Source organism: Benincasa hispida, chromosome 3, assembly GCF_027475165.1.
Source record: "Benincasa hispida cultivar pf3 chromosome 3, pf3_genome.v1.1, whole genome shotgun sequence".
Classification (NCBI taxonomy): Eukaryota; Viridiplantae; Streptophyta; class Magnoliopsida; order Cucurbitales; family Cucurbitaceae; genus Benincasa; species Benincasa hispida.
Window position 1 is genome coordinate 78,868,893 of NC_143480.1, and position 72,089 is coordinate 78,940,981.

At 37.1% G+C, this 72,089-nt stretch overlaps 2 protein-coding genes across 2 annotated transcripts; one reads left to right on the forward strand and one right to left on the reverse strand.

Annotated features, from left to right (window-relative positions):
• Positions 1 to 14,424: 14,424 nt before the first annotated feature.
• Positions 14,425 to 33,985, reverse strand: CAC2 (acetyl Co-enzyme a carboxylase biotin carboxylase subunit). Its single transcript, XM_039026781.2, has 16 exons — positions 33,761 to 33,985; positions 33,293 to 33,618; positions 30,706 to 30,847; positions 30,490 to 30,588; positions 30,303 to 30,359; positions 26,323 to 26,394; positions 25,731 to 25,820; positions 24,436 to 24,495; positions 23,387 to 23,572; positions 23,206 to 23,298; positions 23,051 to 23,132; positions 22,741 to 22,847; positions 15,887 to 15,962; positions 15,716 to 15,762; positions 14,814 to 14,876; positions 14,425 to 14,711 (listed from the first exon to the last, which is right to left on the reverse strand). Exons 1-16 carry the CDS (start codon positions 33,809 to 33,811, stop codon positions 14,664 to 14,666), a joined length of 1,599 nt encoding a protein of 532 aa, XP_038882709.1. The 5' UTR covers positions 33,812 to 33,985; the 3' UTR covers positions 14,425 to 14,663.
• Positions 33,986 to 44,367: 10,382 nt separating this feature from the next.
• LOC150037553 (zinc finger BED domain-containing protein DAYSLEEPER-like) lies at positions 44,368 to 44,940 on the forward strand. Its single transcript, XM_090312045.1, has one exon. The coding sequence runs from the start codon at positions 44,368 to 44,370 to the stop codon at positions 44,938 to 44,940; it is 573 nt and encodes a 190-aa protein (XP_090168171.1).
• Positions 44,941 to 72,089: the final 27,149 nt, after the last annotated feature.

The window sequence follows — 72,089 nt, forward strand, 5'->3', positions numbered from 1 at the left end:
TCTTTTGAGGACCCATATTAGGGCATTGTGGTGGAGCAATTGGAACGTATACTACACATCCAAAAATTCTCAGATAGAAAATATTTGGCTCATGACCATAAACTAATTGTAATGGCGAGTACTTATGATAAGCTACTGGCCTAATGCGTACAAATGACGCTGCATGCAAAATAGCATGTCCTCATATAGATGAAAGAAGCTTAGCTCTCATAAGTAATGGTCTTCCAATTAATTGCAAACGTTTTATAAATGATTCTACTAAACCATTTTGTGTATGAATATGAGCTACAGGATGTTCAACACTTATTCAGATTGACATAAAAGAATTATCAAAAGCTTGGGATGTAAATTCACCAGCATTATCAAGACGAATGGTCTTAATTATATAATCAGGAAATTGTGTTCTTAACTTAATTATTTGAGCAAGTAATCTTGCAGATGCAAGATTTTGACTTGATAATAAACACACGTGTGGCCAACTGTTGGATGCATCTGTTGAAGGAAATCGAACACAACGATTTCCATGAGCAGTGGAATAGTTCATTCCAAATTACAATCATGTATGAATATTACAATTACAGTCGTAAACAAAACATATAGTTATGCAATCAATATAGAAATTACAACATGAAACTACAAATGATCAAGAAGAGAAACCTCTACACACATTTGTAGACTCGTCTCCACGTTCCTTGATCACGAACGCTCGAACGCTCGAAAAACACGACTACTCCACAGCACGAACACCACACACTCGTCCTCAGCGATCACCTCAGTAACAAACATCCCAACAACACGAACGGCCTCCATATAACCTCGATGGTGTCGAGATGAGTATGACACCACCAAGAAGGCTACCTTGGTATTCTCGGTGTGAGAAACTAGAGGGTGGGCTCTGTTTAGACTTGGTTTGAGGCAGAAGAAGGAGGAAACAACAATTGTTTACATAATTGGGCAAGTGGGAGAAGACTGAACCTATTGTATAAGTCGATGCCCAATCGTTTAGCAAAAGCTAAGCGATCATTTAGCTCATCGTTTGGCAGCGTATCTGTCACCTACAAACACTACACGATCGTTTACCTTTTGTCAAACTGTCGTTTAGTAAATTCGTATTTACTTGACAAGCTCCATGAGATTCCGATTGAGAAAAATCTCCAAAACAATTTTTGATAAAAAAACTTACTAAAAATAGGAAAACAATTTTCTTTTTATCTCACGGTTACCATGAACAACCAATAACCTCCCACTCAATTAGTTATTAGAGAAAAAGATTTAATATCCAATAATTAATATTATTATAAATATAAATGATAACCAACTTATCATACTAAATTTATAACCTATAGTTTTAATATTTCATCTCATGAAACATATAAACCATAGTTCTTTTTCTATTCTGTGGTTCTTAATATAAATCTCATTTACATTAATCCTCCACTAGATGTATCTCAGACATCATACCAATCATATCATGTATAATCGAGTTACCTCTTGTCAATTTGAACATTTCAAATCAACACCAAGAACTGATCCTCAACTGAATCCATAGAGCAACCAAGGGGACCTTATAGACCTGTAGCTCGAAACTTCAATGGTACTTGAATAACTGACTAAACTCTTAAGTCATGGGATCCACCATCCATTAACTGCACGGCACTCCACTAAAGACCGACAGTTGAAGTTTCCTTATCACAGATATATTATGTGTCCATCTTAACCAATCAGAAGTGCGACAACCCTTCACAGATCGCTCATAAGTATAGTTGGGCCAATAACCATTATGCCCTTGTAGTTATATCAAACTTCTTAAATACCACAGATCCCTCTAATGAACATAAGTCATAGTCCTACTATGACTGAGTCCTCTCTTCCAAAGAGAAGTTATGGCCGCTATGTTTAAGATCCGAAATTAGTCCTTAACGGAGCAATCTATCTACTTACCCCTGCTTCGGGGAAGGAGTGAATTCCATCTTGTGTAACTAAGTTCTCAGCTCCCAAATCAGATAAATCCTCAAAAAGGTAGGCATATTGAGTTGGCAATCTGGCCACTCTCACCCATACTAATCAAAAGATCGCCCTCAAAGACAGAAGTTCCTAAAACACTCAGGATTGAGGTCAAATCAGCTATGGTCATTTAGGTGAGATGTAAGTCTCCAGTATCAACGACGTTATATACAGAGATGAATCATCTTGTGGTCCGGTCTTATACAAACTCTTTGTATAGGACACCCCCGCTCACATGTCTCCACATGAATGGTCAGGATCTACCGTTTGTAGTAGTTCACAACACTTGCGAACCTCTACAAAGTGGGTTGTATCCGTAGTGTCACCAGGATCAGGTATCCCTCCTTAATCCTTATACTACAGACCTTTTTAGGTTATCACTTAAGGCATGATCTACATGTATATCTCATATACATACTTATCTTTACATATAATAACCATGGAGCTTTTTTTATTAGATATGAGTAAATGCCAGATAAAATAACTCTTATTTTATTCATAACAATGTGTATAAAAAACAAACTACGAGACTCTGAGAGAATTAGGATACCAATCCCAACAATCTCCCCTTGTCTTAATGCCTCAAGAGACTAATGTACAATAAAGGATAAATACATGTACAATATATAATAAACTAGGGCATACCCCAGTATCATCTCCCACTTGCCCTAGACAAGATGTCGCATGTCCTACAGACCACGACTCTCCAAGTGACCCTCAAACACTTTAGCGTGAGAGCCTTTATAAATGGATCAGCAACGTTGTGCTCTGACGCGATCTTCGTGACTATCACATCACCGTGATGCACAATCTCCCTGATCAAGTGATATTTTTGTTCTATATGCTTTCCTTGACAATGATTCGAAGGTTCCTTTGAATTTTCCACAGCCCCGCTATTATCACAATAGAGAGTGATCGACAAATCCATATTTGAAACGACTTCCAAATCCGAAAGGAATTTCCTCAGGCAAACAACCTCCTTAGCTGCTTTACAAGCGTCTACGTATTTGGCTTGCATAGTGGAGTCAACGATGCATCATTGTTTGATGCTTCGCCACACTATAACCCCTTCATTCAGAGTGAACACTGACTCCGATGTCGATTTACGAGAATCTCTATCGATCAAAAAGTCAGAGTATGTGTATCCTATAAGGATCAGATCCTTATCTCCATAACGAGCATTTAGTTCCTTGTTCTCTGGAGATACTTGAGGATTGTCTTGACCACCGTCCAATGATCTAATCCTGAATTAGAATAATACCGACTGATAATTCCTACTACAAAGCAAATGTTGGGTCTGGTACACAACATTGCATACATTAAGCTTCCAATAGCTAAAGTATAGGGAATCTGTCTCATCTCCTCAACCTCTTGAGGTGTCTTAGGACATTGTTTCTTAAACCGAACGATTCCATGCCTGAAAGGTAACAAACCTCGCTTGGAATCTTGCATTCTTTTGTTCTTATGATCCCGAATGATCTGGATCCCTAGAACATATTATGCCTCACCCAAATCTTTCATTTGAAACTGGAAAGCTAGCCACTTCTTAATGTCAGTCAGAAACCCTACATCATTCCCAATGAGTAGGATATCATCCACATACAGTACCAGGAAAGCTACTGAGCTATTGATGATCTTCTTGTAAACACAAGACTCATCAACATTCTGATCAAAGCCAAACGATTTGACTGCACTATCAAACCTAATGTTCCATGATCTATACGCTTGTTTCAACCCATAAATAGACCTATTAAGCTCGCAAACTCTTTGCTCTATATTTGAAACAACGAACCCCTCTAGTTGAGCCATGTAGATGGTCTCCGCAAGATTACCATTAAGAAAGGAAGTCTTGACGTCCATTTTCCATATCTCATAATCATAAAATGTGGCTATGGACAGGAGTATCCTGATAGACTTGAGCATGACAACAGATGAGAAAGTTTCCTCATAATTCACTCCCTTGACCTAGGTATAACCCTTTGCCACGAGTCTAGCCTTAAAGGTTCATATTAGTTTTGCTAAAACCTTATTGGATGTTTTTTTTTGCTTTACAATGAGTATTTGCTTAAAACCTAACGTAGGCCAATGTATTTTTCTTTTCAGCAACTCGTTAGTATTTCCATTTAAAGTTTTAAATATGACCGATTACTTACAGTGGAAAGAATTGGTGAAACATCTTTCGTGGCAAACAACCTCGATCCCACTATTCTCCAAAAGAGGAGACAAGACAGTAAATCTGATTTATTGGTCTTGGAGACGTGTTTGGTAGAGAATGATGATTCTGCCTGGATCCTTGATTCAAGTGCTACCAATCATGCCAGTTCCTCTTGCCAAGGATTCAGTTCCTAGCAAACGTCACCACAGGGAGAGATGACTCTTCGAGTCGGTATTGGTGAGGTTGTTTTAGTTGTTGCTATAGGCAGGCTGAAGTTATTTGTTGATAAGAAACGTTATCTGTTACTGGATAATGTTTTCTAGTTCCTCATATTAAGAGGAACTTAATCTCGATTTCTTGTCTCATTGAACATGGCTATACCGTCTCTTTTTCTGAGAATAAAATGTTTATTTTCAAGAATGGAATGGAGATTGGTTATGGTTCAATGGAAAATAACTTATATGTACTAAGGCCGTTAGTCATAAAAGCCTTGTTTAACACTGAAATGTTCAGTACGACAACAACAGCTAAAAGACCAAAGGTTTCTCCAAAATAAAATGACCATCTTTGGCATCTAAGTTTAGGTCACATCAACATTAATAGGATTGAAAAGTTGGTGAAAAGTGAACTTCTAAAGAGTTTAGAAGAAAACTCTTTGTCGGTATGTGAATCATGCCTTGAAGGCAAGATGACCAAATGACCTTTTACTGGAAAAGGTTACAGAGCCAAGGAAGCCTTGGAGCTTGTACATTCACACCTTTGTAGTCCAATGAATGTTAGAGATCAAGGTGGGTATGAATATTTCATCTTTTTCATAGATGATTATACAAGGTTCAGGTATCTCTATCTAATGCAACGTAAGTCTGAATCTCTTGACAAGTTCAAGGAGTATAAGGCTGAAGTTGAAAAATTGTTAGATAAGAAGATAAAGACACTACGATCTGATTGTGGTGGAGAATATATGGACCTCCAATTCCAAAACTATGTGATAGAACATGGGATTGCATCCCAACTCCTAGCCCCTGGTACACCTCAGCAAAATGGTGTATCAGAAAGGAGAAACAAAACCTTGTTGGACATGATTCGGTCTATGATGAGTTATGCTCATCTTCCAGACTCATTTTGGGGTTATGCAGCACAAACTGCATGTTATATCCTGAACAACGTTCCCTCGAAAAGTGTTTCTGAAACACCTTTTGACTTATAGAGAGGCCGTAAAGTTAGTTTACGCCACTTCAAGATATGAGGTTGTCCGGCACATGTGCTAGTGACTAACCCAAAGAAGTTAGAACCGCGTTTGAGGTTTTGCCTCTTTATAGGCTACCCCAAGTAAACGAGAGGTGGATACTTCTATAATCCGAGTGAGAACAAAGTTTGTTTCTACAAATGCTATCTTCAGAAGACCACATGGGGGATCATAAGCCATGAAGTAAGCTCATTTTGTATGAGATCTCTAGTGAGACTAAGACTGCTGAGGGTTCAACAAGAGTTATTAAATAGGCCAACAAATCAACAAGAGTTGTTAAGGTCGGAACGTCTAGTCAACCAGCTCAAGAGTTGAGACTGCCTCGACATAGTGGGAGGGTTATGAACCCATCGGATCGCTACATGGGTTTGACTGAAGCCCAAAACATCATTATGAATTATGTGGTCGATGATCCATTTTCTCTTAAGAAAGCAATGGAGGATGTTGACAAAGATAAATGGGTTAAAGCCATGAACCAGGAAATGGACTCTATGTACTTTAATAACGTCTGAGAGCTTGTTGATCCACCTGATGGGGTAAGACCTATTGGGTGTAAATGGATCTATATGCGAAAGGGAGGAGTAAATGGAAAGGCGCAAACCTTTAAGGCTAGACACGTGGCAAAGGGTTATACCCAGGTCGAGGGAGTTGACAATGAGAAGACTTTCTCACTTGTTGTCATGCTCAAGTCTATCAGGATTCTCCTATTCATAGCCATATTTTATGATTATGAAATATGGCAAATGGACGTCAAGACTGCCTTTCTTAATGATAATCTTAAGGAAAGCATCTATATGACTTGAGCAAAGAGATTTCAAGCTTAATAGGTACATTTATAGACTGAAACAAGCATCTAGATCTTGGAACATCATATTTGACACTGTTGTCAAGTCTTTTGGCTTTGATTAGAACGTTGATGAGCCTTGTGTATATAAGAAGATCATCAACAACTCTGTAGCTTTCCTGGTATTGTATATGGATGATATCCTACTCATTGGGAATGATGTAGGGTATCTGACTGACATTAAGAAATGGTTAGCTGCCTAGTTCCAAATGAAAGATTTGGGTGAGGCACAGTATGTTCTAGGGATCCAAATCATGCGGGATCATAAGAAAAAAAGGTTAGCCTGTCTCAGGCATCATACATGGATCAAACGTTGATCAGGTACAGGATGCAGGATTCCAAAGAGGGGTTTGTTACCCTTCAGGCATGGAATCATTTTGTTTAAGGATTGATGTCCTAAGACACCTCAAGAAGTTGAGGAGATGAGATAGATTCCCTATGCTTCTGCTGTAGGAAGCTTGATGTATGCAATGTTGTGTACCAGACCCGACATTTGCTATGCAGTAGGAATTGTCAGTCGGTATCAGTCCAATCTAGGATTTGATCACTACACGACGGTCAAGACGATCCTCAAGTATCTTCGAAGAATGAGGGACTACATGCTTGTGTATGGTGATAAGGATATGATCCTTACATAATACACAGACTCTGACTTTCAGAACGATACAAATTCTCGCAAATGGACAGTGGGGTCAGTGTTTACTTTGAATGGAGAGGTTGTAGTATGGCGAAGCATCAAGCAAGGATGTATCGCTGACTCCACTATGGAAGCCGAGTACGTAGCCACTTGTGAAGCAGCTAAAGAGGCTGTTTGGCTGAGGAAATTCCTTTCAGATTTGGAAGTTGTTCCAAATATGGATTTGCCTATTACTCTTTATTATGATAACAATGGGGCTGTGGCAAATTCGAAGGAACCTCGGAGTCATCGTCGGGGTAAGCACATAGAACAAAAATATCACCTGATCAAGGAGATTGTGCATCGCGATGATGTGAAGTCATGAAGATCACAATGGAACACAACGTTGCTAATCCCTTTACAAAGGCCCTCACGACTAAAGTGTTTGAGGGTCACCTGGAGTGTCTGGGTCTACGGGACATGTGGCATCTTGCTAGGACAAGTGGGAGATGATACTGGGTTATGCCCTAGTTTATTGTATATTGTACATTTTTATTTTGTATTGTACATTAGTCTCCCAAGTCATTAGGACAAGTGGGAGATTGTTGGGATTGGTGTCCTAATTCTCCCGGATTCTCGTTGTTTGTAATGTTACACATTGTTTGATGAATAAAATAAATTTTATTTCATTCTGGCATTTAGTCATATCTAATAAACAAAGCTTCTTGGTTATCTTATGTGAACTTAGGCATGTATATGTGATATACAAGTGGATCATGCCTTAAGTGATAACCTAAATAGGTCTGTAGTATAAGGATTAAGTTGAGATACCTGATCCTGGTGATACTACGGTTTCAACTCATTTTGTAGAGGTTTGCAAGTGTTGTAAACTACTACAGATGGTAGATCCTAACCATTCATGTGAAGACATGCGAGCGAGAGTATCCTATACAAAGATTTTTTATAAGACCAGACCACGAGACGACTAGACTCTATATATAACGCCATTGATACTAGAGACTTACATCTCACCTAAACGACCATAGGTGACACGACCTCAATCCTGAGTGTTTTGGGAACTCCTGCCTTTGAGAGCAGTCCTTTGATTAGTATGGGTGAGAGTGGCCAGATTGCCAACTCAACATGCCTACCTTTTTGGGGACTTGTCTGATTTGGGAGCTGGAACTCAATCTACAAGATGGAATTCACTTATTTCCCAAAACAGGGATAAGTAGAGAGATTTCTCCCTTAAGGGCTGATTCCGGGACTTGAACATAGTGGCCACAGCTTCTCTTTGGAAGAGAGGACTCAGTCATAGTAGGACTATAACTTATGTTCATTAGAGGGATCAGTGGTACTTAAGGAGTTAGATGTAACTACAGGAGCATAACGGTTATTGGCCCAACTATACTTACGAGCGATCTGTGAAGGATTGTCGCACTTCTGATTGGTTAAGATGGATAAATAATATATATGTGGTAAGGAGAGTTCAGTTGTCGGTCTTTAGTGGAGTGTCTGGCAGTTAACGGTTGATGGATCCCGTGACTAAAGAGTTTAGTCAGTATTTATGTACTATTGGAGCTTCTAGCTACAGGTCCATAAGGTCCCTTTGGTAACTCAATAGATTCAGTTGAGGATCAGTTCTTGGTGTTGATTTGAAATGTTCAAATTGATTAAAGGTAATTCGATTATATGTGATATGATCGGTATGATGTATGAGATACATCTAGTGGAGGATTAATGTAAATGAGATTTACATTAAGTACCATGGAATAGAAAAAGAGCTATGGTTTATATGTTTCATGAGATGAAATATTAAAATTATAGGTTATAAATATAGTATGTTAAGTTGGTTATCATTTATATTTATAATAATATTAATTATTGGATAATTAATTTTTTTTCTCTAATAACCAATTGAGTGGGAGGTTATTGGTAGGTTCATGGTAACCGTGAGATAAAATGAAAATTGTTTTTCTAATTTAAGTAAGTTTTTTGGCAAAATTGATTTTGAGATTTTCTCTCTCCGAAAGTAATCTCACTGAAGTTGTCAAATAAATCGGATTTACTAAGCGACAGCTTGACTAAGGTAAACGATTGTGTAGTGTTTTGTAAGCGACAGACACGAAACTAAGCGATGAGCTAAACAATCGATTAGCTTTTGCTAAATGATTGGGCATCGACCTATGCGATAGGTTCAGTCTTCTCCCACTTGCCCAATCGTTTACACAATTGTTGAATCCTCCATCTTCTGCCTCAAACCAAGTCCACACAAAGCCCACCCTCTGGATTTTCACACCAAAAATACTAAGGTAGCCTTCTTTTTAGTGTCATACTCAACTTGATACTGTCGAGGTTCTGTGGAGGTCGTTCGTGCTTTTGGGGTGTTCGTGACCGAGGCAATCGTTGAGTTCGAGTGTGTGGTGTTCATGCTATATAGCGGTTTTGTTGTTTGAGCATTCGAGGTTGCTGTGTTTGAGCATTCATGATCAATGAGCATGGAGACGAGTCTACAAATGTGTGTAGAGATTTCTTTTCTTGACCATTTGCAGTTTCATGCCGTAATTTCTATATTGAATGCATAACCGTATGTTTTGTTTATGACCGTAATTGTAATGTTCATACATGATTGTAATTTGGAATAATCTTTCTCCTGCTTATGGAAATCCTCATGATCGATTTCTTTCAGTCTATACGGTAGACCTTTGTCATCCTTCACTTGCTTAATCGTTTACATAATTGTTCTTCCTCCGATCTCTTCTTCTTACCAAGTCTACACAAAGCCCACACTTCTGGATTCTCACACCGAGAATACCAAGTTATCCATTGTGGTGGTGTTGTACTCAACTCGACATAGTTTGAGGTTTTTGGAGGCTGTTCGTTGAGTTCGCGGTGTTCGTGTGGTGATTGTTGATTGATCGTGATCTCGGAGATCGCTGAGTTCGAGCGTTCATGTGTTGCAATCTTAAAGATTGAACAAGCGTTCGTGATCGAGGGTGTTTGATGATGAATCTTCAAAGGTATGATACTTTACCCCTTGATTTTATTAAAAGCATGCTATAATTTCGTTTATGCATAGTGTTCGTTAAATTCGTGAGGCGAGCTTAGGAGTGTATTGTATAAAGTAATTGGAAAAATAAGTGCAAATGTGAATGATGTGTTGATGTGTTAGTGATGCGTTAGTGATGTGCAACGGGACGCATGACACTCTTTTATAGGCGTTCAAGTTTTCCTAAATCAGATCCAAGTATAAATCCAACTCAGGTTCCTGGTAAGTCCACGGTCGAACTCAGGGATTCAGATTAAAGCTAACGCAGACCTTGCATTGTAACTGTTGTAGAAAATCCTAAGTGAATGTAGAAATGAGTTATTTACACTAAGCTGTTGTGTGCGTGCAAGAAAATACCAAAGGGTCAAGTAGAAAATAAGGGGGTCGTGTGAAAATAGAGTTTGACGCAGGGAATATGCGTTGATCTAAGTTAGATGTACACGAACATGCGGATGAGATGACTTGTTTATCTCCGTTTATGCTTTAAACTTTTATTCGGCACTTCTCAATGCGAATGTCATACAATACCTATCTCTAGGATGTATGCTTCAGTCACAGGATGCAATAAAACACCAGTGCGTCTATCTCTAGATGTACTAAGTGTTTCTAACTTAATGCTAGCTTGTTTCTTCTCTCGAATAATTTAAGCTAAAGCTGCTTTTACCAAGTGATTTAGTTGGCTTAAGCGTTTAGAATTGGATTTTGCATGAAGTTATAGATGCATCTAACATAAAACAAGAAATAAACAGTGGCGAAGTAAGATAGATCAAATATGTGAATTTATAAAGAAACTGATTGTCTTTACAAAACCAATACTCAATCAAATGAGATGATGAAAACGATAAGTAAGATGAAATGAAAGGAGTCAAGCCACAGAGTACAATCTCTTGTCCTCTTTGGCTCAATTCTAATTTGTGTACAACCACTTGTGGAAGAAATGGAAGAAAGTTCTCTCTCAAGCTCAGCTTTCTCCACTCTTTGATCGGCGGTGATGGCGGTTCTCTTCCCTCTTGTGTTCTTCTTGTCACCACAGCACGGCTCTAAAGTTTCAAAATTTCAGAATTATAAATAAGCTAAAGATCTCTTCATCTGGTGGGATTTCTTCTATTTATAGGCATCGGTCTTCTCCAACTTGATGATGGGGCAGCATTAAATTCCATACCCTGGTCAGCCGTCTGAAACTCAGATGCTTTTCAGACGCCACCAGCTGCAGATGCCCATGCTTGCAAGTGGTGATTTGACACAAACAGCCTGAATCAATGAATCTTCCTTGTGTTGAATCCCTCCGACACATGCCCATGCGTTTGACGTTGCCTACAACACTTAGAATCTTTGTTGAAATCCTGCAATATCATGCGTTAACACTACAGTATTTTAGCAATAAACATTCTTTTGCATGAGTTTGATAGTGTTCGAGTAATTCCATGCGTTTTCTCTAAAAATGATGAGATTTTATCATTAAAGACCCTAATTGTTCCAACTTTTGAGTCACAATAACTTGTATTTCTACAAGTTGTCATATAGCCTATAAGTTTCTATTTCTTGATTGTAATTGTGTATGTTTAAATACGAATGGAATTTGGAACGATCAATTCTGCTACTCATGAAAATCCTCATATTCGATTTCCTTCATAGAAAACAATATATTGTCAATTGTAAATGTTTTTACTCTAGGCAAAATAATATTTGTTTTTCCAAAACATTGGATCAAGTTAGCAGAACCTGATATTGTATTTACTTTTGCTTTCAGCATTGTCAATTTGGAAAAGTATTTTTTATTTGTAAGTCTTGTGTGTGTAATTGCACTGTCTACCAGACATAAATCTTCTTTGCTCATTGTTTAAACACCCAACATCTGAAAATGATCCATTTTTCTTCATCAAAAGAAAATAATTACAATAAGAAAAAAACACTAAAAATATACAAAATTACTAAAAAAAACATGAAGATAGATTTAAGTCTAGATATTCTCAAAATCAAAAGAAATACTTGATGTTCCATCAACTGCGCCAAACTTCTCTTAAGGAGAGTCAAAGCCGCCACATCCAAATTTATCATATGGGATGGGTCAAATATGTCATTATCCTGGTATGCAAAATTTGCTTCCACATTTTTCTCTTTTTCCTTCAGGGAGGCTTGATAGAGGTCATCTAATTGTTTTGACATACAACAGGTACATGATCAATGCCCAATCATTCTGCATCGGAAGCATTTATTTTCAACACTTTTTGAACTCTTATCTTATGGAGCTTTTCCTTTGTGATCATCATTTTATGTGTTTCTTTTGAAATTTGAATGATTAAAACGACCATCACGAAAATAATAAGTATTTCTTCCTCTGCCACGGTCACGGCCTCGACCGCGACCATTACCTCGACTACGATTATTATTAAAATTCACAACATTCACTTCAGGAAATGGTGTCGTTTTAATTGGTCGAGATTCATGATTTTTCATCAATAACTCGTTATTTTGTTTGGCCACGAGAAGACATAAAATTAATTCAAAATACTATTTAAAATCTTTCTCTTGATATTGCTGTTGTAGGAGCATATTCGAGACATGAAATGTAAAAAATATCTTCTGTAACATATCAACATCAATAATTTTCTCTCTGCATAATAACAATTTCGAACTGATTTCAAATAATTCGGAGTTGTAATCACTTACTGATTTGAAATCTTGTACCCTCAAGTGCATCTACTCATAACAAGCTTTAGGAAGAATAACTGTTTTTTATGATCATACTTATTTTTAAAAAAAAAATTCACAAGATATGAGGATCTTTATAGTAAGATACTCCATTTTCAATCCCTCGTGGAGATGATGACGAAGGAAAATCATAGCTTTTGCTTGTCCTGACTAAATGTCATATTTCCTTCTTTAATAATCTCCCCAAGATTCATAGCATCCAGGTGGATTTCGGCATCAAGTACCCATGACAAATAATTATCGTCATTAATATCAAGGGCGACAAATTCTAATTTTGTAAGATTTGTCATGGCAACGCTTTAGTGGGAAAAACAACTGGAGCTCATGCTGATAATGTGTTGTGAATTTGAAGAGTATAATGGAAGCACAGATATAAAGAAAATATAATATAATAAAATTAAATATATAAAATATAATATAACATAAAATAACTAAAATTATAAAATTGAATAATATAAAAATTAGTGAAATTTTAAAGTGGAATTTTCACCGATGTATGTGTGATTTTAAGATCCACCAAATGCTACTATTTATAAGCAAAGTGACAAATAAGATGTAGACTTACATGGACACTAAACAATTATAATTAGAAGGCACATGGACAACATGAAGTTTGACACGTGGCTTTTAAGACACTAAACATCTATTTATCATTATAATATTTATAATAGAAATCATGTATTTGAGTTTTCAACATTTTTTTTTTGTATGTCATCGTGGTGCTGACATATATTTTGCAACAATCACGGGTACATATGCATTTTTGCGCAACATTATAAAGTTGATTAGTTGTTTTTTTATCTCCAAATTATTGAGTTTTCTTCATATGAATTGTACCTAATCTAACTTTTTTTTTTTTTTTTGCACGTTTACGAATATTGGTACATCCTAAAAATGACCAAATGGGTATATTATAACAGAACTTAAAATCCAACACAATTTATATTTACAAATTATAATATTTAAAGTACCATTACTATATAATTAAAAAAAAAAAAAGTTGAAAAAACCTAAACCCAAACTACAATAACATGATTATTATAATCCAAACTAACCAAATATAGACTATTATAACTCAAAATAGCATCACAGACAATTAATTATAACTCAAACTATCATCTCAAACACATGCCATAATAACCATTTCAATGCTCCAAATCCCCAGGGTCAGAATACCATTCTAAACACTGTACTTTTTAAGTTTCTTTTTTTTTTTTTTTCTCATTCTTGTTCATAATATTTTCACTACCTAAATTTACTCTTGTATTTTTAAAAAATCTTAAATTTAGTTCAAAATCAAAACTTCATCGAAATGAGTGATATAATAATATTCATTAAAAAAACCCATAAATATGCTTCCAAAATTTTAAAAAAATATATTATTGGAGACTTGTTATCCCGTTTGAAAAGATCAACAATGAATTATTTCCAAGTGCATGAATTCATGAGACTCAAAATACAAAATTTAAGTTTATTTTCTCTTAATTTCTTACCATGATTTGTATTTTTTTTAAATATAATGACTACAAATTTTAAAAACAAAAACAAATTTTTAAAAGCTACTTGTTTTTTAGTTTTCAAATTTTGACTTGTTTTTTAAACCATCAGTAAAAATAACAACAAAGAAAGAAATTTAAAGGTGGAAGTAGTATCTATAGACTTAATTTTTAAAATAGAAAAACTAAAAAACAAATGATTATCAAACCAGGCTTAAATATTTAAAGATACATAAATTAGAATGATGGTTTAGCCATTTAAAAATAATCGACTAAATTAGATCCACTCTACCTTGTGAGTATGAACAAAATAGACAGGGTATGGATGTATTTTATAATTGCTATTTTAAAACAAAGTACCTTGGTCTTTCTAGTACCAAAAAATTGAAGAAAAAACAAACAAACAAAAAAGCTCACATACAGAGGAAAATTTTCAAGGAAAAAAAAAAGGTGGAACTCCTGCTAATAACACCAAAATGCGGCCAAAAAAAAAAAAAAAAAAAAAACTGATCTGAACTGAGCTGAGAAGAAAATTCCTATTTTAAGCAACTGTATTGGCTAGATCTTTGGCTACCACCATTTTCTGAGGCTGTTCACACACACAAACACACCAACAAAATAATGATAATAATAATAAGTATTCATTATTTTGATTGAAAAAGAATTAGATTTTAAAGAAATTAAAGCTTACCGCAGCTAATTCCTGTTCATGTTTAGGAATAAACGCAGTGTCCACCTTCCCACTCTTGAAATCCTGCAATGCAACTCAACGGCAGTAATCTGTTAGTCTGTAGGAGTGTTCAAAGAAATCGTCGACTTGAGAAATTCAAACAATCCAACCCAACTTATAGATTTGAGTAGATCCATTGTTTCTAGGTTGGTTCGATTCTTGGTCTGTGACCCAAATTACTGATAATATATATAATCATGAATTTTATAAACTTATTATTAACCAAAGATCTACTTGAAGCTCAATTTTCTTCTAACCTAAAATGAAATTTAATCCTAACCAAAATGAAATGGGTTGGGCTGGGTTGTTAAAATTTTTAAGGTGGTCAAATTTTTTAACACTCTTAGTTAGAGGCATATTTGAACGCTGTGCAGTTAGACCTAATAACACTAGGAGATGTAAATTTTTATCGAAACCTAATGAAACCAATCAGCCAACCCAATGTTTATGGATTGGTTCGAGTTATAGGAATCTTCAACCTGAATGTTGGATGAGGTCCTTTTAAATATAAAAAAATATATATTTAAAAATATTCACACTTTAAAAATATTTAAAAATCTTCAACCTGAATGTTGGATGAGGTCCTTTTAAATATAAAAACTTTTGAAACTTTTTGCTATAAAGTGTAAATATTTTTGAGATTTTTCTATTTATAAGAATTTCCTATGTTGGATTGGGTCTGAAATATTATAAAACCCGACCTACGAACACTCCCTTTCTAGTTCTCTCTTTCTAGTTCTCTAGAAGGTCTGATTGAATGCTTCCATTAGGAAGAATTACTTGGATCAGCAGATGCCATTGAACTAGAAACTAACAATATTTTCAATAATTTTACAGATGTAGAATCCCAAATTCTTTTTTACCTCTACATCAAGAATCAACTTGTGGTATTCAATGGTTGTAGGAACCCCTGTACAAGAAAGAATTCCAATAGATTCAGAACCACTAATTAATGTGCGTTCACAAAACTTCTCTTAATATACACCCAAAAAATTATAAATAAAATAAGATTATGGACAAACTTGCTCCATTACCTGTAATAATAGTATCATCAAGAGCCCTTTTCATACGCTCAATTGCCTTTTCTCTAGTTGGAGCCCAAACAATAAGCTATAAAATAATAACCACCGAACACATTAATATATTACTTAACTTTTTTTTATGAGAAATTTCATCGAGGAATGAAATTACAAAAAAGAGGGGAAAGAAGCCCCAAATCCAAAGGAGTTACAAAAGACGTCTCCAATTGGTCAAAAGAGTATCGAAACTATAACTGTAGATAAGCTTATAGATAATTTACACCAAGAGATAGCAATGTTCAGCACATGATCAAAAAAGAGGTCAAAATGTTGGGTTTTGTTGTTGAAGAGACAGTTGTTTCGTTAAAGCCAGACCGACCAAAGAAAAGCTCTAACAATATTCTTCCAAAGGAGGCCTTTTCTCCTCTGGAAGGGATGATCATCAATAACAAGGGAGAGGAATAGGTTGATATCCGAAGCAAAGGCCATATGCCAATTAAAAGCCAGAAGAATAATGCTCCAAAAGGTCCTTGAAAATGCACGGAACATGAATAGATGGCTTTGGGACTCAGCATCCTTTTTACAGAGATAGCACCAGTTGGGGGACATCCGAGAGGAAGGGTTACAACATTGGAGCTTATCATGAGTGACGACAACCCTATGTGAAAGCTCCCAAAGGAAGAATTTAACCTTTTTAGGGTAATGGTCAAACCAAATACCCTTAATTGGGACCGCAGAGGGTAACCCACTGTTGGTATACCGAGAATGAATCCAAGACTTGGTGGAGAAAATACCAGTCGACTCCAATTTCCAAAACCATCTGTCTTCGGTTTGAAGGGGCCAGTAGATGTTGAGAATTTGGGAGAGATTAGTTCATTCCTCAGTTTCCACATCATTGAGATGACGACGAAGGTGGAGGTTCGATCCACTATTTGTCCCATTCCAAAGATCAATGACCATAGCATCTTTATCGAGAGAAAGCATATAGGTTTGGAAAGGATGTGTACAGCAGCCTGTTGTCAACCCAAGCATCACGCCAGAAAGAGATGGAGTTCCCACTGCCCAAAATGGTAGTAACATGCTGATCCACCAGGGGTTGGAGATGGTGCAGAGCTTTCCAAGGACCTTTAGTAGAGGACATTGATCTGATACCGGCTTTATTACCACACAAGGAAGTTCCGAATTTTTCCATGATGACTCTACGCCATAAAGCAAAACTTTCCACCCTAAAGCGCCAAATCCATTTAGCAAGGAGCTCCTCATTTCTCAGGTTGAGGTTAGTGATCCCCAAGCCCCCATAGATTGAGGGGATGTGACTTTCTTCCATACAACAAGATGAGAGTTCATACCCTCTTCCTTTCTTTCCATAAGAAGTCTCGATATATTTTTTCAATAATATTAGCCATCTTGCATGGGAGGTTGAAGAGGGATAGGTAGTAAGTTGGAAGGTTGCTCAACGAGGCTTGTATAAGAGTTAACCTCCCCCCTTGGAGATGTATGATGAAGACCAAGCTTTAATTCTTTGCTCAATTTTCTCAATTAGGCCCAAAAAAAGAGAGTTCTAGGCTTTCTGTTAAGAGGCAGCCCTAAGTAGGCGTTAGGCCACAATCCAACCTTGCAACTGTATAAACCAGCAATGTCCTGAAGCTGTGTGGGGGGTAAGATTGATGCCAAGAATCTCTTATTTGTGGTGGTTGATGGATAGGCCAAAGCAGGACTGGAAAACATCAATGACATCAAACAAATTTTTTATCTGTTCATGGTTGTAGATAGAGAATAAAATGGTGTCGTCTGCAAAGTGTAGATGGGAGATGGAAAGCTCGCTAGTTCTAAGAGAAAACCTTTGATCTTTCTATCCAATTCGACTTGAGATAGCATGCGACCGAGGGTATCAATAACCAATATTAAAAAGGAAAGGAGATAGTGGATCTCCTTGCCTAATGCCCCTAGAAGCATGAATTTTACCCCTCGGACAACCGTTGATAATGATGGAATAACTGGAGGATGAGATACAACCCATAATCCATTTCCTCTAAAGACTACCGAAACCTCTAGCTTCCAATGAAGTGTCAAGGAAGCCCCAATAAACTATGTCGAAAGTCTTTTCAATATCTAATTTAATCACGATGCCCTTTTTCCCTTTTCTGGTCCACTCATCAATAAGCTCATTGGCAATAAGCGAGGCATCCAGTATTTGGCGCCCTTCAACAAAGGCGGGCTGATGCTCAGAAATTAGGTTAGGGAGGACCTTCTTTAACCTACCTAAGAGAACTCTAGCCAAAATCTTATAAATGTCGATAGTCAGGCTGATCGACCTAAAATCACCGGTGCGCTTGGGGTTGAGGTAGATGTAAGTTTTGTTAAGGTTGCCATTGACAATACCTTTCTTAAAAAATCCTGAAACACCCTCAATATGTCGGGCTTAAGGATGTGCCAAGATTTTTTATAGAATTCCGTAGTGTATCCATCGGGGCCCAGGGATTTATTAGTAGCAAGAGCACAGACGACCCCCCAAATTTCCTATTCATTGAACGAGGATTCAAGGTGTGAAGACTGTTGCAATGTGCGGGAAGGATAGCTGCAGGTAGGAAAGGCATTGAGGTTGTTCTTCTTGGTGTACAACCCAGTGAAAAAGCTCAAGAATTCCTCAACGATTTTTTATTCTGAGAGAAGACTCACACCGATTGTGGAGATAATTTCGAGAATAGTGTTTTGCCTTCTTCTTGTGGCTACAATACGGTTGAAAAAATGGGTGTTTTGGTCGCCTTCACTAAGCTAAGTGGCTTTGCACCTTTGTCTCCAAAGAGTTTCCTCCTTGGCCACCAGCGAGAGAAGCTATGCCTTGAGGCTCTTCTTTTGAGCTCGAAGGATGAGGGAACAATCGAATGACTCCTCCATACCATCAAGAAGAGTGATTTCCGCAATAATCTGATTCTTTTGCATGTGGACACAACCAAAGATTTCTTTGTTCCAGGCTTTCAGAACTTCTTTAAGGCCCTTCAACTTAATAATAAAACCGTGCCCCAGACACCCAAGCAAAGGGGTGTTCCTCCACCAATAACCAACAAGGTCTTCAAAATCCTTGTGCAACAGCCACATATTTTCAAAGCGGAAAGGGGTGGGACCCCATTTGTCAACTCCAATGGATAGCAAAATAAGGAAGTGGTCGGACGTTGGTCTCTCCAATCTCTTGGATGTGGTGTATGCAAATTTCTATTGGACACTATCAGTGATCAAAACACGATCAATGAGTGTGAAAACCGGGTAATGTCTATAATCAGACCAAGTGTAGGATCCATTATGCAGAGGAATGTCTAGGAGATCTATCCCATCAATGAAGGAATTGAAGGTTTTCATACTTGTCGATTGGGGTTTACCACTTGATCTTTCATGGGACCATCTGGATACATTGAAATCACCACCCAAGATCCAATTTTGCGTGCAAAGGCCTTGAAGATCATATAGTTCTTGCCAAAAGAAAGGTCTATTTTTTGCCCAAGAAGGGCCATATATACCAGAAAGCCAAAAAGAAAAGCCATCAGCCAAGAAAAACTGAATTGTGAATGAGTAAAGTCCTTTAAATACCTCTCCAATCGTGATAGATGGATCATTCCACATGAGGATGATATCACCAGAAGCTCCCGAGGCCTCCAACACAGACCAACTGATATGTCTAGAGCTCCAAAGAGACTTAATGATAAAACGATCCATGTCTTCAAGCTTGGTTTCCTGAAGAATGACCATTGTCGGATTGTGTTTTAAGATGAGATTTTTCACAACCGCACGCTTCTCCCAGGCCTTAATGCCTTGAACGTTCCAGGATAGAATGATCATGTAAAGGTGGTCGACCCACCAAGGTAAACTTTAGAAAGGTCCTTGTCATAATTGATTGAGTAGAGCCTTTTTAATTTGTTTATGCCTCTGCTTTGTTTCTGAGATCGCTTGACCTTTTTTGAGGTGGACGGAATTGCTGTAATGCACAGGTTATGTTCCAGGAGCCAGGGAACCACAATCCGAAGGTGAAAAGTAGGGTTAGAAGGGCTTGAAGCAGGGTTGTCCTCCGACTCAAGGTCGCTTTCAGCCATCAATGGGGCGCCTACCAACGTGTTTTGTAAGGAGAAGTCGGGGGAGGGGAGGAGGGATAAGAGAGCGGGGAGGGAGAAGCTGAAAAGAGGGGGAGAGGACTAAGGTCTAAATTGTCGTGGTCTGAAAAAAAAAAAGGAGTTTTGTGCCAAGGACAAGGTAAGACCGCTTGTTATGAACGGTGATGGATAGTTTGTGGTTGGGGGGGGGGGGGGGGGGGGGGGGGGGGGGGGGGGGGGAAGGTCGCGGGGGTAATGGCGGGAGGAAATGGTTGGGCCTGGTTTGAAGAGGGGTCGATTTCAATGGCTAAAGGAAGGTCTATAGGCTTATCAAAGCTAAGGGGAAGACCAGTAGGTAAGGGTTGGAGGATGGGCTCGGGTGAGATAATGGGTTGAGGAATGGGCTTTTTTGAAAGGGTGAATGGAATGGGCGCAGGTGAGCAAATGGGGGGTGGGTCGATCTGTTTGGCTAAAGAGGAAGGACAGATAGGTAATAGGTTGTGGGCTGTGGGGTGGGTCAAAACAGGTAGGTGTGGGATCGGAAGAGGGTATCTGCAAAGTGTGTGCAGTCATTGACATCGGATACGGTCCAAGAGGACCTTTGTATAAGTCCACACGCGCCTCGTTTGCTGCGTCACCTGGAGGAGGTCGACTGTCCAGGGGCTGAGAGCCATGGATTCCGACAACGAAGCCCAGAAATTGATTGCTGTTAAAGAATGGATCTATTTGCACCATTATCGGAGATGTGGATGAAGATGGAATGCCAACAATAGCGGGAATGAAACTTGTGGTATTTTCCTTGACTTTAATCGATGCTTCTAAAAGATCCAGGCGAGATAAAATTTTCTTTGCAACTTCCACGAAGCCGCCACAGGTGTCCCTAATGAACTTGAAGGTATGATCATCCCAACGATCCAAAGGGAGGTTTCTGATTCTAATCCATCCACTGTAGCAAAGGACAATTGGGTTCGCCTTGGCCGAGCTATTACTCCATGGGGTGAACTTGAGGGAAAACGAACCAACCTTGTACCAGTCTTTGATCAACCCTAGGACTTTAGTTTGTTCTTCATCCTCGCATCTAAGGAGAGCCCAATCAGCTTCAATCAGATTGATTGCACATCGGTCACAAACATGTATCTGTAGGGCCCGCATAATATTGTTGTACCAATCATCGTGAAACAATGCCTAGTGACAATGACGGTCGTGCTGAAGTGAATCGTGGCATGAGTTAACCCTAAGAAATGTTTGTCTGTAGTAGCAGCTCCTTTGGTTTGTATTAAAGAAGATTTTGTCTTTAATAAGGATAGGGGAAAGGTTTCCTTTAAGGATTTGGTTGGTGCATTTAAAGGAGGTGGTTATGGTTGGGGGAGATATGTCTTTTTGTCTTGGAAGGATAAGGTCAATGTATAAAAGGCTTTCCAACCCTTTCTTCCTTCACCAATAGGGACCAGGATCTTGTTTAACCCTCCGTTGTCATCGAGCTTGGCGACTTCTGCCAGTATACTCCGCTAGTTAATCGTTTTCTCAATCTACACGATCTGTTCATCAAATCGAAACTCCTTGAAGAACTTTTGGTTTAGCGGCACAATCAGAGAAAGTCTTACTGATCCAGGTGAGTGTCTGCCAATGCAAGGTGAGAAAGTATGCTCGGTCTTTGGTGGTTTCAATCAATCGGATGCAAGAGGCTCTGTAACGGTCATCAACTTCAATGGAGAAGACTTTCTAGTCTATGGATACGGAGACTGGTTTGGGCGAGGGCATAATGGTTGGACAGAGGAGGTATAGATCGAAGTTGGGGAGAAGAGGTCAACATCGCCGGAGAAAGGCCGACGGTGGGGAGGGTGGTATAAGGTGGGTCTTGAGAATAGAGAGTCATATTTTTTTGCATCATTATTTAGCAAACTTTTCAAAAATTTTCAAATTATGCCACAAACATGGTTTGCAAATCAAGCCTGCTTAATGTCCGAGTGAATAGGATTATATTTCAAACTGGAACCCAAACCAATATAAAAGATTCTTGTGATTTTAAGACAACGAATAGTTTTTGGTCTTTGGCTTTTGAAAATTTAAGTTTGTAATTCTCACAATTTCTTAATAATAGTTTTCATCTTTTTTTAAAGAAAGATTTGAATTCTTAGTCAAATTTTAGAAACAAAAACAAGTTTTCAAAAATTACTTTTTTATATTTTCAAAACTTAGCTTGAATTTTTAAAAAATTTGTCAAAAGTAGTTAACAAATTAAAGAATCTCACAAGTGAAAGTAATATTTAGAAGCTTAATTTTCAAAAGCTAACAAGTAAAAACAAAATCTTTATGAGCCTAAAAGATTTATCCACTCAAAGTAATGTTAGACAGATGTAGAAGGCGAGGCCCATCTATGACAAACAATATATAATGCATGTTTGGGAGTGATTTTAAAATTGTTAAAATCACTTTTGTCGTGTTCCAAATCACTTTGAAACACGCTTTTGATTATTCAAAATTAATTTAATATTTAATTTTATACTTTTAAATGTAATTTTCCTATCATCAAGATTGGATTTGAATGATTAAAAGCAGGTTCAAGGTGATTTTGAAAATGACACAAATGATTTTAACCATTTTAGGATCACTCCCAAACATGCCAGCAAAAATACCCTCTTCTTGTATAAACACTGATCAGGCCAAATATACAGAGCCCTACATATCATCCAAATCGTAAGGCTACAACATAACAACACTCGTGTCAAATCGAGGGCAAAAATCAGGACAATAAAATTATAAATTAACAGGAGTAATGTGACAAACCTTTCCAAGAAGAGAATCATAGCTTGGAGGCACTACATAATCAGTATAAACATGGCTATCCATCCTAACAAATGGCCCTCCTGACGGTAAGTATGCTGTAATTCTTCCTGTCAATTGAGAGGAAAGTCACGCCCAGAATTAATTATTGTTAAAATGGAAACATGTTACTTCATTGAATCTTCATTTTCAAAAGTAAATTAGGAAGTCAAATTATCAATTAATTCACAATCTAAAATATATTTATGAAGACGTGATCTAGAACTAGAAGTGCTTGCATAGCTTGGAGTAGATCATTGCACCAACATCATACCTGGTCCAGGTCGGAATCCCTTAAAGGCATCTTCTGCATTGATGCGGCATTCAATTGAGTGTCCACTAAGTACAATATCTTCCTGTAAACAACCATAGAGCAAAGGTTGACAGACCATTCTCAAACAAACTTTCACTTACAACATTCCTTTTCACCTGTTTGTACCGAAGTTTTTCACCCATAGCTACGCGGATTTGTTCCTCAATCAAGTCAACAGAGGATATCATTTCCGTCACAGGATGCTCGACCTGTTGTGACCAATAACATAAAAAGAAAGCATGACATCTCATTACACAAATAGATATACCGGTCTATAGAATAAGATCTGAATTTGACCTGGATCCGAGTGTTCATTTCCATGAAGTAGAAGGAGCCTCTTTCATCCAACAAGAACTCAATCGTCCCAACCCCAATGTAACCTATAGAGGCAGCAGCTGCAACTGCTGCATCGCCCATAGCTTTCCTTAACTCGGGGGTTAAGGCAGGAGATGGTGCCTCCTCTAGAAGCTTTTGGTTTCGTCTCTACATTAGTGAAATAGTTTATACATAAGCTGTCTACAGAGGGAAAAAAATGTATGATCAAGTAATATGCTTTTGATCTCAATCTTGATCATATCTGTAAACTCAAGATCATCATGCATGTCAGAGTTGCATATATTATATATATGCACACTTTCAGCTAGGGATTTCCATTTTTATCCAGGTCTTGACGTTATTCAAACCTATTTCTTTCTTCAAACAAAGTAATCCAAAATTTGCATCAAGTCCTTAAATCATGGACGAAGTGGAGTCCTAACTAGATTGCCATTCCCAAAGCAATCATGCGTCCATTTTGTATAAGAACTAGCTTAACCTAGACCAGAAAATGAGAGAAAAATGAAGAAAGTGTGCTAGTTGACTCCTTTAAATTACAAAATCCAGAAACAATTAATTACTAGGTGATTTTTGGCTTCTTAGAAAACTTAAAATTCAAATAATTTAGACCAAGATCCTTAAGAAACTGATCGTGCAGTTAAACATAAGGTAAATGTGTTAGGCATTATTCATTTAGAAGCACCTAAAGAAATCAAAGACCCTTCAACAAATCCTCTAGAAAGGAAGAAATAGATTTGGCCTTGTGGTGTTCCATTCGTAAACCATTTTCGCAAATATAATTATTTCTTCTTAGTCAACAATGATCAAATTTTTTCTGATCCACTAGGCATTTCAGTTCATTTCTCATCACCTGTTTCATATTTTGGGTGCTTCCTCCAATTACGTTCTTCTTTATTATCAATGAATGAATCAATAAACTATTTGGATTTACATAAGCCCACACAAATTCTGAAATAAGCTCAACAATCTTAAAGAAAAGGCAAATGTGAAATAGATATGGCCAAGAAAACCTGAATGCTGCAATCACGCTCTCCAAAATGAACAACATTTCCATACTTATCTGCAAGAACCTACATAAGCAGAAAGTGCACAGGTGATAAATCAAGTTAGCTATATACAGTTTAATGTTCAGAAAAGAAAAGAGAATAAAAAATGTGAACAAAGCTCCAGAATAAACTGATTGAGAAGGATATGTATCCATCCAATCTCAAAGGCATTGCCAACTGTCATAAAATACAAAATAACCCACTTGTGATGATGATAATAATAATTTTCTTTTTATAACCGTAAGTGTCCATGCCAACTTATGCACAACTTGACTAATCTCACGGGAACCAAACAACCTATCTGACTCTACAACATTTGGTATATTATTATTATTATTATTAAATGAACCCCAAATTCTTGATCCTTTTTCCTCTCCCAGATGTTTAACAAGATAAATTTCGTCAAATAAATAAATAAATAAAAGAAGAAGAAGATAAGTAAGGAATGTCTAAATGATACAAGGTAAGTTCATGTGAATCAAGATTATAGGCAACGGAAAGATTAACATCACTTATTTTAAAACAAAAACCCTCTTCATCTAGGAAAAGAAATGAAAAAATAAAAACCCTCTTCATCTAGCAAAAGAAACGAAAAGGAAAAAACAAAAAACTAGCTATATAAGAATGAGCACTGCGGTGAATCTCCAGCAAGAAAGAAACACACTACCCTTTATCAGCCACAAGGCTCATTTTCCAATCCAAACACTGGTGCATAAAGCTACCACCGGTTTATAATACACTATTCTCAAGGAACAACCACCTAACCTTACTACATTTGGTTGTCAAGAAAATTGGTGGGATTTTAAATCTGATGTAGGTTGTCACTATGGCTTGAACTTATTCCCTCTAAGCCCTTACCATTCATTATTTCTGTCAATTGAAACTTTTATTATTGTATTTTTTTTATTTTTTTAACAAAATGCTTCATTGAGAATTTTTATTTTTCTCAAATGTATCGGGGAAAAACAAGAATAGGAAGACAAGCTCAAGAAGAAAATAACCAAAATTACAAAACCTACAAAGTTGCAGGAAAGCCAAAGGGATCCGGCCATTTGAAATATCAGCATCCATTCCAGTTAATAATATTCCATTACGTTCAAATATTCAACTAGCAAGTTCCCATTTTACTTATTTTCCTTTAATAATGTTGGTTTATTTTGTTTGATCATTCTTCACTGCTTAATATTTCGGTGAGGTGTGAATACGAAATACTTTCTTCTCTGCTAAAAAACAATGTCCTGAGATTTTGGAATAATTACCTGAAACTCAATATGCCTTGGATTTTGGACATACTTTTCAAGATAAACACCATCATTCCCAAATGCAGCTGCAGCCTCGCTCTTGGCTTGCTGTAACAAAGTAATAATATCAAACATAATTAGAAGCTTCACCTACTACTACTACACTGTGTAATTTAGCTATACAATATTTGGAAGAGAGACATAATGAAATATCCAATTCATAATGCAAAAAAAATATGAGCAAGGCTTAGGAATATATTACTCTTTAGCATATAATATAGCCATCCAATAGTGATAAGGGAACAAAATATAGGAGGAATTTTATATAAAAGGTTCTACACAAAACCACTATCAGAGAAATTGTCTGGGTCATTTGTGGTCAGCTGCTGTTACATCCTTTTAGCAGGATGATCTCTAATAATTTGGTGTATCTAGTGAAACACTTGCTCGTGTGTAAGAGAGTATGTCTGTGTGGGTTTTTCTTTTCTTTTTTTTTCTTTTTTTTTCATTTTTTTTGAAGAATATGAACCTTTTTCTTTGGAAGAATATAAAAATACAACATACAAAAATAAGGTATCCTTGCAGTTAAACAAATTGCATTAAAAAGTACCTGCAACAACTTCACGAATTCATCAGGCTCTTTAGCAAGTCTCATGCCACGTCCTCCACCACCTGCTGTTGCCTTCAAAGCAATCAATGTTGTGAAAAAAGGATCACAGATGAGAAATTCAAATCAAATGCACCATGGTAAGAGAGATAGCTATATGCAGATATTATTTAGGCAAGATTAAGCCTGACCGTTTTGGAGAACTATTATACTTCATATATAGAAAGCAATATAAATTAGAGCATAGAATGCAGGGGACATATTGTAGGAAGAAGAATTTAGAGATTGCGCTCTCTGCTCTCTGCTCTCTCCTGTCTCTCCTAATCCTTTTTTTTTTTTTTAATAAGAAACAGAGAAATGCATCAAACCAATAAAGAAAGGAACAGGAACACCCCCCGCCACAACACACACACGAAAACGAAATCAAACAAGAAGAGCCCTCCAATTGTTTAAAATCATAAGGAGGCTATAATTACAAAAGAATTTAGTGTAATTTGTACACCACCAAGAGGCCGTGTTCTAAACCTGGGCCTAAAATGAATCAAAAGAGGTAAACTTATCATCAAACAACCTACTATTCCACTCGTCCCACAAATGCCACAAAAGCGCGCGGGTCACACATTGTCAAAGAATTCTACCTTTAGCACACAAGTTCCCACCATTCAAGCCATCCATAAACCAATCATCAATCTTCTTAGGGAGGCAACTAACCACCCCGAACGTGGCAAGAAGACAATTCCAACCTCTAGACGCAAAATGGCAGTGCAAAAACAGATGGTCCACGGACTCCATCTCTTTAAGACAAAGAAGGCAGATGGAAGGGAAGAGGGACCAATTAGGGAACTTCCTCTAAAGCTTATCATGAGTATTTAGACTTCTATAGGCAAGGGACCAAAGGAAGATCTTCACTTTTTTAGGAATTTTTAATTTCCAAATAAGGTTGACCAAAAGCAATTTAGTTTTCGAAACTCCCATGGCCATTTTGAGGAAGGTGGACTTGGTAGAGAAGCTGCCTGAGGCTTCCAGTTTCCAACGCAAACTATCCCTGGTATCTCTCACCACCCAATCGATTAGCAACTGGGCAAGAGCAATAGAGCTACCCATCTCTCTGTCAAAAAGTCCTCTTCTTAACCCTAAATCCCATGCCTAGTTCAAATTATTCCAACAATCCGCAATAACAGCATTCTTTTTAGTGGAAATAGCATAATTTCCCCCCTAATCCTAATTTCCAACCTTTGATGATGCCTTTGCTATCTGCCATTGTAGTTGTCCCCACCGCCTGTCCTATTCATCGTCGTCCCCATTAGCCATAATCACTACCATCATCGTCGATTTTTGTCACCATCTCTCGTCTTTTGTGGGTTTTTTTTTTTTTTGTCTCTTTCGAGTCGGTCCATTTCTGAGTTTTGTTTGTCCTTCCTGATCTCTTTGCTTGTTGTCAGCTCTTCTTTTACATCATCCTTCTCTGTCACCGCCCTGCACTATTGTTGGATTTTTTTCGTCCTTCAGTTTTGCTCGTTATTTTTCAGTTTTGGTTGGGCTTCCCTGCTCGTTTCAGATTTAATTTTGCCTTCATGGATATGAAAAGTTGTTGCATTCGAAATATTTTCTTCAATATTTTGAATGAAAACTAATATGATTTTTATGGAAGAATGGGAAGTAATTAATACGTATCCTTTCAGTTGTTCTCCTCCGTTGATTCGAATATGCGATAGTTGAACTACTACAAATTCTAGTTCATTCATTATTTCAGAAGAAATTTGGGGTCATTCGTTTATCCAAATGAAGTTTTTAAAAAATATATGTGGCTTCATTTCAACGAAAATTGTTGTCAAAGATGGTAATAGTAGAAAATTTTCTCTCCAATTGGGTGATATAGCTTACATGGACACTCCAAGTTCAAGTAATTTACTTCATGGTGATTTATCATTCAAAGACTTCAAATTTGGTGGATTTAAGGAGAATGAAAAAGGTAACGGAAGATGGAGAATTTATTTTATGAATGAAGGTAAGTTGAATGAAGTAGTTGCTGGTTCAAAGGTATCCTTAGTGCATGATCTACTTAATTTGAAAGATTTGAATGCCTTAAAAACCATTAATTCCGCTAATGATAATGAATTTAATGTTGTTGATCCTAATGTGGTTGTTCCTCTCTCTTCTATTGATTTTATTTTTCCACAATAAGAGCCACTAGAAGAAGATACGCATTCAAAGGGGATTTTCTTCATAATTTTTCATCTCCTAAACCTATAGTGAGTACTAATGAGGTGAAGCCAAGATTTCTAAAAGCTTTCCCTCTTCATTTTTCTCGTAAGAAAGAAGCTCTTGTCATCTCAAATGCTCGGAGGTTAATTTTGATACTTTAGACTTTATAGCATTCTTGTCAAATGTTCTCTCTCTGGGCCAAATGTTCTGTTAATTAAATGTGTCTGAAACCCCCTATCCTCTATTGATTATGATGAGGAATCAATTGTAACAGTAGCAGTGAGGAAGATGACCTTCTCATAGAGGAATCAGAGCAACAAGAGTTATTATAAGTGCATTTATTGCATAAGCTTATAATGATCTATTTACATGTCAAAACAGCGGGACCATTTGTAACAGATTTTATTGCAGTAGCAACATCAATGTCTTCTCCTTTAATTCCAACCATATTCTCTTCTCTAGTTGAGGTTTGTAGTCTTAGATGGGGCCAATTCCTAGTGGATCCCTGGGAGTTACAGTTTAATGGTGGTTGCCTTTATTTGATTACAATTGATAGCATTTTCATAGACTTTTTGTGGCTGTTTTTATTTGGCTGTCACGGAATCTTAAAGTCCCAATCTTTTTTAAATGCATGAACTACGTAAAATAAGGTTGGGTCCTGTTTTTTGGTTCTTTATTTTGCTATATGGTGGTTTCCTAGCTCATTTTTGGTTCTCCTGGTGCCATTTTTTATTGTTTTTTTGGTCTGCTGCAGTAAAATCTTTATGGTCAGTTTTTTAATTGGCATTTTGCTCCATTGACTTGATTGTTTTGATTCAGCTCGTTTCAAAAGGAAAAAAAAAACACATAAACAAACAAACAAACACTAAATACTATTTCAAAAGATCATAATAACTCTTAGAGGGCCTTTGGGGCAAAGATTATCATAAGATTATAATAACCCCCTCTTGTTACAGTAAATACTATTTCAAAACCCCCAATTAGCTACATTAAACACTATTTCAAAACCCCCATTTGCTATAGTATTTGCTATTTGCTACAGTTTTTACTGTTCTACATTCATCATTTTTTTATTTTTTGCTACAGTGTTTACTATTTCCTTCTCAAACTAAAATAGTTTACACCTCAAACACATACTATTATAAACTAAACTAAAATAATCTACACCCCAAACACAAACTATTAAAACCCAAATATAATAACCTAGGAGTATAATAACCAACTCCTTGCTCCAAACGCCCCCTAAGGGTGTGTTTGGCCCAAAGAGTTGTGAAGTAGGAGTTGTGAATTCCACTCCTTGTTTGGCCCAAGGAATTGATGGGTCCCACTACTAAAAAACATCAATTTTATATCTTATTAACTCCTTACATCGTGGGCCTCAAGAATTCACAACTCCCTAGACTTCATAACTCCTTACTCCTCACTATTCCACTCCTTACTCCAAACACACTCTAATAGAACCAAAAACATGCTGCGATGAAGAACTAACTTTTGTGATAGTTCTCCCTACGAGCTCAATGCTTCACAAATCTGTTTGGTAAATGGTCCACAGCTAATGCACCCAATCAAGGACTTGAAACAAAATCAGACCTAAGGTACCCATATCAGAACAACCACCATGGTGACACAAAAAACCTTTGAACATCTCCAGTTTTAATATAATTCTCAGATAGAATGGAAACCTTATAAGAAAAGCTGTCTATATAGCTAGCACATAAAGATTTAACATTCACTCCTATCGTTCTTTAAATAAAATCTGTACAATTTAATCAATATACCTTGATCATAACGGGATAGCCAATTTCCTGTGCAAGCTTGATTGCTTCTTCGGTGCTCTGGAATATGAGATATCCACGACAAATTAAATGTATGAAATAAAAAGTTAATAAATGAATTAAAATATTTACTGTACTGAGTCGTAGTAAAGCAAGCAAATAGCATGATGCCTACTGACCAACGGTATACCTGTAAAAGGCCATCACTTCCTGGAACAGTCGGTACACCTGCTTTTTTCATAGTGTCTCTGGCAGTTGATTTGTCACCCATAACTCGGATGCTGTCAGGCTGCACAAGGCATCGAGAATTTCATAATTTCCCCCACAAAATGTATAGAAAATAATGGCAGCTTCAAACTGAACTTTCACATGAATTATGTTAGACGGAAAACCTTAAAGTGCTTACATTAGGTCCAATAAAATTGATTCCATGCTCTCTGCACATTTCAACAAATACTGCATTCTCAGCGAGGAAGCCATATCCAGGATGCAGCATCGTGCATCCCCGACTGATGGCAGCAGAGAGGACATTTGGGATCACTAAGTACCTGTTGAAGCATATTCGTTATTATCCTACACAGTATAGATCCAAAAGAAGAACTAGTCATGTGAAAACAAATAACAAATTTCTGGGCAGGAGTAATATCTATGGAGACATGAAATGTCTAAAAAATTGGAGAGATTAACATGTGACATCCTTTTCATCTATGAAGCCATGAAATATCTAAAAAATAGGAGACATGAATATGAGACGTCCTTTTGAAACTACAAATCAAGGATATCATACAAAAACTTTCCAAATGCATTAATGGGAGCAGATGGAGTTTGTAAAGACTTTAAACAAACAAAAATTCAATCCAGAAGCTAGAAAACTTGCAAAATCAAGAATGCCTGGGTCATGTCAACTTCATCGCATTTATAATTCCTTAAGATCAATGATCTAGCATATAATGCAACTGAAAGCAGAAAAAGTGGGCATTTAGTTCAAAGTTGATGCGTCTATCTTCACTTTTGTCTTATTTTGAAATTTCTCATTCCATCCATGGTTAATTTACACTTAATAGCTCCTGGTCATGGATTTTCAGTTCTCTTAATTAGATTATATCAATCTGATCAGCTTAGGCCCTCTTGTTTTACCATATCCTGTGCAATTTCTCAATGTCACTCCTCTGACACAGCTTTCCTGTTAGCACCATCAACTGAGATTCTTGCTTCAATTTCATCTCATCTATGTTCAATTTTATTGATGTCATCCCTTTCTTCATTTTCTTCAATATTTCTAACTTTTCCAACAATAGGATCCTCTACTCAAGATCCAGGTTTGGAATTTTTTTTAATAAAAAGAAAGAAATAAAGAAAGAAGGAAATAGAAATTCTAGCTAGAAGAACAAGAAAAAATACAATCAAATTACCAAGCAGTTCATGAGACTCGGAGTCCCTCTTGAGCAAAAGCCCAAGACCAACGAATTGCTTAACAATACTCATCCCTCTCCAGGTAGAACAAAAGGTACTTCAAATTCTTGTATTCAAACCAAGCTTCCATTCTGGAATTAAATCCTTCATCCCTTCACAGAGCCCCATATTGAGTGTTGAAAGCATGCAACCCATAGAAACAAACACCATAATTTTTGGGGTGAATATTTCAAATCCCACACTGAATGATTAGGAAAAGTTGAGCGAGAATTTGAATGTTTTGTCCTTGATACTCTGTTACGTGTAACTACAGTGAATAAACTCTAGAGAAAAGGTTTCGTTACTTGGTAATCAGCCCAAACTGCTAGTATATTGTGTTTAAAATCAGGGAGGACCTTCTCAGATCTTCTCCATCGTTCCTTTGGCAGAAATATTGGGTTTCCAGGTTTCCAGGTTTGGGAAGCTCTTAGATATTTGACTCGGCTGCAAAGAGTAATCTTTCAATTATTTAGTGGATAGGCTTGAAAGAAGATCCATAGTGTCCAAGGAGGAAAAGCAGGAACTAGTCAGACACTATGTGACTTCCCACTATGCTCTTTCTAATGAATTTAGCTTTTCAAATATCAAATAGAAAAGCTCTGTGCGCTCTGTAAGGGAAGAAAAACAAGAAAATAATGATCATAAGACAATTGGAGAATGTTGTATTTAGTATCTTTGCCAAATGCCCAAGAACAGCCAAAGCTCATTACGAAGTACTCCCAACGATTCTTTTCTTTTTTTTTCTTTCTTTTGCCTTTCTTTTTCCTCTTTTTTTTTTTTCCAGAAAACTTCCCTCCCAACAATTCCTGTCATAAGACAAAGGAAGAACAAATGAGATTGGTCCTCCCCTGCCTTCATACATAAGGCACAATGGCTAATCAACTTCTTCCTCCAATTTTAAGGGGACAAGTTCAAGTGGCTAGAGAGCAGAAATTCAAATAGTCAATGGAACTTTCAATGAGTTACTAGAAATGGATTCCAGATAACAAAGGTCAAGGGTCAAATGAAAGAGATGACAATTCGAAATGAAGAATATTAAATTATAGCCTTTTAATATAGATGATTCCAAAATGGAAATCAACTAAGATTACAAAAATAACTATACATCTTTATTTTGAAAAAATAAAATAAAATAACAGAACAAGGAAACTGAAACGGAGACTGGCGAGCCCAACAGAGTTATTTATACACCAACAACCCAACAAAATCTCTTGATGAGACAAAGACCATAGTTTTAACGGAGATTAATTAATCAGTTACGTCTAAGAAAATTGAATTAAACCTCCAGTAGTCGTAATCCTCAATCAAGTTGAATATTTATGAACCTACGCATTTGTTGCCATTCCATAATGTGAATTCACTCTCGCAGTATGAGAAGAAAAGATAAAACATAACTAAGATCTATAGGTATGGTTCTGATAGTGAGTATTAGAGGGTATAATGGAAGAATTGGTGCCTGCAGAAGAGTGATGATGAACAGAAAATATGACTGAGATAGCTTTAGAGAACAGATAAAAGTAAGATCAATTCGGGTGCCTTACGATTGGCTGCTTGGTGCTTCACCAATGCACACAGATTCATCAGCCAATTTCACGTGGAGTGCATCCTTATCAATGGTTGAGTACACAGCCACACAAGGAATTCCCAATTCATGAGCAGTTCTTATAATACGAACCGCAATTTCTCCTCTATTAGCCACCAAAATTTTATCCGCACGGCACATAACTTGAAGGCCTCTCCCATTCTTCAACGATTTACGAGTATATTGCACTCCATTAGCTCTCTGTCTAGGAAAACTAACTTTCTTTGCACCCATGAAGGTACATTGAGAGCTTCTCAATCCATTGGTAGTCCCAGCAAACAAACCCTTCAAGTAAAAACAACGAAAAACAACTCTAGTGAGATAAATTCATGTAAAAATGATTAAAAAAAATGTGGAGAATGAAGCGAAAGGAAGTGCAGATCAGAGTGGAAAACAGGATTGGGAGATGAGGGAGAAAGAAACTGACAGTAAGAGAGGGAGCGCGAGCAGATTTGCAGAGAGGCATTGCAGCATCCATGGATGAGATGGAAAGGGAAAGCGAGTAAAATGTAAAAGAAAACAGAAGTGGAAGCGAAGAAATAGGAGAGAGGAGGAGTTGAGATTTGAAGGAAAGAGGAAAATGTTGGCGATGAAAACGAGAGGGGCTTTGATAGGAAGCTCCGCCCACACCTAATCACTTAACTAAATTCTTGTGAACCGGTTTAAACCTCAAAAGAGATAATTCATTAGGACCTATTTTCAAAACCCAAAATGCCTTTTCCCCCATTTTTTTTAAATTTAAGAATTTTGTCCAAATTATAAAATTACCCTTAGTTTTCTTTCCTCTTTCTCTTCTTCTTCTTGATTTTTCTTCCTTCATTTACGCCCAACATTGATGTGTAGAAGGTGTGGCCATTAGTCATCGAAATCACTTCATTTGCACCAACATTGGTGTATAGAAGTGTTGTCGCTAGTCATAGGAATCAGTAGCGGATCTAGAAATTTTATTGACAAAGGCTTTAAAACTAAAAGTGAAAAAATAAATGTAAAGAGTGAGGCTTGAACCTGAGTCTAAAAGGGGCTAAAAATCAAATTTACCACTAAACTAGCTACTAATATTGGTATTGTATCATTTATATATATGTGTGTGCAATTAGCAATAATTTTTCTGTGGACTTCCGAAAATCTATTTCACGTAGCTTGGCAAGGTAATTTTGAAGCATGGGTGCAGGACCCTTTACATGTAAGACCGATTGCTCATGCAATTTGGGATCCTCATTTTGGTCAACCGGTCGTCGAAGCTTTTACTCGAGGTGGTGCTCTTGGCCCAGTGAATATCGCTTATCTGGTGTTTATTAGTGGTGGTATACAATTGGTTTACGTACTAATGGGAATCATTATACTAAAGCTCTTTTTCTATTATTTCTTTCTGCACTATCTTTAATAGCGGGTTGGTTAGGGGGGGCTCGAGTTCCCCCGGGCTTATATGAAATCCACTGGTGCTCGGAATATCAGATGCAGTAGAGCGAGATAGTGAGAAAGCAAGAGAGGGAGAAGAGACCAAAAGTGAGTGAGAGAGAGGAGACCAAAAAGAGAAAGTGGGAGCAAGATAGTGAAAGAGAGACGAAGGAAAGCGAAAGAGCGAGAGAGAGAAAATGAGAGAAATAGAAGGTTGAGTGATTGAGGAGAGCAAGATAGCGAGAAAGTAAAAGCGAGAGTGAAAGACCATTCCGCATACACAAGGTCCCATTTTGGTAATTTCACTCGAATATAACATCAACAAATAATCAAGAACCCACAATCTCAAAAGGTATGTAAATTTTCATTTTCTCCCCCAATTTTGGGTCATCAATTCCCTAGAGTCTCAAACTCATCCATTTCCATTTTGTTTTTAGGTTTTTTTTTAATGGAAAATTAACAATAACTTGTATGTAACTATGGGTATCAATTTTGGTAGGGTGCATTTGATCACACCACGTGGTCCTACCACAAGAACACAGACCCAGTGTCACAACCGTACTATAAGAGAGTAAATTGTGACCCCAATAGAATAATCAATATATGTCACGCCCCCTCCCAGACTACTCTCTTAGCCTAGGAAAGGACCTGACTGCAACAGTTATCAATCCTTTTATGACACTTACTACCTACTAACTCTAGCGGAAATAATCTGATACCAACATGCAATCTCAAACACAGCGGATACCTCTATGGCCAAAGTAAACATTAACTATTAACATAAAACATTTACAAAGATTACATTACAAGTCTCATAAGTCCCGACACTCAAAAACTTAGTCCCTACAACATGTGTACAACTATTTACAGTAACCACCTAGCTGATGGGTTACAATAACTCATCTTTGTGTGGTAAAGCTATCTTCTGAGGATTTGACCATTACTTGGGGAAAGAAAAATATATTGAAAATAAGGTGAGCTTGCTAACCCAATGAGTGACTTAAGAAAGAAAAATGATTCTCATGCATAAGTTCCAATAAAGAGACCATACTAAAATATAAATCTTTACAGTAACCTTGTACTGAAATATAAATATTTTCCAAGCATAAAACATGTAAAGTTGTTTTCATCATAAAATATTAAACTCTTGCTTAGTCAAGAATAACCCTATTGTGGTTAAATCTCAACACCAGCTACTTAGTCAAGAGAGAACTCTTTTTCTTAATCCCTGACTTTAAACTACGTACATGCATGTGATTATAACTAAGTACCACCATACCTTAGGTACTACTGCTCAGATACCTTCTCAATGTCCCTCAGTATCGAGCTTAAAGTATACTAGTCATACTATGACTTCTTCTTTAAAGCATGTGAAGCAAAACACATAGAAAATATGTCTTTAAAGGTACTAACGCAAGCTTTGTGTATTTAAACACATAAATAGTTTTTCAATAAACTTTCATACATGGCATGTGTTTAAAAACATAACTCATAGTTTGCTTGGAAACTACTTTGTAAAATAGCTAGCATGAGAATAATCTTTCTTAAAATCATAGTTTCTTTAAAAACATTGTAAATATTTAGTCACTCACAACTTTTAGGATTACTTCTTAAAGGTCGATATGATTCTAACACTGGTGTCAATCTTGTGGACACAAAAGCATATATTTAGTTACTAGCATTAGTCTCCCTTTTAAGACTAACTCTCAAATAAGCTTTGTGTTTAGCCTTCACCTAGAAGACTTCCACTCAAACGCATACCTTGCTGTAGGTCTAGTACTTAGAAATTTTCTCGAGATTTTGGCTCTTGCTATGTGTCCAAACACACCTCACAAATGCATCCTACTTGTGCAACCAACACTTGCTCTAAGTGTTCCTTCAGCCGCACATAGTCATCCACAAAGGCTGTTATGCATCCAAGACTTCAACACAAGCCTTCCTCAGCCCACATAGCAAGTCAAATGCATTGGAATGCTCAGCCCTTGGTCTGTCCGAGCGTCTACTTTGAGCTGCTAACTTACTCAACCCAAGCAGTTGTCTGCTTGTTCATGAAATTCCAAATTTAACTTACGAAATTAATAACTAAAATTCTAGAGCTCATCTCAAGAAATTTTCTTCTAAAAACTTATTTAAAATTGTCTCAGAAAGCTTACCTTAAAATTTCAGCTTCAAACTCTTCATGGTTCGTCCTGGAGCCTCAGTTCTTCATCGACGACTCGAATTCACCCGTGAACTGAACCTCTGGTCACTTTTTCCCTTATTCAACCTTATTCCGGTGAGCACTGATAATGGGCAGAAATGCACGTTATTACAACGCAAAGACATAAAACAATATGGGAATGTGACGGTAAAAATATGCAAAATCGTGTCCAAAAGCATTAGGTTGAGAATGTTGCGATGCATGCGCCCATCGCATTAAAGCAGCTAATTTACTTATTTTGTGCAGGAAAATGCTTTGGCGCAAAGCAAATTGCGATCCAAGGAATTCGGCGCCCGAGCGCATTGGAAGATTGCAACCGCAAAGCTATGCAATCGTATGCGCTCGCGAGAATCTGCTCAAGAAGGTGGCCGCATAAAGACGGCGCATCAAGGTGAAAGCCTAATAAATCATGATGGGACATAAAGCTGATAACGGTCAAATCCAAATTTAGTTGACAAGCCGTTAACGACATACTGTAGCAAGTACATTCAACTTTTTGGTGACCATTAATCGGCGCATCTGACATAGATTTAATAACCTTCCATCATTGCAATCATTTGAGAGAAAAGCTTCTTCACCTTGAGCTCTATAAATACTGAGGGCCACCATCGTTAAAAGAGTTAGACATAGTCGGAGTTCGAAATATACACAGTTCACCATATACATAGAAGGTAGATCATAGATAGTCGTTAGTCTGTAATTCTTATACCTAGAAGGCGGAGGCAATCGAAAAGAAGAAGACGCCGAAAGATCATTCCTGGTTCGCTCGAGAGACTACTGGGAAGCTTTGAGAATAGAGAGAAGGTCGACACTTGCGAAAGCAAGAACATTCTTTTGGGCAGAGTAGAGTAAAAGACGGTGTAAAAGCCTCGGGAAGCAAGACATTGCTACTGAGCTTCTTATGCCTACTTTCCATTGTTGTTTTGTATTTTGACTTTATTTATAAAATGGAATTTGCATCTCAACATCTGTTCAATCTCTTCACATGTTGCATGAGTAGCTAAATTTCTGAATAGGTTGAGAAGCACTTAGGTAGCATGATCTAAGATCTTCATTTTATGCAATCAACTTGTCTTATGTATGCGTCCTTCACCTTTTAGAGATACTTGAGAGAGTAGTCTAAAGAAAGAACCTAGGCTTGAGAGAGTCAGGTTAGAATCTAGGCTTGAGAGAGTCAGATTAGAACCACATAAGCAAGAGATAGAAACTTAGAGATAAGTTCTGTTTGTTATTATGCATCACATGCACCCTAAAGATAGGATATGATAGTATGCGGTCACCTTGTGTATATGTGTATCATTCATCATCGCATAGACAAGAATAGAGTCTTAGACATAAGTCCTATCGACATTATCGTATGCATCCTAGAATTAGGAACTATGGCATTTGCATTAAAAGATGACATGCTATCGTGTGTGTGTAGTATGATCGCATAACTTAAACGCAATCTTAGGAAGTGTTAGCTAAATCCCTTCTCAACCCATTTCCCGCATACTCATTGTAACTTTCACTGTCATCAACTCTTTACTCGATTCTGCCGCATAGGATCTATACTTAAAACAACACATCAACCATTTATTTGTTTTTGTCACTGCAAAGGAATCAAAATTTACCAACGCATAGTATCTCAGTAGTCCTTGTGTTCGACCCTGGACTTACCAGGCAACCTAGTAGGATTTATACTTGGATTTTACTAGTAAAACTTGCATGTGCAACACATACATCACCATCGTAATATACACCATTATTCCATCACATTCACAATGCAACAAGTTTTTGGTGTCGTTGCCAGGGACTATGGCAGTACATATTGCGCTAACAGTAACTTTTTTATTTTCTTTGTAGCTTTCAACCTCTGTGCACTGCCTCTCCTTTGGTAAGGGAAGAAGCGAGTGTCGTATGAGTAAAGGCCAAGCTCCTGAGCCCAATTACAACCCAAAGATTTAATGAACGTTCAAAAGAAGAAGAAGAAACAACCGCCGACAACAACAAGAGAGAAATCCTAACATGGCGGAACAACCGAAAGACAAAGCAGCAAATGCGAATAATATCATAGCGAACCCCATTCTCCTGGCGAACGACCGCAATAGACCCATCCGGGACTATGCATCGCCCAACCTCTATGATTTCTCCCCAGGAATCATGAAGCCAGCTCTGGACGGATCGAGGTTCGAGATGAAGCTGGTTATGCTGCAAATGATTCAAACGGCCGGACAGTTTGATGGAAGACGTGGCGAGGATCCGCATGCCCATCTCCAGAGTTTTATTGAAATCTGCAATACTTTTGTGTTCCTAAACATCTCAGCTGAGGAAGTTCGACTAACATTGTTCCCATTTTCACTGTGCAACCAAGCAAGGAAGTGGGTCTATTCTCTTGAACTAGGAGAGATAACATCTTGGGAACAAGTAGTGGAAAGGTTCATGAAGAATTACTTCCCCCCGACAGAGAACGCAGATAGGACAGATTGCGGGTGAGCTCAAAAGTAGACCGCAAAGGGCGTTTTTTAGTTCAACTGAGCTCCCGCGCAACTCAGGGAACATAGGAAAGGAGTAATGTCAAGCCGTGATGTTGCGAAGCGGAAAGACAGTAGCGGAAGAGAAAAAGGAACCAAGTAAGACTGCTCCAGTTGCGATGGAACCCCAAACCCCATTGCACAAGAGGAACCAGAAGACAAGAGACGATGGAACTAGAAGTTGCATCCACTTCTAAGCCTATGGAACAGGGAACCATGAAAATACAGTTGCCACCATTCCCTCAGAGACTTAACAAGAAGAAAAATGATGAAGTGCAGTATCATCGCTTCATGGACATGCTGAAATAGTTACATATCAACATCCCTTTCACTGAAGCGAATGAACAAATGCCAAAATATGCGAAGTTTCTGAATGACATGGTGACGAAGAAAAGGAGTACAAGTAAGTTCGCAACGGTGGCTTTAACGCAAAGGTCAAAAACCATTATTCTAACGAAAATGCGCGACCCCGGAAGTTTCACAATACCCTACTCAATTGGAGGGATATATATAGGTCAAACGCTTTACGATCTCGGGGCCAGTATCAACTTAATGCCCCTTTCAATTTTTAAACGTTGAATGTAGAGCAACTGGTGCCCACAATGGTGACTCTCCAGTTAGCTGACAGGTTCCTAGTTCATCTAGAGGGGAAGGTGAAGGATGTTCTGGTCTCAATTGACAAGTTTATTTTACCGGTACACTTCTTCATCCTCGATTATGAAGCGAACAAGGATGTACCCATCATCTTGGGACGACCATTTTTATCCACTGGTCATGCTCAGATTGTTGTGTACAAGGGGGAGATCATGCTGAGTGTGAATGGAAAGAAGCTCAGGTTTGACATTATTAAAGCCATGAAGTATCCGGAAGAAGAAGAATATCTAACATATTCCGACAATGAACCAAGTTGTTATGAAGAAGAAAAGTTTAAAGATGAAAATGAAAGAGAGGATGAGACCGCATCTATAGCAACCTGCAATTCGATTATGGAAACAACAACCAAAGAAAAAAAACTGACGTTGAATGAAGAGAGAAAAGTACAACAACCATCATTGGAACAATCACCCACAATGGAATTAAAAACCTTGCCAAGCCATCTAAAGTATGTTTTCTTGGGGCAAAATGAAACTCTACCAGTAATAATTTCCTCTGCGCTTCAAAAGAACAAGAGAATGTATTGCTGAGCATCTTGAAAAAGTACATAAAAACAATAGGATGGACACTAGCAGACATAAGAGGAATCAGTCTCGCATATTGCATGCACATGATACATCTCAGGGAAAATAAAAAAGGGTCGATCGAACCTCAACGCAGACTGAACCTTGCTATGAAAGAGGTTGTGAAAAAAGAGATGATCAAATGGTTGGACGCAGGCATTATTTATCCAATCGCCGATAGCACGTGGGTCAGCCTCGTGCAATGTGTGCCCAAGAAGGGAGGGATGACGGAAGTCCCAAATGCAAACAATGAATTAATACCAATGATGACCGTCACTGGCTGGCGGATCTGCATGGACTACCTTAAACTGAATATGGTGACAAAGAAGGATCATTTCCCCTTGCCTTTCATTGACCAGATGCTAGACCGCCTAGCAGGAAATGATTACTTTTGATTTTTGGATGGGTATGCAGGCTACAACCAAATCATGATTGCTCCTGAAGACCAAGAGAAAACCACATTCACCTGCCCCTAAGGAACATGTGTTTTTCGCTGCATGTCGTTCGGATTATGCAATGCGCCGAGCACGTTCCAGAGGTGTATAATGACCATCTTCTCTAAGTATCTTAAAGACTCAGTGGAAATTTTTATGAATGATTTCTCAGTGTACGGGCAAACATATGAAGTCTGTTTAAACAATTTAGAAAAGATACTGAGAAGATGTGAAGAGACAAATCTTGTGCTGAACTGGGAAAAGTGCCACTTCATGGTGAAGGAATGTAGTGTGCTCAGGCATAAAGTCTCCAAGGAAGGGCTGAAGGTGGATAAGGCGAAGATAGAGGCCATTGAAAAGCTCCCACCTCTAGCAAATGTGAAGGCTATCAAGAGCTTCCTACGACATACAGGATTTTATCGACGTTTTATGAAGGACTTTTTAAAGATTGCTCGACCATTGAGTGCGTTGCGGAGGCCGAAAGAACGTTTGATTTTGATGAACAATACCTCAACGTATTCAAGATACTGAAGAGCGCATTAATAACCGCAACTGTGTTGATCGCACCTGACTGGACAAAGCCATTTGAGCTGATGTGCGATGCGAGCAGTTATGCGATGGGGGCGGTGCTAGCACAAAAGAAGAAAACAATGCTACACCCGATCGCATATGCGAGTAAAACCCTGAACCCTACCTAAACAAATTACACTACCACTAAAAAAGAAATTCTTACAGTGATCTTTCCGCTGGAGAAATTCAGAGCATACTTGCTGGGATCCAAAGTGATCGTTCACACCGACCACTCGGCAATCAAATATTTAATGACAAAGAAAGATGCAAAGTCGAAGTTGATTCGATGGGTTCTCCTCCTTCAAGAATTCAACATGGAAATCATTGATCGCAAAGGGACGGAGAACCAGGTTGCAGACCATCTATTAGGGTCGGCAAAAAAACCCGACGGGGCGGGTCCTCCATTCGGGTCGGGGATTCCCCGATTTGACCGGGGATGGGGTCAAATCGGGGCCCTGTCCGGGGACGGGACAGGGACGGGGACAGTATCTCCGCCTCGACCCCGATTAATCCCCAAATTTATATATATATAGAAATTTTATAAACTTATATATAAAAAGACCCAAAAATTTAAAAGCCCAAAACTCAAAAGCCTTTCCTTAAATCCCTAAAATTAATTCTCTTCCCTCCCCTCTCTGTCGAGTCGACTGTCTCTTAGTCTCTGTGTGAACTTGAAGTGTCTCTACACCACACCACGGCACCACCTGCTTTACTGCCTTGCCTCAGCCTCACAGCGTTCACGTTCAGAACTTCAGTATCCCCTTCCGTGCCGACCCTCTCGAGTCTTGTTCTCTACCTGCTAGTGCCGGCTGCCGAGTCTTCTCTCGCTCATAACCTCATCCCTCCCAGCCTCCCCTCTCGCTCTGACTCATAGTTTCGTCCATCCGCTCTCGCTCTCGCCCGTCCATCCACTCTCGCTCTCGCTCGTCCTTCCACTCTCGCTCTCGCTCATCCCTTCACTCTTGTTCTCGCTCATCCCTCCACTTTCGCTCTCGCTCATCCCACTCCACAGTCCACTCCATAAAACAGGCCCTCTCCACTCCATCCTCCATTGAAGTCTGCCTCAGTTGAGAAGTCCGTCCGGCGGCGTTTCAAGTAAAGATCTAACTTCTGTGTTTGGTCGTTTGATAATGAGTCTTTGTTTTTTATACCTATTTGATTGTTCTGAGAAATATGTTTGTGTATGTTTGATATTTGAACGTTTGAATTTTAGGCTTGAATATGTTTGGAAAATATGTTTGTGTATGTTTGAAATTTGAATGTTTTTTTATGGTAGGTTGAAAATTTAAATTAAATTTTTGGTAGGTTGAAAACAATGTCATCATCACCTTCTACAAATAAAGATTCTTGAAATCCAATTACAAGTCCAATCCCAAATCCAACCCAAGATTCAACCCCAAATTTAAATCCATGCTCATCGAATGATGATAATTTGAATGTTGATAATTGTGTTGTTCTTGATGAGGATATTGAGAAGGGATCTTTAAAGAGGAGATTTACATCGGTTGTTTGGAACCATTTTAAGAGACAAAAAATAGATGGAGTAGACAAGGCGATTTATTACTGCAAACGAAAATTAGGGGGTGGAAGTAAAAATGGAATCAAACATTTGCATGATCATATTAAGATATGCCCATATAAAGGACAAAAGGACATACGACAATCCCTATTGAATCCTAATGGAGAGAAGAAAAATACATTGAGCTTATATAACTTCGATTAGGAAGCTGCATAAAAAGAATGAGCTAGGATGATAATAAGACATGAATATCCTCTCTCAATAATTGAGCATGAAGGTTTTAGGGAATTTTGTAATGTCATCCAACCATTATTTAAGATGGTGTCAAGAAACACAATAAATAAGGAGATTTTGAAAATTTATGAGACTGAAAAGTTGAAAACCATGGCATTGTTGAATGAGATCAAAGGAAAGATTGCCTTGACAACGGACATGTGGACTTCCAACCACCAAACAAAAGGTTATATGGCCATCACTTCTCATTTTGTTAATCATAGTTGGGTTTTGCAAAACAAAATAATCAGGTTTATATATGTTTCTTCTCCACACACTTCTGAGATGCTTCATGAAGAAATTATGGAATGTCTGTTAGATTGGAATATTGATCGAAAATTGTCATCAGTAATTGTAGATAATTGTAGTACCAATGACTCTATGGTTAAAATGTTTGTTGATAATTTGGGTGGAAACTTATTATTGGATGGGAGTTATTTCATATGTGGTGTTGTGCTCATATTCTAAATTTGATTGTGAAAGATGGGTTGGCAGTGATAGGAGATGGGATCGAAAGAGTACGTAGTAGTGTGTCTTTTTGGGTGCATACACAAAAAAAGAAAGAGAAATTTGAGTAAACTGCTCGACAGTTGAATGTTTATGATGGTCAGATGTTGAGTCTTGATTGTTGTACTAGGTGGAATTCTACCTATATTATGTTAGCCATTGCATTAAAGTACAAAACGGTTTTTTATCGATTAAAACAACGAGAACCAAAGTACAAGTGCCTTTGGATTAAGATTGGGTATTAGTAAAAGAGATATGTGAGAAACTAAAAATATTTCATCACGTGACTGAAATATTTTCTGGACCCAAATATCCTACCGCTAATCTTTTTTTCCCAAAAATTTGTAAATTGAAATTGGCTATTTCTGAGTGGACTAATTCTGGCATTCAAGAGATCAGAGACATGGCTTCAAATATGATGTCAAAGTTTGATAAGTATTGGAAGACAATTCATGGGGTAATGGCCATAGCTGCAGTTTTAGATCCACATTTTAAATTAAAGTTGATTGAGTTTTACTTCCTTAGAATTTATGGAGATGGTTTTTTTCTTGAAGTGGAAAGGACTAAAAAAATTTGTTCAGATTTGGAAACAGAATATCAGCTGAAGCATGAAGGTGAAAGTGATGATTATGCTAGAAATTTAGATGGAACCTTACAAAATATCGAATTTGATAATCTTAATGATTATGACTTGTTTGTATCAAATTCCAATAATATGAATCAGAAGCAACAGTTTGATGCATATTTGGATGAACTTGTCTTACCTCGAACATCCGATTTTGACATTTTGAGTTGGTGGAAATTGAATGGTGTCAAGTATCCAATTTTACAAGAAATTGCAAGAGACATATTAGCCATCCCGTTATTTAGTGTTGCATCAGAGTCTGCTTTTAGTACCTGTGGTAGGATTGTAAGCCCACATTGTAACAAACTTCATCCAAAGACGATAGAGGCTTTGATGTGCACTCAAAATTGAATTGCAACTGAAGTTTTGACAGGTTAGTTTGTTTATTTTGTTTTACATCTTTCTATCATTTAATATATTAACAAATATTTTCTTTTTTTTACAAATATTTGATAATGTAAGGTACAAGCACGGGAAAAGAAATGGTTACACATTTAGCAACTGTTCTAGAAGATGCAGACGATTCTGATGAAGATGGCGTGGTGACTAAGGTATATGTTCAAGGATTACCATTATTTCATGGTCTAGTTTTTATTTTTCTATTTTTTTGTGACATTATTTGTTTATTACATTTTAATTTTTAAATGTAGGAATGAATACAACTAAGGATGGGATGATGCCAAGAAAAGTGCTGGTGAAAGATTTGATTGTGAAGTCATTGAAGAGAGAAAGACGAATTTTATTGAAAGATTTGATGGTGAAATACTTATTTGAATGTATTGCCTTTAATTGACTTCCTTATTCAAACTTTATTGAATTTTAAGTTGTAAAGTTATCTAATGGATTTGTTAGCTTTTAACTTGTCAATTGTGTTTATTTCATAGAATAGTCTATTGTTTTTTGTTCATTTGTTGTGCATTAGTCAAATTTCAAATAAAATCACTTGAATTAAAAAACGAGGAATTCGATAAACTTTTTTAATGAATTTTTCGTGGACTAATAAAATTTTAACTAAAAAAAATGGGGAATCCCCACCAAGAATCCCCACGAGGAAACGGGGAACGGGGCCCCGCAGGGATCCTATTTCCCCGACGGGGAATCCCCTGCCCCCGTCCCCCACTTCAAATGGCAGGGACGAGGGCGGGGATGGGGGACAGTTTCCCCCACGGGGCCAGGGACGGGGGACGCCCCCACGCCTCGCCCCGGCCCCGTTGCCAACCCTACCATCTATCAAGATTAGAAAATCTGGAAGTCGACCGCAACCAGTCGAAGGTGAACGCAACCTTCCTAGATCAGCAGCTATTTAAAATTGAAGAGTTTCCATGGTATGCAGATGTGGTCAATTATTTGGTTTGTGAACAATTTCTTGAGAACTACACAGCCCACAAAAGAGGCGGCTTAGACACGAATGTAAATCATATTATTGGGACAAGCCAAATATTTACAAGAGGAGGTCAAACCAGACTTTGTGCCTATGCGTACCAGAAGCTGCTCACTAGTACATTCTATCCGATTGCCATGACTCACCATATGGTGGACATTTTGGACGTCAATGCACAACAGTAAAGGTGTTGCAAAGTGGATATTTTTTGCCAACTTTATTCAAGGACGTGAGAGACTATTCAATGAAATGTGACAGGTGCCAACGCACGAGAAACATTTCATGAAAGAATGCGATGCCCATGAATATCATCTTAGAATTGAAGTTATTCGACGTCTGGGCATAGCCTTTATGGGACCATTTCCACCATCAAATGGTCACAAATACATTCTATTGGCCGTCGATTATGTTTCCAAATGAGTAGAAACGATATCGTGCGAGCAATGCGGCGATAGTCTCCAAATTCTTGCGAAAAAATATGTTTACTCGTTTTGGCATCCCACGTGTGATAACGGGCAGAAATGCACGTTATTACAATGCTAAGTTATTAAACAATGAAGGTTTGCATTGATAAAATATATAAGATTGCGTCCAAAAAGCATTAAGTTCATGATATTGCGGTCGTATGCTTTCATCGCATAAAAACAGTTAACTTTGGTATTTTTATGCAAAATATGCGTTGACACAAGGCGGAAAGCGCGATCACAAGAAATCAATGGTCGAGCGCAGCGTTACCGCAAGGCTTTGCGATGATTTGTGCTCGCAAACATCTGCTCAAGAAGGATTGTCGCATAGAGCCGCTGCAACTTGGTGGGCGCATCTGGGTGAAAAGCATAATTAATCTCTATGGGACAGAAAGTTGATGACGGTTGAGTTCGAATTAAGTTGACAAGCTGCTAACGGTCTACTGTAGCAAGTATACTCGGCTTTTCGGTGACAAATATTCCACGCATCAGTCAGAGAATTAAAACCATCCCATCTGTGCAATCATAAGAGAGAAGCCACCTTTCACCCCAAAGCTCTATAAATACCAAAGGCAACCTTCCGCAAAGAAGTTCAGATACTTAGATAATTTTCTCGATAGTTAGAATAGCCTTGTTCTTAGATTTTCTTTTATTTTAAGGCGGAAGTGAGAGAAGCGAGATTGTGCCGATAGATCGTTCCGGTGAACTTGGGAGAGTGTCGAAAGCGTAGAGACCGGAGAGAGGGCCAGCTCCTGCGGAAGCAGGAATATCTTTTGAACATAATAGAGTTGACAGTGTAAATGCCTTGGGAAGCAAGGGATTGCTACAAGGCTCTCTATCCTTATCTTCCATTGTCATTTTGTACTCAACTTATCTATAGAAATGGAATTTACTTCTTTATATTTGTTCACTCTCTGTTTATTACGCATGAGTAGCTAAATCTGTTGAATGGGTTAAGAAGCACTTAGCTAGCATAACTGGGGATCTTCATTCTATGCAATTGTCTTGTATTATGTATACTTCATTCGTCCAGTAGAGATACTCAGGAGGGTAGTATAAAGGACAGGATCTAGGCTTGGGAAAGTCAGGTTAGAATCTAGGCTCGGGAGAGTCAAGTTAGAACACATAATCAAGAGATAGGAGCTTAGGAATAAGCACTGTTTACTATTAACGCATCACATGCATCCTAGAGATAGGATATGATTGTATGCAGTCACTTTGTCTTTGTGTGCATCTTGCATCATCGCATAGGAAAAGAGTAGAGACTTAGAAATAAGCTCTATGGACATTGTTGCATTCAACAAATGCGTCCTAGAACTAGGAGCACCGCATTTGCATTGGAAAATGATCTGTTGTCGCATGAGTGTAACATGATCGCCTAGTTTGACGCATTCCCGAGCAACGCTAGCGAAAGACCTTCTCAATCCGTTCCTCTGCATACTTAGTGTATCTACCGCATAATCGAACTTTTCTCAAATCCGTCGCATACATTTATTTTATATCACAAATAATAACACCAAACAACTATTTGATTTACCGGTTACCGCAAAGTCTTTTGGAAAATTATCACCGCATACCGTTTTCCCTAGTCCCTGAGTTCGAACCTGGACTTACCAGGAAACTAAGTGGGGTTTATACTTAGATTCCACTGAGAAAACTTGTTGTTCAACACATTTCCATCACCGCATTTTATTCCATAACTTCACCTCATAAAATAATGCATCAAGTTTTTGTGCACAGACTTTGTATATGTGCCCATAGACAAAGAAGTCGTCCATGAATATTTCAACAGAGTCCTTAAGACATTCTGAAAAGATGGCCATCAAACACCTTTGGAATGTGCTTGGCGCATTACAGAGGCCGAACGGCATGCGGCAAAAAGCAAAAGTTCTATACGGGCAGGTGAATGTGGTATTTTCTTGATCTTCGGGAGCTATCATAATCTGATTATAGCCGACATACCCATCCAGAAAGCAGTAAAAGTCATTTCTGGCTAGACGATCTAGCATTTGGTCAATGAACGGTAAAGGGAAATGATCTTTCTTTGTTGCTGTATTTAGCTTGCCGTAGTCCATGCAAATACGCCACCCGGTGACGGTCCGCCATAATAAGTGATGAAGGCTCCCACTTTGTTAATAACGTCATTAACAAATTTCTGCTCCAGTATAATATCCACCATAAGGTTGCCACCACATACCATCCATAGACAAACGACTAAGCTGAGGTGTCCAACAGGGAAATCAAGCTGATCCTAGAGAAAGTGGTAAAGCCTTCACGCAAAGATTGGTCCATGAAGCTGGACGATGCCTTGTGGGCATACAGAACCACCTATAAAACACCTATAGGCATGTCCCTGTATGCGCTAGTGTTTGGAAAGGCATGTCACTTACCGCTTGAATTAGAGCAAGAGCAATGTGGGCAGTGAAAAAGCTCAATTTTGATTTGAAGACTGCAGGGGAGGCTAGAAAACTTCAGTTGGTCAAGCTAGACGAATGGAGAACTCAAGCATATGAAAATGCCAAAATCTACAAGGAGCGCGCAAAACATTGGCATGACAAACAACTATGCGAGAAGAATCTCCAAGTTGGACAGAAGGTCTTGTTATATAATTCTCAGCTATGAACTTTTCCCGGAAAATTAAAGTCAAAATGGTCCAGTCCATTTATTAATCAAATAGGTATTCCCACATGGGGCGATTGAGTTATCTAATGAAGACGGGACCAACGCATTCAAAGTCAACGGGCAAAGAGTCAAGATATATCACGGAGGAGACTTGCATCGCGAGAAAACCTCCGTGGACCTGAGGAATTCCTGACTAAAGAAGAAGTGGGCAGTCCTTGCGCAATTATACGAATCAGACTCATCAGGGACGCAATCTTTTTTATGTATCCTGTTGAATCTTCATTTCATGAACTCACTCTACCTTTTTATATCCTTTATCCTTTTTTATATCCTTTTTACACCATCATTTCAAAAACAAGAGAAAATACTCTGTCTTTTATATTTTTTACCTTCTCGATGTTTTTAGCAATGATCGTAGTAAACGATTGCAATGGAGCTACACGATAACTGAAAAACGCGACTAGTTCGTTCAGTCATCGCAATGGAAGAAATCGGCTCGCCACAAGAAAGGATGCGATCACAGACGATGCGGGCAACAGAGCAAATTTGGGGGGGTTGTATCTTTCTTTGACTTTGTTTATTCCAAACTTTGCATTACTGCATCTCATTCTTAACAGTGATAATTTTATCATCACATCCTCTTTAGTGGCGCAATCATTAAATATTGATTACTTTAGTTAGTCCCCGCATTGTTTTTCCATACCAGTTATGATTTCAATGATGAAACACATGCCTCTATTTCTCATCACATGTACTAGAATCAACTTAATTTTAGGACAGTCAATTCATGAAATATTTATAGAAGTTAGTGGTCCACTAGCTTTCTTTCAAAATGACTTTTACGAAACTTCCTAAGAGCATCACATGAATTCTTTCAGTCTATCAGCAATGAGGACATTGCTGCGTTTAAATTTGGGGGTGTCGGTATTTATTTTCAACCTTGCTACTTTTAGACATTTAAAAAAAATAAAAAATAATAATAAAGTTGAGATCGGATCCCACTCATAGTTGGATGTTCGCATGACACCCGTGGGGGCAAGCCAAAACGAAGATAGGAATCGTGATCAATGCATAAATCAAGTGATCGCAACTCCACTAACATGGGCATGAGTTTTGACTGAGAAAAAGCACCTTGCTTATAGTTGGATGCTCGCATGACACCCGTGGGGGCAAGCCAAAACGAAGGCTAAGCACTTGGATCGACATAAAGTTACAAAAAGAATATCTAAACTGTGCAAGGATAAAAATAATTTGGAAACACCCCGTATTCGTTGCTATCGTGATTTTCTCTAGGAGTGTATTGTGTAAAATAAATTGGAGAAATAAGTTCGAAGTATAAGTGATGCGTTTAAGTAAATGTAATGCATTGGTGCGTCAGATATTTGCAGTAGAACGCACACAACTCCTTCTAATGACGTTCAAGTTTTCCTAAACTAGACCCAAGTATAAATGTAATTTAGGTTCCTTGTAAATCCAGGGTCGAACTCAGGGATTCAGTTAATCAAACGCAAACCTCGCGTTGTATCTATTGTAGGGGTTTTCCTAAATAAATGTGAAAAATGTGTTATTTACACTAAATTGTTTTGCCTGTGCAAGAGATGCAAAAGAGTTGAGTAGTGAATGATAGATCATGCGAAAATGGAGTTTAAGGTAAGTGGACGCGTCGGTCTAAGACGAGTGTACACAACTAGGATGTGGGGTGAATGAGATGGGATGGTTTGCTTATCTTTTGTTTATTCGTCAGACTTCATTCAACATTTCTCAATGCAAATAACATACAAAGCCTATCTCTAGGATGCATGCGTCTAACACAAAATGCAATAGACACCAGTAAGTCTATCTCTAGTTGTACTAGGTGTCCTACTTAATGCAACTTAGTTATTCTTTCGAACAATCTAAGTTAAAGATGCTTTTACCAATTTTTCAAGTTGGCTTGAGCTTTAGAATGAAATTATGCATAAAGTATTAATGCATTTAACATAAACAATAAATAAACAATGGCAAGTATGATGGATTAAACATATGAATTTTATAAAGAAACAGAGAGTCTTTACAAAAGCAATATTTAATCAAATGAAATGAAAGTGATAAATGAGAAGAAGGAAATTGAGTCAAGCAAAAGAATACAATTTCTTGTATTTCTTTGGCTCAATCTCGTTGTGTACAATCACTTGTTTAGGAATTGGATAAAGTGTCTTTCTCAAGATTAGCTTCCTCCGCTCCCTGACCGGCGGTGGTGGTGGTTCTCAATCCTTCTGATCGTCTAGCACCACAGTACAGCCTCTACAGAACTAAAACTATGACTACAATATACAGAGAGTAAGGATCTTGATAATTTTCGAACTTCTTAACTCTAGAGGGACTTCATCTATTTATTAGGCATTGGTCACGTCCACTTGGTGGATGGGCAGCATTAAAGCCCTTGTCCTGGTCAGCATTAAAGTCCATGCCTTAATTAGCCGCCTGACTCTCGGAAGCTTTTCAGACGCCATCTACAGCAGGTGCCCATACTTGTAAGTGGTGATGTGACACAATCAGCCTGGAGCAATGAATCTTCTCTGCTTTGAACTCCCTCTGACGCATGGCCCATGCGTTAGAGCTTTTCCTGCAGCACTTGTCTAATGCGTTAGCGTTAATCATTGCGTTGAAATCCTGCAATACAATGCGTTGTGCCGCGATATTTAGTAATAAAACTTCTTTTGCATGAGTTTCCTAATGTTTGAATAAATTCATGCGTTTTTTCTAAAAATGAGGAGAATTTATCATTAAAAACCTTCGTTATTCCAACTTAAGAGCAAAAATAACTTGTATTTCTACAAGTGATCACCACCCCCAAATTTGAACAATGTTTATCCTCAAGCATTCCAAAATAATTCTTTGTTATCTCCTTTGTCTTAAGAGTGCAGAGTTCGCCTCTCATCATATTCAACCATAAGCTTGAGATAAGAGTTTGGAAAATATAACTCAAATTGTCTCTTTTCTAAAAGGACTAATATTTAGTTTCAGGTGCAGCAGGCCTTTTATCACAACTCCTTTCATTTCTCAAAACATTCTCGTTTTTTTCTAAACCAGCAATGCGTTAGATGTACTTTTTAAGATAAATGCCGGATAAAAAGAAAAAAAAACAATTATGAATTTTTACTTTACCCATGCGTTGTTCCAGGTATCCCACTTTCATTTTGGCTTGCCCCCACAAGTGTCATACGAGCATCCAACTACGGGTGAGAACCCTTCACAACTAAACTCATATCTAATATTCATGCATTTCAAGATATAATTTCTTTAGACTATATAGAGGAGTTATATGGGAAGCGTTGGTCTAGGAGACTTAACTTCGTTTTGGCTTGCTCCCACGGGTGTCATGCGAGCATCCAACTACGGCTAAATGCCTGTTCCAATTAAACTCATGCCATTTTAAGGTTTTTCTTTTGAAGTAATGACAGAGGAGTCGCGTTTAATATTTTTCTTATTTTGTTCCCTTTTATTTGTGATGTATTCGTTTGATGCGTCTTAACTCGGATTTCCCTCATTCCCAAATTTGGAGATGAGCTATACTCATCCCAAATTATTCATCCCAAATTTGGAGACGAGCTAAATCCTCATTGCTAAAAGAGAAACAAAATTTCAAAAAGGCTTTGAGAGTCTGAAAGAAGTTTAAGACTTAAAGCTTGCATGCGTTAGAAAGTAGACATAACATTTTTAGAGAAGTTCAGGCCTTGTTGATTTTTCTAACGCCTACTCTATACTTATAGATTTCATATAGTTGATATCATTGAGGTCAAGCAGAGCACAAGACTTAGAAAATATCTAGAGGAAAAAAAAAAAACAAGTATGCCAAGGTCAAACGCAAGGAACAAAATGATAAGAATTTCTCATTCATTTTCATAAATTCACATGAAGTAAACAAACAAGTCAAGCAGATACAAAAGAACAATTAAATCAAAATACAAAAATAACCGAACACCCCAAAACTCTATTGTGTTGGCCAAAGATAGAGCTTGAGAGAGACTACTTTATCATCCATCCATGGCACCATCTGATGGAAGCAAGAGATTGCCTTCATCAAATCCTCCACCTCTCCTCTTACCTCTATATTGTATTACATTTTGGCTTCAGACATTAATACATTGTGTACTCAATGCATCTCTTTAGTTCCTTCTACACCATTTACATAATCTCTTTCTACTTTATCATCTTTTACTTTCATTGAAATTAGTTAAGTGTTGATTGCAAGAGTTATCGCATACTCAATCACGACATAAAGATATGACGCACGTAGCAAACCACCGAGAGGTGTGCGTTGCGCAAGTATAATGAGTCAATCCTCTTTACTTAGTACTAAGCTATCGCAATGCTTGTCTATGAGCTGAGTAGCTATAACCAACTGCCCGAGAGGGTAAGTATTAGAACTCACTAAGCAAAGTAAGCAATGTTCCTAAAGATAGGAACAACCTTATGCTCAACGCAACCATGCGTTATAGAGATATAAGCATGTGGCTGGCCGCCGAGAGGTGTGCGATATGTTAGTGTAGCGAGTTGGGATTACCCTTGCGACCAAGCTTAATGAAGCGGTGAATTTATCCACTCCACAATTCTACTTCTCTATGCATCTTATTACGCGTTTAACAGTTGCCGCATCTCTACCAATTCTCATAGTCAAACTTCCATTGCTCTGTCTATTTAGCTAGCAGTAGTGCATAGTCTATTAACTTCTTTCATTTTATTTTTATTCATCGCCTCAAACGCATTACTTCACAAACTTCATTTAGTTATAAGTCCCTGTGTTCGACCTTGGATCATCTCGAGAAACTTGCATTCTCGTTATACTTGCCGAGAGAGCAAGAAAACTTGTGACAGGAACGCATGGTCATCGCATACACGATTAAGGCATGACCATCAACATATAGAAATTAACACATATCGAAAGAGATTACATTTTCCTCTCATCATCTATGAAGGAACTCTTACTCAAGAGTATCTATGAGCGGAAGCGGATCTTTCAAATTCATTGTGACAGAATGTGAAACCCGGATTTCCATTTTCCCTACTTAAGCAGGTAATTAAGAGAATTAACTAAGTGGAAGTTAAATCCTATGTTGAAGTGAAGGAAATTTCTAAGTGTTTAAATGGATTGCCTAGTAGCCTTGGAATAAGCCATAACTAGAGAAAATTTGGTTAAGTATAATGCCAATAAGGAACTATGCGTTGGAAGCTAAGGCAGAAATGGCTTAAGTACTAGACAATGCGTTGGCCTTGTGCTAAGTGTTGGTGTTGTGCGATGCACTGGCCATGAGCATTTGAAAGGTTATTTGAGTATTGAAAGAGGCTATAGTATGGTCGAGAGGAAATGTTATGCGGGGACTTGACAAGCATGCGGCAGCCAAAGCCTTGGGAGGTTAGTAGAGTATACGGTAGCCTTAAGTTGTACGGACATAGGTGCAAGGTGCAGGAGATGCGTGCGCGGGTCGCTCGTGTGCTATACAACCGATGGTATGCAGCCGAAGGTATGAGGTTGATGGTATGCAGTAGCACTACGCGTTGATGGTATGCGGCAACACTATGCGTTGGTGTCATGTGGCGATACTATGTGTTGGTGTTATGTGGCGATACTATGCGTTGGTGTTATGTGGCGGTACTATGCGTTGGTGGTATGTGGCAACGGTACTAGACGATGAGCTAGGCGACCTTGCTATACGATGGATGCAGTGGCCTTACTACGGGATGGATATGGCGGCCTTGCTATGCGATGGATGCGGTGGCCTTGCTACACGATGGATGCGGCGGCCTTACTAAAGTATGAGATAGGCAATGGAACGAGCTAAGGTGGATGCATGGTGAATTGTCCTTGCGTTGTTAAGGCTTGCAGTAATAAGGTTCATGAGGTTGGTTGTGTTGGTCATAAGGGATGCGTTAGCAAGAGCCTAGGCGATGGTGAGCTATATCATAAGGTGTTGAGTTGAGAACCAAGTTGACACAAAGGTTGTTATGCGTTGGTGATGTGATATGTGCCAAGGACATCCAAGGACATGTGGGCGCATAGGACAAGGCTTGAGTAAATGGTATGCGGTGGAAGAGGGTTGGTCATAATCTTAGTTGAGCGCATAAGGAAAAGGTAAGCCATGCGGTAAAAGGCATGCGGCCAAGGAAGAGCCTTGCGAGCATCTAGCATATGCGACCAAGTCGCGTCAATGGGATGCACAAGGGAAGGTTGCGTTAATTGGAAATAGCACAATCGAGGTTAGGTCGCATATGGGGAAAGGTGCTAGGCGACAATGGCTTGAAGGGTGTTATATTGAGATTTAAAGACATCGTAAGGGCACAGGGTAAGGTTGGATGAACGCATATGAAGATGGATGGACACATATGACGTTGGATGAGCGCATATGAGATTGATGGACACATTCTAGGACGTCATCTGGACATGTGGCTTGTTGGGAATAAATTTTAAGCCGAAAATGAGGTGGATGCACAAGAAGACATGCAAAATTGAGGGTTATGCGTTGGTAAAAGGGGAGCAAGACACCTTGGATTGCGATGACGCAAGGTTGCGTTAATAGTGTAAGGAAAGGACGCTTGGACATGCGACCAACTAGGAGGTGTCGGTCTTGGAGAGATTTTGGACACCTATAAATAGGGCCAAGAACTTCTCCTCAGATTATAATTCAAATTCTCTTCAAAGGACATTCGGAAGAGTATATGAGGACTAACTGGAAGGAGACTATACGTTGATAGTAAGACCATGAGTTGGTCAAAAGGTTCCAAGAAGGGAAGATGCTGTCGAACAGGAAGATCTGAAAGTAGCATCAACTTGGGATGAGGAGTTCTCCCAGAATACTCGTGCGTTTGGAGTGATTCAAAAGCCACTTGAAATCTATGAGAGTCTAGTTTTCATAATGGGCCTGCCGTAGAAGAAGCTCCAAGGAATCAGGGTGGACAATGAGGAAAAGACAGAAGAGTTGAGCTGTTAGGTAAGATGGGTCAGTCTTGATGTTTTGAAGATTTCGACAAAATCACGAGAATTTATGAGCTAAGATTTTGAGGTAAGCTTTCTGAGACATTTTAGAGCATATTTGTAGAAGAAAGTATCTCGAGATAAAGCCTAGAACTATGTGTAATCTGAGCTTCAATTTGAATCTGGATCATAGGGTTCAAAAGGGAGCTCGAGGTGACCAAGAAACTTCTAGAGAGAAAGGTTCCTAAACAATCAAGGCGAGTGACTAAAATATTTGACTAAATATTTAAAATTTTTTAAGAAACCATTATCTAAAGAAAGATCTTTCAGATAAAGACATGTTTTCTATGTTTTAGTAAAGAAAGTCATTGTATGACTAGTTTTACTTGAAACTCGATACCAAAGGACATTTGAGAAGGTATCCGAGCAGCTTGATACTGAAGGACACAGTTTTGAGAAGGTATCTGAGCAGAAGTACCTAAGGCACGACGGTACTTCTTTTTCATAAGAATCAGTTTTTTTGTCACTCATCGGGCTAGCAAGCTCACCTCGTTTTTCAAATATTTTTCTTCCCAAGTAGCGAAAGATGAGAAGTTCCAGGGTGCTGCTAAGGTCAAGGTCCACCACAAGCCACAGTTACACTTCCAGGGTCTTACAGTTGTTGTTGTAAACTTTGTAGTTAAGTCTTGGAGTTGTATAAATGTTACATTGTTGAAATAAAATGAGTTTACTTAATCAGTTGTTGTTATCTTCTTGACTTAAAGTTTACTGAGTGTAAAGAGGTTCAGTTGGACAGTAGGTATCACAAAAGGGTGGTAGTCCCTCACGCCTCTCCTCGGGGGCAAGAGTGCGGGCTCAGGGCGGGGTGTGACATAGAATTATCGCATATACATTCAAACATACTTTTATAAAGCTAAAGGGATCAAGAAATCATACCAGATGAAGATTTCTTGAGTTTGAAGCCCAACCGTCTACACCGAATAGTCACCACTCGAACAGAAGGAATCGGAGAAGACAACACCACTTAAAGCCCTCAGTATTCTTGGAGTGAGAATCCAAAGTGTAGGCTTTGTTCGGGTTTGGTAGAGGGAAGGAGGAAGAGCGACCATACATAACGATCAAGCAAGTGGGAGATGTGGTCGTCTATCGTATAGAAAATATGCTTGATCGTTTAGGCAAAGTATATGATCATGCAGTAAAAGTAAGCGATCATCTCGTGTAGGAAAAGGTAAACGATCGTCTAAATGATCATATAGGAAAAGGGTGAGCGATCGTCTAAAACGATCGCGTAGGAAAAACTAAGCGATCGTCTATACGATCGTTTAGTAAATACCGGGAGCTAAACGATCGCTTAGGAAAAAGATAAATGATCGTTTAGATAATAGCGCGCGACAGTGTAATCGGTATGCGATCGCTTCGCAATATCGTATATGTAAGCTATCATGACGTCCTGTCATATAGGCACTGGTTTTCTAAACGATGACACTATCTTTTTCACAATACCCACGCACACCGAGATCAATATACCGTCTGCTATTTATAGTGCACTTATCCGTCATTTTAAACGAAAAGGCATCTTCCCATTTCCTTTTAGAACAATCCAATTAATGTGAAATTATCACATTCATAACTTATAAATTAATATCAAATATTAATTATAATATTTTTTCCTCTACTAGATATAAATCATATTTATATCCAATTTCCTCCACATTAATGTATCTTATACATAAAGTTAATTATATCATATTTAATTAACTCGTTCGATTATATCATATATAATCGAACCCCCTCTTGTCAATTTGAACATTTCAAATTGACCCAAAAAACTGACTCTCAACTTGTATCCAAGCTACCAAGGGGATCTTATGGACCTATGGCTTGAAGCTCCAATGGTACGTGAATAGCTAACTAAACTCTTTAGTCACAATATCCACCATCTGTTAACTGCCAGGCATTCCACTAAAGACCCAATTGAACTCTTCTTGCCATAGATATATTTCTATGTCCATTGGATATAACCAATCATGAGTACTATGACCCTTCACAGATGCTCGTAAGTACCATTGGGCCAAATTACTATTTTGCCCCTGTAGTTACATCTCACTCCTTAAGTTCCACTAATTCCTCTAATGAACAATACAACATAATCCAATTATGTGTGAACACCTCTCGGGCTATGAGAAGGTGCGTGGTACCACATCGTTCAAACCCTAGAATCAGCCCTTAAGGGAGCTATCTATCTACTTGCCCCTACCTCGAAGAAGGAGTGAATTCCATCTTGTGTAGCTGAGTTCCCAGCTCCCAAATCAGACGAATCCCCAAAATGGTAGGTTTGAGTCGGCGTTTTAGCCACTCGCACCCATGCAAATTAAAGAACCACCCTCAATGGCAGGAGTTCCCAACTCACTCAGGATTGAGGTCATGTTACCCATGATCATCCTAGTGAAGTGAAGTCTTAGTTATGAACGGTGTTATATAACGAGACGTTAACACTTTGTGGTCAGGTTTTATACAAACTCTTTGTATAGGACGCCCCCGCTCGCATGTCCCCTACACGAATGATCAAGATCAGATCATCTGTGGCAAGTCACAACACTTGTGACCATTTCACAAAGCGGGCCACATCCGTAGCTTTACCAAGATAAGGTTTCCCTCCTATATCCATATACTACAGACCATTTTGGTTATCACTCAAAACATGATCTACTTGTATGTCATCACATACATGCTTGAGTCACATACAGATAACCAAGGATTTTATGTTTATTGGTTTGTGGTAAAATCTAAATATGCAAAGTCAAGTAGTGAAGTAAATATCATTTATATTATACATCACAAGTGTTCGTACAAAGTTGTTTACAAACTACTGGACACGAGACTGTAGGGCAAAAACCCCAACAACCTGTACAAAGAGTTTTTATAAGATCAGACCACGAAATGAATAATCTCTCTTTATAACACCGATGCTAGAAGATACTTACATTTCACCAGGATGAGCATAGATGACTTGACCTAATATTGAGTGAGTTGTGAACTCCTGGCTATGAGGACGGTCCTTTGATTTGCATGGGTTAGAGAGAGGCCAACTTTGCCAACTCAATATGTCTACCATTTTGGGAATTCGTCTGAATGTGGAGTTGGAAACGTAGCTACACAAGAATCACTCATTCCCTATTGGTAAGGTAAGTAGAGAAAATTTTTCCTTAAATGTTGATTTTGGGGCTTGAACAATATGGCATCACACCCTCTCCTAATCAGAGAGGGGTTCGGTTATAATTGGACTAAATTAGAGGGATCAGTGGTACTTAAGAAGTTAGAGGTAACTACAAGGACAAAACAGTAATTTTGGCCGAACTGTATTTACGAGCAATTTGTGAAGGGTCAACGCACTTTTGATTGGTTTTATCTAATGGACGCAAAAATATATAGGTAGTGTGAAGAGTGCAGTTGTATGTCTTTAATGGAGTGGCCGCCAATTAATGGAAGTTGATTAATTTAATTAAATAGTCTAATTAATTAATCAAGTACTATTGGAGCTTCAATTTATAGGTTCATAAGGTCCCCTCGTTAGCTTAATTAGGATTAATGAGAATCAAATTAATTTTGGATTAATATGAATTTTTCAAATTAATTAAAGGGAATTAATTGATTATATGAGATATAAATAATATAGTGTATATATAGGATTAATTTGAAATGTTCAAATTAATTATATATAAGATATCATTAATATAATGTATATGATACATTATTAGTTTTAATGAGAGAAATATATATGTGAGTATGATTCAAATATTATAATTTATGTGATACATTATAATATGTAGTTTTAAAGGGAGAAATAAATATTTGAATATGATTAAAATATTAATTATATGAATATTATTCATATAAAAACTATAGGTTAAAATTGATATGTGATTCATATTAATTCTATAGGTTAGATGGGAGAGTTTCGGTTATATTATATGTGATATAATATAAACTAAAGGTTATATGTTAGATGTGATATAACATATAGTTTTATTAATATATAATAAGGCTAATTATTACATATTTTAGTTTATTTAAAATGCAAAATTTTATTCATTTATTTTAATTTTGTTTTTTAATAATTAGGGAGGAAATAACTTTCCCCCATTAATCCCTCAACAAAAATTTTCTTATGTGAAATCAGCTCTCGTTTCACAGAGGATTGGGGATTATCTTCTTCCTCCTTGGTTTTCTCTCTGAAAAAAGTTCTCCGAGAAATTCTCTGGTGTGAATCTTCTCTCATAAATCTCCTACTCGCTTCTCCCAAAATTAATCCAATTGCAAGCCCATAACTACGCAACGATTCTCATCCTTGAGAATAACGAGGAAGGGCTCTTGGTGGTGTCCATTGGTTCTTTCTTCTTTGCTGGTTCGTGGAAGTGAGACTGGGGAAGGCGACCGTTCATGAGATCTTGAGAGGAAATGCAAAGAACATATGTCTTCGAGGGTGAGACTTAATTCTCTTCATTTTTCTCCTCTCAAGCATGTTGTAGATTTTATTATTTTACTTACCCTAGAAAAAAAATTGGTTTACTCTATATTTTTGGTTTTGTATCCAAATTGAAATTAAAATTGTGCAGCTTTCACACACTTCCGCTTGGGATTCAATCCCTTCCGTATCAGCGTATGATATTGATAATGCCATGGGACCAGTTAAAGCTTTTGCTCAATGTTCATGTTTTATTGCAAGTAAAAAATGTTGATCATGAATTCTTAAATTTTTAAATGTTTCATGTTTTAACTACTCATTTTTTCAAGGGACACCAAAATCATTGGAACCGAACAAGGACTTATGCTTTAATCTTTATTCATGAGTTCTTTCACTTGTCTTTGTATCTCATTGGTCTCGGTTAGATTGGTCCTATAGGTAGCCATATTTGAAAAAGTTGCATTGAGTATGAAATAAATTTGATGCTCAATCCCTCTTAAAGGATATAGTAGAGGTGTAAATAGTTGGATTGGAGCAGGTTTTCCTCAAAACCGACCTGACTCGACGCAGGTTCAATTGTGTATGGGCATGACTCGAACCCAACCTAATTAAAATTGAGTCGGGTCAAACCCCTTTTTTATGGTATATAATACTAAAAAAATTAAAAAAGAAAAGAAAAAAAATAACATCGTCAGCCCACGGTTCCAAGAAATAGGTTCTTCTACGTTGGGAGGTTGTTCTGCTTCAGTTTTATCTTCAATTTTTTCTTCTCCAGGGTTCTTCTTCTTCATATTCTTCTTCGGTTTTTTTTCTTTAGGTTCTTCTTCTAAACTTCTCTTCTTCTTTGTGTGAGAATGAGAGAAAGAGAAGATGTGAGAGAAATAAAGAAGGGAAGTGAGAGAAAGGGAGAATCAGAGAGGGGATGTGAGAGAAAGAGAGAAGTAGAGAGATGTGTGAGAGAGAGAAGAGATGTGAGAGAAAGAGAGAAATAGAGATGTGTATGTGTGAGAGAGATTGGAAGAAAGAGAGAGAAGATGTGGGCACACTGGTGACAAAGATGTGAGGTTGAAATAATGAAACCTAATTTCTAATCGCTTAAGTTCGAGTAAACCCTAACCAAACTTAACAGATCAGTTTGGTTTAGTTCTTTTTTCATTCTAACAAAAATCGATCCAAATCGAACTGAATCAAATCGGTTTTTTACACTCATAGGAGATAGACCCATAGATGCATCTTGATGTGAAAGCATGCCATTGAATTCCTGAACAGACACTTAAGTACTTGGTAAAGAATCATTAAAACTTGGTTCAATTACTATACACATCCCTTTGCACACAAGTACAAAGTTTGGTGCTTCAGTTGAAAACACATTTCTCACTTCTCTTTTTTTAGTCAAATTCACATTCTTTCTTTTTTTCCTCAAAATCCCTTTTTTTCTTTTTTGGTTTTCATACCTTCTGCCCCCTCAGTTTTCTCTCTTTTTTCTCTCGTTTAACTTACTTTATTCTCTCCTTTCTTTATCTACAAATTCATTTATTTTCTTTTCTAATTTCAATTAATCACATTGTACTCCATATGGAGACATGGAAGTAAAGTAAATCTATTCCCATTCAAAGTAAAAGTGTACTTGTTCAACAATCCATCATGCATGACCTTTCTATCATATTGCTAAAGTCAATTTAACAACATATCACCCTCATGCATAAGTACTAAATCACAAAGTACTTCATCTTTATATCTTTCCAAAGTAAAAGAAATAAGAGCTTGTGAGTTTACCTTAAGTTCTCCTTTTTTTGTCAACCATTGAAGTTTATATAGTTTTGGATGGCGATGAATTGTAAGCTAAAGTTTTTTACAAGAAAATTACTTACCACATTCGTGCAACTTCCAATACAATCAACAAGTTTCATGAGTTTCCTTCATTTAAGCATCTAATGAAACAAAATTTCCCTTTGATCTACAACTTTTCTTCCTTGATTTGCATATTAAATACCCTTTTTGTAAGTAAAATATGGAGTTACTATCTTCAGTGTACTCATCATCACATGCTTCTGATTCTTTTTCAAGTGGTGCATCATGATCATCACATTCATCTTTCGAATCAAGTATCTCATTTCTTACCACCATGACTTTTTCATTGACACAATCTTTACTCATGTGTCCGAACCATTTGCGTTTCCAACATTGAATAAAACTAGACTTATTCCTTACTTTAAAGTTTTATTCTTTTTAATATTGGAGCTCTTGGTGTAACAACCCGAATTCAAGGTAAATTTAAGTTAATAATGCCAAACTAATGGATCTTAGTTTCCATTTAGTTTTTGGTTTTTGGAATCAAATTGAAATAACAAAAAGTTTTATTGGTCAATTTAAATTTAATTAACTAAAGATTTGAATTAATTATCTTAAAAATGTTGGATTTTATCTCCTTTTAATTTTGGATTTTGGAGCCAAAATCAAGATTTATTTGAAAAGATAATTAAGTCAAAGATGTTTGATAAAAGTGTTGGGGTTGATGTCCTAAATCGCGTAGGGTCCTATAGTTTGTAAACACATGTATGAACAAATAGTTTTTTGATTTATAATATGAGATATTTTATTCACTTCAGTCTATAAAATATGAGATATTTTAGTTGCATTAACCATAAACTAATAAATTAAGATCCCTGGTTATCGTTGTAAGCATGTATGTAGAGACATACAAGTGCATCGTGCTTTAAGTGATAACCTAAATGGTTTGTAGTATATGGATAAAGGAGAGAAACCTTATCCTGGTGACGCTACGAGTGTGGCCCGCTTTGTAAATGTTACAGTTGTTGTAAAGTGCTACAAATGGTCTGATCCTGACCATTCATGTATTAGACATGTGAGCAAGGATGCTCTATACAAAGGAGTTTTTATAAGACCGAACTACGAAATGTTTAGTCTCGTTATATAATGTCGTTCATGATAGAGACTTTCATTTCATTAGGATGACCATAGGTAACATGACCTTAATCCTGAGTGAGTTGGGAACTACTGCTTATGAGGAAAATCCTTTGATTTGCATAGGTGCGAGTGGCCAGATCGTCGACTCAAACCTACCACTTTGGGGATTCGTCTAATTGGGAATCTGGGAACTCAGCTACACAAGACGGAATTCACTCATTCCTCGAAGAAGGGGTAAGTAGATAAATTGCTCTCTTAATGGCTGATTCTAGGGCTTGAATAATGTGGTGCCACACCTTCTCTTGGCCGGAGAAGGGTTTACTCATAATGGGATTATGATGTACTATTCATTACAGGGATCAGTGGTACTTAAGGAGTTAGATGTAACTATAGGGCAAAATAGCAAATTGGCCTAGCTGTACTTACGAGCGATTTGTGAAAGATCATCGTATTGTTGATTGGTTATATCCAGTGGACACAAAAATATATCTGTAGTGCGAAGAGTGCAGTTGTTGGTTTTTAGTGGAGTGCCTGGCAGTTAACGAATGGCGGATATCGTGATTAAAGAGTTTAGTCAGTTATTTACGTACCGTTGGAGCTTCAAGCTACAGGTCCATAAGGTCCCCTTGATAGCTCAATGGATTCATGTTGAGAATCAACTTTTGGGTTAATTTGAAGTGTTCAAATTAACAAGAGAGAATTTGATTATATATGATATAATTAAATTAATTAAATTATATGTGATATAATTGATATAATGTATTTGATACATTATTTGATTGGAGGAATTAATATAAATATGATTTATATTAAATGCCATAAAATAAGAAAAAGAACTATAGTTTATATGTTGCATGTGATGTGATATTAAAACTAGAGGTTATAAATATAATATGATAAATTAGTTATTATATTTATTTCTAATAAATTAATTATGAGATAATTGATTTCAGTTTTCTCCAATAACCACCATAATGGGTGGTTTTAGTTAGTTTATGGAAAACGAATGGATAAAGTGAAAATTGTTTTCATTTTTGACATTCAAGAGGATCCATGCGCAAATAGCAAAAAGATATACGAGAGAGTAAACAATCAATCGAGGATACTATATGATAGTGACTCATTTGCTAAACAATAGAGTCACAAGTCTATGCAATAAACTTCTTCCTTCTCCCATTTACTCGATCGTCTACCCGATCGTCCAATTCCTGCTTCCCTCTTCCAAATCCATACAGAGCCCACACCTCTTGGAGTCTCACACCGAGAATACCAAGGTATCCTCGTGGTAGTGTCAAGTTTTTATTCGAGGGTCGAGGGTCGAGTTTCACTCATTACTGTTCGAGGATTTTCCAGAGGCATGTTGCGTTTGTGCTATAGGACGCGTTGCTGAGTTCGATCGAAGAAATACTAGAAGAAAATGTTCTTGAAGGATATGTTTACTTGATCCCTTTGTTTTTACCTTTGTAACATGTTGTAATTTACGCCTTATGCATAACTGTTGCTGTTAGATTGTAAATGTTCATGTTCTTTCACGATGGGATTTGGAATGATCTGCTTCTGCTCATTGGTTCTCTAGTTTTAGGGTTCCCTAAAAAGGAACTGGAGTTTTGGTATTTATATCAATAAAGGATTGGGAGTTTGATAAAATATTGGCTTTTTTTAGGAAAAATGGAAGAGTTTTTAATTAGGTTATATATATATATATATATATATATATATATATATATATATATATTAGGTTAAGGAAAAAAAAAATTAAGCTCCCCAATTTTTTTAGTCTAGTCGCCAAAACCCCCTTCCCCTTCGTCTGTCTCTCTCTCTCTATCTCTCTTTCACTCAATCAATTGTCGCAGGCATAACCCAGCCCACAACAACCAAATGTTGTCGACCTCATTACGCTGTCGTCGTCCTCCGATCACTACCAATTGCTACTCACTATCACCGTCCTCCGATGACTTGTGGTTTGTAAACAATAAACTTATTATGTTATCAATAAAAACGTTATTGAGGTTTATTCAATAAAATTTTTATTGAATATATGAATTGCTCATTTGGTTTTTAGAAAGAACTTAAATCCAATAAACTAAGATCCATGGCTATTAAATGAATACTTGGACTTTATGTAGCAACATAAAAGTGGATCAAGTTTGAATAGATAGCCAAAATGGTCTAGTATACGAATATAGCTGGATACCTTATCCTGGGGACATTATCAGATGCGGTCCACTTAGTATTTAGACAAACGATGTGATCCTGAATCATTCATGTGGAGACATGTGAGTGCAGGCGTTTTGTGCAAAGAGTTTGTATAAGATCGGACTAAGAAATAAGTCACTCTTACTTTATAATATTGTTTACTGTTTAAGACTGACTATTTCAAAGCGATGACCTAGGAAACTTGACCTTCATCCTGAGCAAACTATGAACCTCTGTTTATTCAGAATTATCCTTAGATTTTCATGGGTGATGGTTGGCTCAGCAGCGCTGGCTCAATAAGCCTCCCATTTCAGGGGTAAGACTAGGTAGATAGTTGGAAACATAGGGTGCAAGGTGGAATTCACTCCTACCTGCTTTTAGAGAAAATAGAGACGTTGCTCTTAAGTACTAACTTCGAGTCTTGAACAAGGGCCCTACCCTCTCATTGGTTCGAGAGGACTCGATTTGGTGATTGGATCACAAACTAATTGTTTATTAGAGGATCAGTGGGACTTAAAGAGTAAGATGTAATCTCGGGGGTAATACAACTTTTGACCCAACCGTTATTATGAACAACTTGTGAAGGGTTGACTTATTAATTATAGTTACATCGAGTGAACAAAAATATATCTGCAGTAAGGGGAGTGCAACTATTGAGCTCTAGTGAAGTGATCCGATAGTTAACGAATGTTGGTTAATTAGGTTAAAGAGTTCAATCGTTAATGTCAGATCGTTGGAGCCCATGATTTGTAAGTCCATGAGGTCCCCCTACTAGCTCATATCGAACTAAACCTTAGAACAGTATAACAAACGAGTTTAAAGTGTTCGAATTCGATTTTTGGAGTAAAGTGTTGAATATATCCGATATATTGAACCTAATTTTTAATTATGAATTAAACATATAAAGAGAGAATTGGAGATATTTAAATAAGATTTAAATATCAAGATTATGAATAGAGACTCATATTGATTGGGATTAACGTTGGATTTAATAATTGAATATTAAATTAAATTAATTAAATTATTGAATTAATTATTTAATACTAATTTAATTTTAAATTAATCATTAGAATTAATTTTGAAATTAAATGGAATTGGTCAAATTGCAACAAAAGTCAAAATTGTTGACTAGGTTAAAATTGCAACATAAGTCAAGATGTTGACTTTAGACTTTGAGAAGTCAAAAAGTCAAATTGTTGACTTTAGACTTTTAGAGTCAAAGATAGACTTTTGACCAAGATAGTGGAAAAATCAAACATTTTTAAGTGGGAAAATCCTATTTTTGCATTGCTAAGTGTCAATCCCACTTGAAGATACTAATCCCACTTTGAGTTAGTGGAATTTGAGTATCAAATTCTTATTAACTTAAATTTGTATGATTTGCATGATTTGCATGATTTGGCCTATAAATAGAAGATTTCTATGATGTTTAATCTTCTTGGCAAAGTGGACTTTTATGAGATTTTTTTTTGAGAAAAATCTTAACCTAATTCTCTCTCAATTTTTTACCCTTTTCCTATCAAAATTGGTCACTCATCGGATCCTACCATCCCTTTTCTAGGCTGAAGAGTAGTCGGAAAGACTCTCATGGTGTTCTACAAACCGTTCGTGAGGAGATTGAAGTGGATTTGGAGAAGAATTAAGACTACAAAGGTTATATATTCTCTATCCCTTTGTTTTAATTTAATTGTATGTTTATTCTTTTGAAATTAACATAATTAGAGTACTTTAGATCCTTTATTTCTTATGTAGCACATGTGTTTGTTCCATCACCTCTGTTGCATCGCAAGCTTGCTATCAATCGTCAATGGGCAGACTAGTCACTGAAAGCCGTCAATTCTCACACATATCTCCCTCACTCTTTCTCTCATGATCGTCCGTCGCACAAGAAGTCGTCAACCGACCGTCGCCCAGTCTTTGTTGACACCGCAACCATTGTTCAACCACCATTCACCTTTGTCATCGACAAATCTACCGTTTAGAGTGAGTTTTCTACACTTTAGTTTGTTTTTAGGTTGGTTCTTGAATACCCAATAATTTTTTGCCTAGATCTTGATGTTTAAAGGTTGGATAAGAGTTTTTAGAAGGAGTTAGGGTGCTCTCCACTTTGTTTGAGCCCAATTTTGACAAGCTTTTATTAAGTTTTGGGGTCTTCGTTGATCTTTATCGAATATCCACTAATTAGTGGCTTATTTATGGTTTTAATCATGATGTAGGAGGTTGGGTTTGAGGGTTTGGCATTATTGTCCATCAAAAGTTAAAAGTTAATTTCAGCAAGATTTTTGGTTAAGTTTCTCGATTTAAGATTCAATGTGGTTTTGGATCCAATCATGAGTTGGGTAAGTGATTAGGAGTTTTTATAAGTTAATTTGACTTTTGGTTTGAGGCCCTAAAGTTTGGAGTTAAGTTTGCTTACGTTTATTTAGGGGCCTTAATCTTAGACTACTCTAAGCCAAGAAGAAGATTAAGTTGATTGTTATTTGGGCTTATGGTAAGTAATCTTACTACTGGAACCGCCTTTGTGTCAGGCGATACAATTAGTCTATATTAATGGCTCTATAAGACTGTATGTTCATGATGCCTCATTAGAGAGAATATATGAGCATGAAAATTTTGTTCGAAGCACGTTATGCTTATGAGCATGATCTTGATTTTTATAAGATATTTTATAAGGATGAATGAGCATGATCTAAATTGTATATGATATGTTATGAAGATGTATGTGCATGATGTTATATTTTCATGTTGTGGGACTCTGAATTATATTGCATGATAAATATGTTAGTGACGAATGTCTCTTACCTGTAGTAATGTACTCACTAGAGGTTTATATTTCCTTCGGGATTTACCAAAGGTTTGTGTCTGCTTCGGGATTCACCAGAGGCTTGTGTTTCCTTTGGGATTCACCAGAGGTTTGTGTCTCCTTCCAGATTCACCAGATATTTGTGTCTCCTTCAGAATTCACTAGAGGCTTGTGTCTCCTTCGGAATTCACCAGAGGTTTATGTCTCCTTTGGGATTCACCAAAGGTTTGCGTCTCTTTTGAGATTCACAAGAGGTTTGTGTCTCCTTCAGGATTCACCAGAAGTTTGTACCTCCTTCGAGATTCACCAAAGGTTTGTGATTTCATTTGGGTCTTCACCAGAGATTAGTGATCTCCTTCGGGATTTCACTAGAGATTTATGGGTACATCTCATCTATGGTAGGGTGGGTTCAATTATTCACTAGATGACCAATGATGATTAGTAGAGGTCTTTGCATGTCCCACTAAAATGTTACATTTATTGGATATAAATGCATAGCCTGACCCTGGTAGTGGGGTTACTTACTGAGTATTTTATACTCATTCTCTATTATGCTATATTTTTTGAGGTAATGGTAAGGACGCACCGATGAATGACAGGATGAATCCATGATCATGCTGCTAGGACTAGTCAGTTGCTTCCACTCATGTCTTTTTCCTACGATTTTATGTTTTAAAACTGAGTTTGACATTAAATTTAGAGAACTTTCAATTTTTTCATTGTTGGTTATTTTAGATAAAATTTTCTCGTGATGTTTTATTTGTTTCTTTTATTTAAATAAAGGTACCCTGTTCAATGATTTTCAGTTATTTACTTTAAATAAAATTTATTTATTTTATAACAAATTATTTGGTTTTTACCAATTCATGAAAAGTGTCATTTGGAAGAGAATGCATGTATACAGTAATGGCCTAGTACAAGTCCTAGGGAATCGGGTTGTTACACTCAGCCTTTACTCTTCTCGCATCCCTAAACTTCCCTTTTGGTTAATCCTATTCATAAAATCATCATTGTTCCAAGCATTCGAATTCGAAAACGTGTTAGCTTTAGAAGTATACCTCTTTGAATGCTCATTTTCTTCCTTTAATTGATCTTTAGTTTTGATTGCCCAATGATAAATATATTCCAAGCAAGATGGTGAATTTCTTTGAACCGGATGAATAATTTCTCTATTCAACCTCCAAGAATCTAGAGATTATATCTTATTCTTCTTCTCGAATTTGCGATCTTTCCATCAAAATATCCATCTTTTGATAATAATCTGCCACACTTTTTATTCTCTGTCTCAAATCTTGAAGTTTAGTTTTCAAATTTCTTTAATGATGTTTAGAAACATACTCTTTCTCATGGCTTCTTTTAGTTATTCACGAGTTTTTTTTAGATCCTCTTCTTTTCTTCTGCTCTTAGACTTGAGATGTTGATACCAATGTCTCACATGATTGGTGAGTTCAACAATGAGAAGTCTCATATTCTTATCCTCACTATACGTGTAGCAATCAAACATATGTTGTATCTTTAATTCTTATTGCAAGTATGCTTCAATGTCTATCGTTCCACTAAAGGGTGGAATTTTGAGTGTTACTTTGCTATCTTTATTGTCATGAACTCTTTTTCCTCTTCTAAGTTGCATAATATTTTCAAAGTTGTTTCTTCCTCTTCCTTCGACTTGTTTTTCTATTAAACTAAATCAAACATTCCTTCATCTTCTTGTAAGGCTCATTCTTCTCTTTGTTTTTGTGTCCTCCTTTATACTCATCTTCCCTCATCATTTCCATCATACCTTAAATTTCTTGAAAAATAACCATATTAAAATCTTATATTTGTGACTCTTTCTTCACATTGTGCCATTTTGAAGTTTAGTAATAAGGACATTTCCATACTTCTCACTAATTTTACTCAAGAACACTCGTGTTTATCATTCAAGGGTGAACTTTTAGTACTAGGTCAAAAATGCATGTTTTGACAAAAATTTTTGTGCAATCTTAATAAAAACTTGATGTAACCAATTCAAATGATCAACTCTCACAAGCTAAGACTAGAGTAACTCAGTCTTAGCATCAATAACTAGAAAATCTGAACAAATAAAAATATATTGACAAGAACTTTTCGTGTGCCTTGGATCTTTGAACATTTTTTCTTTCTTTTACTGCTATTTTTTATTTTGTTGTTGGTTTTTTTTTTTTTTTATACAAAAGCAAATTTCAATATTGGTTGTAACATGTCTTAAATTACACATTGTAAACAAATGCTAAAAAAAAGAGAAACAAAACAAAATAAAGATATTTCACCTCTAGAATCATCCAAGGACGTTAGCCAAATACTTTGATACCAATTGATAAGCGCCCATAATGATTGATTTATGCAAAGTTAGAGGTCCTTCTAGGATCATTACAAACATTCATAAATAAGGCTAATTTAACAAATGAATTTAATCAAAAGCTTAGTTAGAAGGATGAATAACTCTTAGATCGGACAATCTATGATGGTCACTCTTAGATCTTAAGACAATTCACTCCAAAATTAGCTTGATCAAGACTAATTCAATGAATCAATTTAATCATTAAATCTAAAGTAAGATTTGAAAAAGGCAACACCAAAGGGTTTGAATAAACACAAAGTTTTTAATATCATTGATTTGAATTTTAAGAGCATTACAAGCCATTTTAAAGGCCAAATGAACGTCTAAAGGTCCAAGAACTCAAAATTCATTCAAAAGCTAATAAATGGAAATTATAGAAAATAAGACCTAAAAACTTGAAACTTAATTGCATATTAATTTAGAAGTCAAAATGCAAAAGTAAAAAATGTTTCAAGTGCTTCGAATAGTCTTAAATAACTCCTTTAGAAGATGATAAACTTGATATGTATGTTTGATGATGTTTGACATCATGAATTCCAATACATTGCACATTTGACAACACATCTTTCATAATTTCTGCACAATTTTTGTTGTCCTTCATACCATCTTCCAAATTATACGACTTTTTCATATGATCTTCACTTCATTCTCTTGTAGACTCATTAAAGTAACATTATACATAAATTGGGGCTTGAAATCTTTTTCTCTTCTCGTGCATTAGGCAGCCTTTAAAGATGTAGTATGAAAATCTTGAGTCTTTTTTGCCTTACTTCTTGTAATAGCTCCTTTGTATACATGTAATAGATCAATGGGTGGATTCATCTTAGTAATCAATGTATGAAAAAAAATAAACAAAGAAAAAAAAAACAAAAAACTCATCATGGGCAAGTAAGGGACCAAACTAAAAAAAATAAAAATAAAAAATAAAAATAAAAATAAAAAAATAAAAAAAAAACAAAGTAAGAAATATCTTCTTCATATCATTGTCAAGTATTCTAACTATTATGGCCATTTATTATGACTCTAGACCGATTGTAACATTGCAATCAAATTGTGATGGCATATGTGACGGCAAAATCTAGAAAAATTACTAAATTATTTATACGAAAAGATTAATGGGTCCTACATAATTTTCAATAATAACCCAATTGAGTACCTTCCTTTTCGCAATCAGATTACAAATGGGGATTACACATTTTGTTGTGGAGTATATAGTTCATTATGATTATAAAAATATTGGTAAACAACAAACATATTTAAATGAGCCATACTTTTCATATTACCATTGATTTATTTCATTTATAAGGAAGTAAATACCGTATAAAATCAT

What these genes read in the sequence shown, in the direction of transcription:
- LOC150037553 (XM_090312045.1), top strand. Translation starts at nt 44,368, where the DNA reads ATGGCTTCAAATATGATGTCAAAGTTTGATAAGTATTGGAAGACAATT.
- CAC2 (XM_039026781.2), bottom strand. Translation starts at nt 33,811, where the DNA reads ATGGATGCTGCAATGCCTCTCTGCAAATCTGCTCGCGCTCCCTCTCTT. An exon ending in GGGATTCCGACCTGGACCAG is followed by an intron (nt 22,848 to 23,050) that starts GTATGATGTTGG and finishes CTCAATTGACAG; the next exon opens with GAAGAATTACAGCATACTTA. An exon ending in TGATGATACTATTATTACAG is followed by an intron (nt 15,763 to 15,886) that starts GTAATGGAGCAA and finishes TTTCTTGTACAG; the next exon opens with GGGTTCCTACAACCATTGAA.